This window comes from Panthera leo, chromosome C2 (genome assembly GCF_018350215.1).
Source record: "Panthera leo isolate Ple1 chromosome C2, P.leo_Ple1_pat1.1, whole genome shotgun sequence".
NCBI lineage: Eukaryota > Metazoa > Chordata > Mammalia > Carnivora > Felidae > Panthera > Panthera leo.
In genome coordinates, this window is record NC_056687.1 from 14,540,682 (window position 1) to 14,612,770 (window position 72,089).

General features: G+C 38.0%; 7 protein-coding genes across 7 annotated transcripts; 2 read left to right on the forward strand and 5 right to left on the reverse strand.

Annotated features, from left to right (window-relative positions):
• Window positions 1-17,510: 17,510 nt before the first annotated feature.
• Window positions 17,511-17,975, reverse strand: LOC122198778 (keratin-associated protein 15-1). Its single transcript, XM_042903565.1, has one exon. It carries the CDS (start codon window positions 17,961-17,963, stop codon window positions 17,511-17,513), a length of 453 nt encoding a protein of 150 aa, XP_042759499.1. The 5' UTR covers window positions 17,964-17,975.
• Window positions 17,976-21,487: 3,512 nt separating this feature from the next.
• LOC122198646 (keratin-associated protein 13-1-like) lies at window positions 21,488-22,003 on the forward strand. Its single transcript, XM_042903348.1, has one exon. It carries the CDS (start codon window positions 21,497-21,499, stop codon window positions 22,001-22,003), a length of 507 nt encoding a protein of 168 aa, XP_042759282.1. The 5' UTR covers window positions 21,488-21,496.
• Window positions 22,004-28,846: 6,843 nt separating this feature from the next.
• On the reverse strand, window positions 28,847-29,392 carry LOC122198517 (keratin-associated protein 13-1-like). The gene has a single exon (XM_042903185.1). The coding sequence runs from the start codon at window positions 29,339-29,341 to the stop codon at window positions 28,847-28,849; it is 495 nt and encodes a 164-aa protein (XP_042759119.1). The 5' UTR covers window positions 29,342-29,392.
• Window positions 29,393-34,895: 5,503 nt separating this feature from the next.
• Window positions 34,896-35,342, forward strand: LOC122198502 (keratin-associated protein 13-1-like). The gene has a single exon (XM_042903167.1). It carries the CDS (start codon window positions 34,911-34,913, stop codon window positions 35,340-35,342), a length of 432 nt encoding a protein of 143 aa, XP_042759101.1. The 5' UTR covers window positions 34,896-34,910.
• A 15,919-nt stretch (window positions 35,343-51,261) lies between these two features.
• Window positions 51,262-51,723, reverse strand: LOC122230145 (keratin-associated protein 13-2-like). Its single transcript, XM_042955849.1, has one exon. It carries the CDS (start codon window positions 51,706-51,708, stop codon window positions 51,262-51,264), a length of 447 nt encoding a protein of 148 aa, XP_042811783.1. The 5' UTR covers window positions 51,709-51,723.
• Window positions 51,724-60,617: 8,894 nt separating this feature from the next.
• On the reverse strand, window positions 60,618-61,160 carry LOC122230144 (keratin-associated protein 13-1-like). Its single transcript, XM_042955848.1, has one exon. The coding sequence runs from the start codon at window positions 61,143-61,145 to the stop codon at window positions 60,618-60,620; it is 528 nt and encodes a 175-aa protein (XP_042811782.1). The 5' UTR covers window positions 61,146-61,160.
• A 5,639-nt stretch (window positions 61,161-66,799) lies between these two features.
• Window positions 66,800-67,312, reverse strand: LOC122198623 (keratin-associated protein 13-1-like). The gene has a single exon (XM_042903323.1). The coding sequence runs from the start codon at window positions 67,283-67,285 to the stop codon at window positions 66,800-66,802; it is 486 nt and encodes a 161-aa protein (XP_042759257.1). The 5' UTR covers window positions 67,286-67,312.
• Window positions 67,313-72,089: the final 4,777 nt, after the last annotated feature.

Genomic DNA, 72,089 nt, shown 5'->3' on the forward strand with positions numbered 1-72,089 from the left:
CTCTATCTGATACCTTTTAAGAAAGATAAACATTTTCAAAAGTGCTCCAGGAAAACAAGACATTTCATGGGAGATAGGCTAGGTGCTTGGAAGGACGAAATTTAAAAGGATAACCCAGAGGGATGGAAAATTCTGAAAAAAGGAAGGAGTCTCTCCTTCACAGAACATTTTCCTAATTCAAAATATCTCTTAACACACAAAGTCTAACTTCTTTATGCTAAAGGTGATTGGACTTTACTAGAGGGCAGATGATTTGAACAGCAGAGGTAATGTAAATGAGGTGCTGAGTAGATAGGGTTATAAAGAAAACAACATTTTAAAATTTAAAAACAATCACGAGTCTGTACGATTTTCTCACAATTCAAGATTCTGTAGAAACCCCTGATACAGATGTTTGTAACGTCCTTTTTTGTTGAGGAAGACGAAATGGCTGCAGTGGTGCCTTCGTACACCAGGGGGTGTATGACAATTGTTCCCTCTTTTCTCACCGCTTTGGAGATTTCTAAGTTTTCAGAGATCTTTCATTCACTCTTTCGTTCCCTCGTCATCTCATTGATCATATGGATAGTTTTCAAGACTTACCCTTGTCTTTTCTGATATTATTCTGGAGCCCAACGACCTGATGTAGGCTGCCAGTTTCTACTTTAAGTATCATTTATAGGCCAACAGAGAGCCATTTTAAGATTGGAATAAAACTTTTCAAACTCTCAATTCTTTCTTTCCAAGTCTGAATTCTTTGCTCTATGAAGCCTGACATTTCTGTTGAGGTAGAAATTGGTGCAAATTAGGATGGGCACGACCTAGTTTTCCATAACTTCTCCTTTAGGTGGTTGTACTCCAATGATAGCTTGCTGAGGATCTTTTGGATTTAGAACAATTCTCATTAAAAATCTATGCCAGATTAGGATAAGAAAAATATCCTAGAATGTTGTTTAATGGCTCTAAAATAAAAATTATTCATTAGTGAAAGTCCTTTCTTTTTAGTTATTAAAGAATATAGAGTTTCAAACTATATGTATATATATATAATTTATTGCTATATATATTTAGTTTATATATAAAGCTATATATATACATTTATATATAATATATATAGTTTATTACTATATATGGTTTATATATGTCATAATATATATATAGTTTATTATAATTTCAAGACACATGGAAAATGTAAAAGTGAATACAAAAACTTATACTTTCTTGAAGAAAGTTTTCAGAGTTTTAGTGTGTTGGACACTAGTATTCTAGAGAAAGGGCTTTGTCAATCAGTTGTTTTTTTTAACACTTGAACCTGAAGGAAACAGAGGTTATGGCTCAATACCAGAAAACATGATTTCCTAGGTGCGGTGCCGAGCACAGCCTTTGTAAGACAAGTACCTCATACAGATCAGAATTAGGGAACATAATGGAGAGCAGTAACTGACGTAGTTTCTGAGGCATGCCATCAATCATACTCCATTTGCATTCTGGAAATGTCTGCTGGCAGTGACCTCTGTTTTCAGAAGTCAGGTGGAACACTCATCTGTTAAATTCAATGCAAACTACAAAGCAAAGCTTAGTGGCTGGATTGTGGCTTATTTCTCAAGAGACTGTGATAATTACAAGTGAAAAAATTCCAGACGGTTCTCATGGTAGAAGGTTTGGGAAAGAAATATACCAATGCACAGGGGTTGCTTAGCAACATGGTTTTCATAAGGGAAAGCCAATTGTTGAGTTTTCAGAAAGTCACCTCCATGAATATACCATATCCCTATTCCTTTAGTGAAAGGGTGAGAGAATTGGATAAAGGCCTAAGTTCTTTTTGACCCCGCTATCATTGCTGGACTAGTGATGCTTACACATGAAGTTATGATATTTATTTCCTTATGCAATAATTCACATTTTATGGAACATCTGTTACGAACTAAGTAGGTACTCCCATGTGATGTCCATCCCGGCCTCACCAGAACATCATCTACTATCTCTTAGAGAAGTATTAGATGACAAAGAAAATGATTACTATGTCAGAGTATTTCCATACCTGTTAATGGCTAGAAAGTTGACAATGAGAGTAATATTATAGGCATCAGTGTCTAAAACATTGTTTGACGGGGAAGCCTTTTCTAATTATAAGTACGATGCAATAAAAACTAATGGAATATCTAGTATATGATTAGAAAAAAACTAGGCTGGATGTTGTATTAGATTTTTAATGAAGGTAATACTCAAACGGTAGGAAATAAACATGCATGAGTGGTCATGATACCAGAGAAAAATGGTAAGTACCATGTTATCAAGCAGAGGGATTCCTCAGAGAGGGTGAAAGTGTGAGCAGGCTGAATGTCCAGCATTTCAACATATAAAAACAGAGCAATATCCCAAACAAAAACAAAGGTGTATCAAAGCACGGCGTTGATAGGACATTAATGAACAACTGGGAGTGTGGTAAGAAATGAATCTGCAAAAGCAGGTTGGGACTATATTGAAGATTCTTCTGTGAAAGAACAGTACCGAATGAAAATCAGACAGACCTAAGTCCTGGCTTTAAAAGTCATTAGGCATGTATCCTTGGGCATGTTATTGATTTTTCTCTGACTTGGGGTACCTACCACAAAGAGTTGTAAGAATTAGGTAAGATGCTTCATGCAAAGAACAGACTCTAGTCACACAACAGTGAGAGCCCAGCAGTTTATGTAAATGAGTATAAGACAGCTACCCGGAAGGACTCAGGACATTGCATTTCAAACACTACCTTAGGTTGCATTTGCTTTTGTTTTTGTTTTCTTTTCAAATTTTTTATTTAAATTCTAGTTAGTTAGCATACACTGCATATTGGTTTCAGGAGTAGAATGCAGTGATTCATCATTTATTTACACACAACACCCAATACTCATTACAACAGGTGGCCTCCTTCATACCCATCACCCATCTAGTCTGTCTCCTACTCACCTGCCTCCATCAACTTTCAGTTTGTTCTCTATCTTTAAGGATCTATTATGGTTCGTTTCCCTCTCTCTCTTTTATCCCCTGTCCCCTATACTCATCTGTCTTGTTTCTTAAATTCCACATATGAGTGAAAACATATGGTATTTTTCTTTTTCTGACCGACTTATTTCGCTTAGCATAATACATTCTAGCTCCATCCATGCAATTGCAAATGGGAATATTTCATTCTTTTTTCATGGCTGAGTAATACTCCAGTGTGTGTGTGTATGTGTGTGTGTGTGTGTGTGTGTGTGTATCACATCTTTATCCATTCATCTGTTGATGGACATTTGGGCTCTCTCCATAGTTTGGCTATTGTCGATAGTGCCGCTCTAAATATTGGGGTGCGTGTACGTCTTCAAATCTGTATCTTTTGAGTGCACACATGAAACGATGCTCAAAATCACTCATAGTGGGAAATACAAATCAAAACCATGATGAGATACTGCCTCACACCTGTCAGAATGGCTAAATTTAGCAACACAAGAAATAACAGGTATTGGCGAGGATGTGAGGAAAGAGGAACCCTCTTGCACTCTTTGTTGGTGGGAATACAAAATGGTGCAGCCACTCTGGAAAATAGCGTGAAGTTTCTCAAAAAGTTAAAAATGGATTGTTACGTTAGGTTTTCACACAGATACACTTAGCGTATTCAATATGTTGAAATAGCCTTCTTTCACTAGGGAACACGACCTTTTGTATTTTTTTTTAAAACTTAGAGCGCTCTCAGAATCTTTGTTCACTTTTAATGGAAACTAGTGTTCAAGAACTATTTCATACCTTTTGAACTTTAAGACAGAAAGTAGTGCAAGTTCACTGAAAAATTCTAATCATGATAGTGGTCAGTTTCAAAAGAAGTGGTGAACTGCAGGCAAACAGAGGACCTACCCCAGGGTGGAAAGGAACGTATCTAGGTTTCCTTCAGGAGGTTGTTGCCCTGTTGGAGCCAGGATGTGCCTTACAAGATTAAAAGAAAAAGAAAAAACGGAGTAGCAAGTTACCTTTTAACCTCTCTATTTTAAGATCTTGAAGCTTGTGCAGGTTAAAAAAAAGAAGAAGAAGAAATACGGGCACAATCAATACATGTCAGTGGAACAAAACACAGAGCAGTCATTGGTATGCAGGGGTTCTCAATAACTGAATGGCCGAATAGCCGACTGAATAAGTGAAGCAGGTCCAATTTAGCCCACAATGTTTGGGCTTCTGGGGTGAAGTAGGTGTCCTATGTCCCAGCACTGGGACCACTGTTATCCTCATTGGCAAACCACTGAATGTCTTTAACAGGAGAAATTATATTATCTAAACTGTTTTAAGAAGACAACTCTGTTTTAGTATTCAATTCTGTTTTATCGATCCAATTGTTTTATCCAAAGCAAAGACTAGATTTGTATGGAAAGAAATCAGACATGGGAAATTTGTTGCAATGTTACTTCACAGGAGGGTCACAAAGGCCTGCACAAGACGGTAAAATAGGAGTGTGGAAGTGGAAAGAAACAGCAGCGATGTGGAACATTCTAGAGGCATAGGTTAATCTTATTGGTCATGTCGGTTAGGAGAAAGATAAAAATAAAACCAACACCAAGATTTGGAGTCATGGTGATTGAAATAATGGTTTATATTAAAAGCAATAAGGAGATATAACCATGAGGTCAAATTTTAACAAGCTACACTGGAAATATTGATGGTTGATATGTATGGTAAGAGAGGCCTGGGATGAGCTGCCATTCAGGACTCTCTGGAAGAATAGTTACAATTTCAAATTCATGTTTTAAAATTATCTGCAAAATTGGTAGTGAAAAATATGAAAGTAGATGCAGTCATCCTGGGAGGGATTATGGAGCATAAACAAGAGGGCTTGGTTACTCTACCCTGAAGGGTGCCCACATCTGAGGACTGGATAAAAGGAAATGGGGCCTAAGGCGAGATGCACGATGAAAAATCCAAGGTGGTGCAGCATCAGATAAACATTCTCACAAACAGTTCAAAGTTGAAGAGAGTTTCAAGTAGAGAGTGATAAAATGGCCCCAAGGCATGCAGTTCAGAAAGGGCAGGGACATTTAGGGAATGAGAAGAAACTACTGAGTTGGATGATTAGTACGGCATCGGTGACCACTCACCTAGAACTTCAGCAGAGGGGGCATGGTGGTGGCCAGGAAAGAGTGAGCAGATACAGGGCACCTGGGCGGTTCAGTCAGTTGAGCGTCCTACTCTTGAATTTGGCTCAGGTCATGATTCCAGGGTCGTGGGATCTAGTTCTGTGTCCACACTCAGTGCAGAGCCTGTTTGAGATTCTCTCCCTCTGCCACTCTCCCCTGCTCTCTCTTTCTCTCATATAAATAAATAAATATATTTTATTATATACATTAAGTAAATATATATATTTATTTTAATAATGTTAAATACATGTAGAATAGAATTTTAATAAAATTTATTAAATAATAAATTAAATTTATTTAATAAAATTAAACAAATATATGTGTGTGTATATATATATATATATATATATACACACACATATATATACACATATTAAAGAATGAGCAGACATTAAAGATGAGCAAACATCAAATATAGAGTTTATGTGTAGTAAAGAGCCACAGAGGCAAACAATTGGGCTGGACCGTGTAACTAGAACGAAAGCAGGGAAAGGGGCCGTAGCAAGCAGACGTCATCAGTTTCTGTTCACTTATTCTCTGTCCCCATAGATCTACGTATCCAACTCTACACCGCTTTGCTGTGGTTATTGTTGTTACAAGTTGATAGATTTTACCATGATGGTTCTTGGGAGTTTTCAACAACAATGGCGTTTTCTTTCAAATTATTTTCCAGAGTATGAGGTAAAATATTCTGGTTACATCTATGGTTATTGGCAATTACTCAGGGATCTGGTAATATAAAAACAGTGTCTCGGGCGCCTGGGTGGCTCAGTCAGTTGGGCGTCCAACTTCGGCTCAGGTCATGATCTCACGTCTGAGTTCAAGCCCCGTGTCGGGCTCTGTGCTGACAGCTCAGAGCCTGGAGCCTGGTTCGGATTCTGTGTATCCCTCTCTCTCTGCCCCTCCCTGCCATGCTCTGTCTCTCTCTCTGTCTCAAAAATAAATAAAAACATTAAAACAATAAAAAAAGCAGTGTCTCTTTCTTTCTTAAAGAACGAGAGGAAGGTCCAGTGGCATAGGATGTGACTTCCCAATGTATTAGATTAAAACTAGTGTAGTTCTTGAGGATTCCTTTTTCTCCACAACCTTGTCAGCACTTGCTGTTTCTGGTCTTTCTGATTTTAGCCATTCTGACAGGTGTAAGATGGGAATGTAAATTGGTACAAACACTGAGGAAAAAAGTACAGCGGTTCCTCAAAAATTAAAAATAGAAACACTGAATGATCCAGAAATTCCACTACTAGGTATTTATGCAAAGAACATAAAAATGTTAATTTGGAAACATATATCCACCCCTATGTTTATTGCAGCTTTATTTACAGTAGCCAAGATATGGGAATAACCTAAGTGTCCACTGATAGATGAATGGATAGGGAAGATGTGGTCACACACACACACACACACACACACACACACACGCAAGAACATTGTGGAACCACAGAAAAGGATGAGATCTTGCCATTTGTGACAACATGGATGGACCTACAGGATACTATGTAAAGTGAAATAAATCCAGACTGATAAAGACAAATACCATACAGTTTCGCTCATTTATGGAGTCTGAAAAACAAATGAATAAGTAAACAATCAAAAAGCAGAATCAGACCTATAAATACGGAGAACAAGCTGATGGTTGCCAGAAGAAGGGGGTTGGAGGATGGGCAAAGTGGATAAAGGGGAGCTGGAGATACAGGCTTCCAGTCCTGGAATAGATAAGTCACGGGAGTAAAAGGTACAGCATAAGGAATGCAGCCAATGGTATTGTAATAGCATTGTATGATGATGGATTGTCACTACATTTGTGGTGAGCGTAGCATAACACATACAGAAGTTGAACCTCTATGTTGTATACCTGAATCGAATGTAACATGGTATTTCAACTCTACCACAATTTTTTTTTAAATAAAATAAAACTAGAGTACTTTTTGTAAAAATTAGTTCCAGGGTTAGTTGATAGGGCAAATGGTGAAAAATATAATGGATTTCTTCAAACATCCCCTGATTCTTCAAAGACAGGCTGCACTCCTGATTGTGGTTTTATGCTTCTGAAATGGTGGATTCTTACAGATTATTTATGGATACAGTGATCTCTCACCTAGATTTTTCTGTAAAACTAATTCCAAATGAGGCTGTAGATTGCTAAGAAAACAGAAATGACTTTAATAATTTGCTCTTTTCCATTATCAATATTTTAGATGAATCAACCGTTGTGGCTTTGGCTTTCTTGACTGACTCATCTCATTTATTTATCCAAATTCACTAAATAGTAACTAGAGTCTACTAAGGATATAAATGACATTTTTTTTCTGAAGAATGCATACAAAGAGTCAACTGATATATGAAAAGGTGCTCAACATAACTCCTCATCAGGAAATGGCAGTCAAACGTACAATGAGATATCACCCTCACACCTGTTAAGGAGACTTTTACCAAAAAGACAACAGGGGTGTCTGAGTGGCTCAGTCATTTAAGTGTCCAACTTCAGCTCAGGTCATGATCTCATGGTCTGTGGGTTCAAGCCCCGCATTGGGCTCTGTGTTGATGGCTCAGAGCCTGGAGCCTGCTTCGGCTGTATCTCCCTCTCTCTCTGCCCCTCTCTCTCTTCCACTCTGTCTCTCAAAAATAAATAAATGTAATAAATTTTTTTTTTAAAAAAGACAACAGATAATGGGTCACCTGCATGGCTCAGTCAGTTAAACATCCAATTTTAAGTTTCAGTTAAGGTCATGATCTCATGGTTCATGAGATCGAGCCCTGCATTAGGCTTTGCCCTGACAGTGTGTAACCTGCTTGGGATTTTCTTTCTCTGCCCTCCCCCCTCTTGTGTGAGGACACTCACTCTCTTTGTCTGTCTGTCTCTCTCTCAAAATAAATAAATAAACAAACAAATACATAAATACAACAGATAATAAGTTTTGATGAAAATATGGGAACAGAGAAGACTTGTACACTGTTGGTGGGGATGTAAATTGGTACAACCACTATGGAAAACAGTATGGAGGTTCCTCAAAAAATTAAAAATAGGACCACCATATGATCTAGAAATCCCACTTCTAGGTATATACCCATCTGCCTCATTCACCACTCTGTACCCAGCACTTGACTGACACAATGGGTCAAAGGGTGTTGACTGATAGGTTGATCGATGTGGAAGTCCCTTCTGACCCACCTGCCATCAGGTTCTACTATCTTCACGGTGAGAGGTATTGACTTTTAATTCTTTTGGTTTCTCACAGTTCCTTTGAATACATGTGATATTCTTTAAAGGTTTTCAAGAAAGGTGGGTGGCAGCTAGTTTATAGTTTTTCTTCTCATAAAGCTGTATTATCAGAGTATTTTTAAAGGCCTACTTTTTAGGCACCCAGTTAACTCTGGTTGTACTAGATGCTTAGCCATGGACTCTAATTCAGTGTTTGGGTATTAATAGCTGAAATTATGTTGAACTATTTCTTTAAAAAGATAAAAGATTTCAAAAAATGAAGTATTTTATAAGATTTATAACATACAAATAGATTTTCTTCACCACCAACTTGTAGTAAATTCCACTAAATGTTAATTCATGGGACATATTCCTGCCAGAAATTTCATTACTGTGATAGATTCATCCAAATCATCATATTTAGACGTCACACTCACTAATAACCTTTTATGGGTGAGAATACCAGGTGATAGACTCTATCTCAGACTACTTTCTTTTCTTAAATTTTTTAAATTTTTTCAAATGTTTATTTATTTTTGACAAATTCAGCACAGATCCAGACGTAGGGCTTAAAGCCAAGAACCGTGAGATCATGACCTGAGCTGAAGTCAGATGCTCAACCTACTGATCCACTCAGGTGCCTCTCAGACCACTTTTCTAAAAACAAATTCATCACAGCCACTATCAACTGTCATTCTGGAAGCTTCAGTCAGGGCCACGGGGGCTCCCTTTAGCTTCTCTCCTGAAGTCTTCCTATCCAAGCCACTTTATCTCCTGTTTTTCCGGTACCTTTCAAGATAGTTTCCAATTCCACAGTGACTGTCATGATTCTTTCAGCGATGCCACTGGTATCAGTGTTGTGCTAGTTCCCTGTATTTCCATCCAAGACTTTCTCCTTCCCCCATCCTTGGCAAAGAACAGATCTTGGGATTATCGGAGTGGGTTCTATCATCTGAGCAGAGGATCCCCTGGGTTCCACCATTAAGTTATGAAAACCTCTGATATCCCACCATGTGGAGAAACTGGTCCCCTGAAACTGGTCAGTGGCCTGGCTCTCTTTTGAGAAGTCTTGTAGTCATGGGTATTAGTAACCTGCAAGGCTTCCATTATGAGGAAATTATAATGCATTATCTTTGTGAAGGTAGTAAATATCTTCTATAATACAATAGATGGTTCTCATAAGATAATGTGTATGTGCTAAAGTACCATATAAACAATAAAACACTATGTAAACGTTAAACTTTGTTGAGTATTATTTGAAAGACCTCAACTTGAGTATCTACTCAATTAATATCTTTCTTGGATCACTAATACAAGCAGAGATATATGTGGGTTATTTAAAAAAAAACATTTATTTAAACTTGCATCAATATACTTTCCTAATTGTTTTTTTATCCCTTTTAGGGCAGAGACCCTGATTTTGTCCTCAATTATCTCCCCGTCCAAGGTCTGCAATTTCATCTCACTAAAAGTGTCCAGCAATCTAAAATTTCTTCAGTGGCCATCTAGTGACCTGTGTTTGAACCATGGTTTAATAGGAATTTTGTTCCACTTACTGGGGGAGAGACAGTGGGCTATTATATAAAGAAATATAATTTTTTGAGATGATTTTGAGCAGGAAGGCATGGAATTTGCTGCTTTAATAACTCCCATGTGGATAATCTCAATTGCAAAAGCTTCCAATATGTGAGTCTTGTATCATTAGTGGGTCATGAAATCTATTTATTGATGGTTCATCAGTACTTGTTTCAATGAGAAATAATAGAATAAAATGGGTTGGGATGGGATGAGAGGGGACAGAAAATGTTACCGTCGCCTTATACACTTTTTTTTTTCTGAAAGTTTGGTTTTTGAAAGAGGGGAAGAGGGAGAGAAGTGCATAGATTGTGAAGTAACATCTGTTTCTCAGTATGGGACAGGATGACACAAATTGGAAAGCCTCTGCTCTGTGAGAATCTTCCTTTGGGCGCATTGCCCAACTGCATGGTGAGGCCGGCTGTGTCAGGGATGGTGTGGACATTCTGAGAGAAGAGTTGTCCCGGATACATTTTTAAAGATTCACATACATAGAAGGAGAAATAATAAAATTCCTACTCAAAGTGTCCATTTGAATTGTACACTATTTGAAAACTATTTTCTTCCTTAGCAAGATAAAACTTATTATTTCTAATGTACTTAAATACACATGGGGATTTTCTTTCTACTACTTTAGTTGTTTTTTGTTTTTTTTTTTTTTAACGGCCCTGTATTTTGTTTGAGGATAAGAACTGTCTTCTCATCTTTGTAGACCCAAGGGCAGTGCAGTGACGGCCACACAGTTGACATTGAGTAAATGTTTGCTAACTATCCTCTAATGAAATCTTCATGTTTTAGGACATGCAAATCAAAACTAATAAAATAATAGCAGGAAGAATTGATTATCAGCTGCCTTCCACTAGTTAACATGTGTTTTTTTTTTGTTTTTTGTTTTTTGTTTTTGTTTTGTTTTTACGTAATGTCTTCTGTTTTGTTTTAAACATTTTTTAACGTTTATTTATTTTGGAGAGAGAGACAGAGACAGAGTGCGAGCGGGGGAGGGGGCAGAGAGAGACACACAGACACAGAATCTGAAACAGGCTCCAGGCTCCGAGCTGTCAGCCCAGAGTCCGATGCGGGATCAAACCCACAAACCGCAAGATCATGACCTGAGCTGAAGTCAAATACTTAACCCACTAGCCACCCAGGAGCCCCACATAATTTCTTCTTTAAATCCCTACACTAATCCTGCCAAATAGATGATTTAATCCAATGGTAAAAAATGAAGAAATTGAGGCAAATATGTAAGTCACCAAACTCACCAGCTCGCATGCCAGAAAAAATCGTCTGTGATAACTAAGTTTAAAAGGAAGAAAAACAGGGGCACCTGGATGGCTCAGTTGGTTAAGCATCCAACTTTCAGCTTCAGGTCATGATCTCCCGGTTGATGAGTTTGAGCCCCGCACTGGGCTCTATGCTGACAGCGTAGATTGGGATTCTTGGTCTCCCTCTTTCTCTGTCTCTCTTCCTCTGTCTGGACCTCCCCTTCCTCGCCCTTTGCACATGCACAAGCGAGCTCTCTCTCTCAAAAATAAATAAAAACATTTAAAAAATGGAAGGAAAACAGTTAGATTTCTCAAGAATGTGTGGAAACTAAGAAATGGGATCTTAAGTCATCTTTCTATCACATCCCAGCTCATAGGGTGCTCAGGATCTCAGCCTTTCAATAAATACTCTCTGTCTGTCTTTGTCTCTTTGTCTCTTTCACTCTCTTCAGTTACTTGGTCTTAGTGGTTTTAGAAAACACTTTTAAAAAAGGAAAACATTTTTCTTCTTAATAGAGCTCATGTCAAGTTTTATTTTTAATAGATCCCATTATGTATATCAAATACAACATGGTTGTGTACATAAAATGGTTGTGTATGACTTCACTCATATGAGGACTTTAAGGTACAAAACGATGAACATAAGGGAATGGAAGCAAAAACAATATAAAAACAGGGAGGGGGACAAATCATAAGAGACTCTTAAATATGGAGATCAAACAGAGGGTTACTGGAGAGGTTGTGGGAGGGGGATGGGCTAAATGGGTAAGAGGCATTAGGAATCTACTCCTGAAATCGTTGTTGCACTATATGCTAACTAACTTGGATGTAAATTAAAAAAAGAAATTAAAGAAAGAAAACAAGAAATAAAAAATGGTTGTATATGCAACAGAATAAAAAATATAAAGAAGTAATGAATAGTTATATATACCCATTGAAATATAGGGTATCTTTGAGGATTGAGAGGAACAGTGGAAAAACTAAATAAATCCTAATTTCTCATAATAGACTCTGTACAAAATTGGCATATTTTAAGGAAATGAAATGAATTTACAATTAATTGACCACAGCTTCACAGCAGCCCGGTAGTATGAGCTTGAGCAATTTAGATTTATCATTATAGACTTCCATTACTCTGTTTCAATATGCAGCAAAAATATTCTGAGCATGACATATGAAAGAGGAAAATTAAAATGTTCCCTATTCTTAATTTTCTTGCTGGTTCTTTTTGTGTTCCCTGTACAATTATGTAAAATCCAATTACTTAAGTCAATATCATAATAGTTAGAAATCTCTACTTTAGTAGTTATGAGAATGTGGTAGCCAAATGGGTTTATAGAGAATGCAGTGTATCTTATACAAGAAAAGCTGCTCTTTGCTTACATCTTCTGCATGAACACTCCTGTCTTCGCACAGGATGTAAATCTAGGTGGGATTTCTCTTCAACTGCATGCAATATCATCTACTTCTCCACACTATTTCTTTTTTATTATTATCATTCCTCCATTTGTGCTCTACTTATCCAAATAAATATTCTTCTTAAAAAATTTTTTATTGTGTATTTATTTTTGAGAGAGAGAGTGCAAACAGGGGAGGGGCAGAGAGAGAGGGAGACACAGAATCCGAAGCAGGCTCCAGGCTCTGAGCTGTCTACACAGAGCCTGATGTGGGGCTCGAATCCACAAACCACGAGATCATGACCTGAGCCAAAGTTGGACGCTTAACTGACTGAGCCACCCAGGTACCCCTCAAATAAATATTCTTAAATACTTCATCATATATCCTGCCACATCCTTGTAGAATATTTTTTTTAGCATTCATTTGCCTTTTCCAGAGACTAAATTTGTAGAAATGCAATTTATTAATGGCACAAAATGCTAATAACTAAATACTCCAATATCTAAGATCTTTGAAAAAGTACTGCTCAGTATTTCCTTGATGTCAAATGCTTAGATAATGTTAATAAGTAAAATATATACTACTTTAGTACCTAGAAGATTGTGACAGTTCACCGTTCTCAGGATGCGTACTCTTTTATTTATTTTACTCCTTGTAGTGGGTTATATGGTTTTAAAATAAATAGAGTTTTAAAAGTAGAACTGAGTTTATAATATACTACTAACTGTGTGATTAGAGACAAATAAACTCCTTCGTACTTCACATGTCTTAAAAAAAACAGACAAACAAGCAAACAAACGAACAAACAAACAAAACCAGATACCCAACACAACTCTTTATGTTGCTTCATGGGTTATAAGAATATATTGTTATAGCATGCATTATTAAAAATAAAAGCCCACAAAATTTTGACCACTGCTTTTAGCAATAACATAAAAGTGAATAGGCTAATGATTTCAATTTTTTATAGCTAATTTTTATTTTTAGGTATAAGGATGGATCAATTGCTAACATTTTATTAAACAATACCCTGAAAGTAACAAATTATGTCGAAGACAACGTCCCTGTCATGAGGGCTCCTCTCACACAAGCTGGCAAGAGTTGGAAAGTAAGTTATAGCCCACAACCACAAAATAATTCCAGTACCTTCCTGACCAGAAGGATTCTACTAACAAAACATGAAAAAAGAAAAAGTGAACTAAAAATCCTATTGCAAATGAAATATTGACTAAAACAATCAAATTAAAGTTCTCATTTTAAATTATATCCCCCCAAAGCATATTCAATTTAGGTGACAGAAGGAAATTCTAAAATTATTACTCAGGAATTTCCAGTGTTCTCCAATTCCTTATGCAGCATAATATAAATTTGTTACCATGATATCCATGGCCAGATAACCTTTCTGGTTCAAGCTCTTTTCCACTTGCAAAGGGAAAAGGAGGGCCCTTGAACTTCCTCAAACAAGTGCTTTGCACGTTGAACTTGTCCTATTTTCTTTCCTGTGATTTTGCTCTGCCTGTCCAAATGCATTATCCTCTAAGTCCCAACCTGAGCTTTACATTTCTGGAAAAAGTCCTCCGATCTTCACTTCTTTTCTCATGAGATTATGTCAGTCTAACTACAGTTATAGTTAGTTTGTAATGTTGTTGATGGCTGCGTGTCAATTCCATTACACTGTTGCTTAAACTTGCACCCTCCAAGACCTAGCATAAACCCTGGCATATAGCAGGGACAAATAAATATTTATTTAATGAGCTTGTCTTCTTGTATTTGAAATATGAATCCCTTTGAGTAGATGCTTGTTAGCATGAAATATTTGGTAGACACACCTGAAGAAGTTCATAGACAGTAAAGTGCCCATATGATGAACTGAAATGAGGTGTCGAGATACTTAGAGAGTAAAGCTCGTGGTACCAGCTTCAAAGCTTCAAAATGAAGAAATGTAGCTTATGATCAGCTCCATCACTTCTGGTAGATACTAAAAGAATTGAAGGTGTTTTGTTTTGTTTTGTGTGTGTGTGTGTGTGTGTGTGTGTGTGTAGTGTGCATAATGGGTCAGACCAACTGAAGAATGCTCTCAGAATACCCAAAGGTATTAAAGCAGAGTCCATAAACCAGAAATTGGTCTCAATTGGTCTTAATTACCTGAAAGAAAGTAAAAAGGTAATCTAAGTCTTGCTATTTCTTCTAGGTCTAGGATGATCAAAGAACGGGTGTGATCCTAACAGACAACTTAGATGTTCTGGAACCGAGAAGTTCATCACAAAAAGTGCCATTTCCCCCCTCTAATTGTGGGTGAACCAGTCATTGAAATTATAAACATCATCACAATTACCACATTCATCTGCAACAGTGGAATAATATTTACCAAGTGAGTAGCTCAACATTATTTTAGATTTATGAAATATCCATGCATTTATTCAGTAGTCCTCACCCGTAATACTTTATTCATGCAGGGAGCAATACAATATTGTATTTTCACTGTCCTATCTCCATCCCAATTGGGTGATAGGTCCAGTGTTCACCGTTAAGAACTATCCCAAGCAGCTCACGTCCCAAATACCCATCTAAATCAGAGGTTCCAAACAAAAGAATAACTTTGCCTCCAGAGGACAATTGGCAAGGTCTGGAGACATATGCAATTGCCACAACAGAAGTATGGTGTGTGTGGGGAAGGTGGGGGAGGCAGTTCTACTGGCATCTAGTGGAAGAGGCCAGGGATGCTGCTAAACATCTTAGGACGCACAAGACAGCTCTATCCTAACAAAGATCCAACCCAAATGTGAATAGTGCCAAGAGCCCTGGAAACCACAGAGACAGTAAATGCTTGGTTAAAGTGCAAGAAACAAAGCAAAAAGGTAGAGAATGATAAGAGAAGGGCATGACCAAAGGGGGGGGGGTGGATCATGACAAAGTAAGCGAATAGAGCAAACATGAGAAATATGATGATGCGAAATAGCACAAGATGGGCAAACAGATTAACATTTATCGTGGAAAATAAATTCTCCGAACGTTGCCCTCTGCCCTAATATGTTTCACGTGCAGAGCTAGGCCTGAGTTGTGTTTTTAGTAGTACTATGCTGGAGAGTGTGGGGTGATCATTAGCAGAAAGGAAATTATTCCTATGAATACACATAAATGTGTATTAAGAGGTTTCAATATTCCAGTGAGCCATCACAAAACTGCTAGAAATCTCTCTTACAAATTAGACATGAGTATCTGAGAAAATGATCTTAAAAAACTATGAACATAATTTTATAAACTGAGAGGAAGATTCTTTATAAGTAAAATTTTAATTTAATCTTGCTTAAAGTCTTGGGCACGAATTTAAACTATATATTTTAGGAGATAGGTACTGTCAGCCCATATTTTCAAGAAAATAGAGACCATGGTAGTTAATTTTGTTTAATGTTTATTATTATTATTTTTTTTGAGAGGGGGGGAGGGGCAGTGAAAGAGGAGAGAGAGGATCCCATGCAGACTCCATGCTGTCAGCACAGAGCCTGACTTGGGACTCCATTTCATGAACTGTGAGATCATGACCTGAGCTGAAATCAAGAGTCGGATGCTTAACTGAGCCAGCTAGGCACCCCACCAATAAATCCCTTTTAGGGAAAACCCTATTTGGCATCTATTTATCAAAGGACTACAACTAACACATTGGATCAGCAACCAGGTTTGTTTATTTTTTTTTTAATTTTTTAATGTTAATTTTTGTTTTTGAGAGAGAGATAGAGCATGAGCCAGGTAGGGGCAGAGAGAGAAGAAGACACAGAATCTGAAGCAGGCTCTAGGCTCTGAACTGTGAGATCATGACCTGAGCCGAAGTCAGACGCTTAACTGACTGAGCCACCCAGACACCCCAAGATTTGTTTATTTTTTTATATGAAGTGGTAACTTACTCTTTGGATTGTCAGTAATGAGTTTTGTGTGATTTACTCATTTTTTTTTGAAATCATTTTTGTTTTATTACTATTGAAACTTAAATTTTTTTGTCTCCATTACTGCACTTGCTACATGATGGTGAGTTAGAATTGTATGTGTGTGAACTTCATGAAGGCAGGGAATTTAGGCCTTTGTTCAGAACAATGTCTTGTCTATAATCAGAAATCAATAAATATTTTTCCAACGAATGCCTAACTAAAATAATTCTCTAAAGCAATCAGATGAACAAATCCACCTACCAGGGGAAATAAACCTTTTAACATGCAATATATGACATGTATTTGAATTGTGCTTTAAATTTCTCATTTCCTATTGAGTAACTTATGTCATATGAAACAGATAATACAAAACAAAACAAAAAGATGCTTTCCTAATGAAGACAGTCAAAGGTGCGTGATGCATTCAATACCATGTACCATATGAATAAAAAAAATGGAATGCCATAATTCATGGTAGAAAAAAAGTTTATTTTAAATGCCAATTCTAGGGATGACTGGGTGGCTCAGTCGGTTGGGCAGCTGACTTCGGCTCGGGTCGTGATCTCATGGTCCATGAGTCTGTGAGTTCGAGTCCCGCATCGGGCTCTGTGCTGACAGCTCAGAGCCTGAGCCTGCTTCGAGCTCTGTGTCATCCTCTCTCTCTGTACCTCCTCGGCTCACACTCTGTCTCTCTCTCTCTCAAAAATAAATAAACGTTAAAAATTGTTTAAATGCCAATTCTATTTGAAATTTAAGTGAAAGAATTCTAAGATAACAATAAGAGAAAAATCTTAGAAAGAAAGTAACAGAAGGGATTCTGGGCATTGACATAAGAATGAAACTTCAACATATATCTCATATGTCTGATTTAGAAAAAAAGGTCACTTTGTCCACAGTGAATCACATACTTCTGGGAGGACTGTGACGGCAAGTCCTGCTGAAGGAGATGGTCGGTGATTGCAGATATTGGACAAGCTGCATGTTAACATTTCATAAGGTACGAACATAACCGTGAGATAATGGGGGATATTCAGTAAGCTGACCTAAAAAAGCGAGAGCTAAAAGCTGGTTGGTTACAAGTTGACTGGCAACTCCTGGAAGAAAAATAAGTTGGACGACAGAAGCTGGACCCACAGCCCAGAGATTGGAAACCAGCGCTCCCATAACCAAAAGACCCAAGGCCAATGTTTCCACATCCCAGAGATCCAGTGTAATTTGTTTGGCAGGGTCCGAAGAAGATGGAATTCTTTGGACGGAAGCAAGATGTCTGGTAGGATCTGGCCCCAGTACAGGATGTCCAGCAGCTGGTGGGCTCACAGTAGGTCTCCTGGCAGCCACCAAAGAGAGAGGAGCCCAGCTGGCAGGTGCTGGGAGAGTAGACTGCATTGCTGGGGTAGAAAGAGTCATAGGTGGAAACGGGGTGCCCCAGGTAACCTCCAAGAGAGCTGGAGGAGAAGCTTCCAGAACTGCGGTTGTAGTGCATGTTGGGGGTTCTGAGTTCAGCTGAGTTGCAGAGAGGTTTGGTGAGTGTGACTGTTACCTTCTACTGGAACCTTATTATATACCCTAGCAATGGGGTAGTAGCATGTGCCCTTTTTAATAAGAATGCTTAATTAGGCTCCAGTCAAAATGAAATCCATTAACCATCAAAGCCCTTTTTTATGAACAAAGACTTTTAAATGAAAGAATCTCATTAGTTTTTCAAAGCGATTGTTCATGAGGTAAAAATGTCACCTCTCATTCACCTGGTCTGGGTGGATGAATGTAATTGTATGGTAAGTGTCCCTTTAAGATTGGTGTTTTATTCATCTACCCCTCAAGATATTGTATCGAATGGGTAACACAGTCAGAAATTTGCCATGTTTAAAGTTCTCAAAAAAGTGCTTTGTAGGCTGGAGGGGATATTTATTTTGTTCCAAGTTTAGGAACCCAATTGAGAACAACAACAACAACAAAATCCGTACTCTCTGTTCCCTCTCCCAAATCTTGTGGCCCTTATAGAAGAAATAAACCCCTATGCACTCCTAATTGATGGAAAAGCTGAATGAATATCCTACACATTTGGATTTTGGTTTTCCTACAACACAAGTGCCCAAGCTGCTTTTGTGTGTATAAGTATTTGATTTAAAAACAGAGGGTCTAATATCTGCAGGAGTACTTTGAAGATTACATTGTAAAAATACTGAAGTCGGGGAATCCTTGCCCTGAAGTTGACTTGCTTCCTGTTAGAGTCACCGATAAATTGTCAAAAACTCTTCATCCCTATAAAGTTTAAGTAATTTTTTGGTGGTGTTGATGTGATTGAAAATGAAAGAATAAGCACTACACATAAAAAAAATGGGTCTTTTAGTCTCACAGTTTCCTCTCATAGGGTGGGAATTTTACTATAGAAGGTAAAGGAAATCAAGAAATTAGGAAAGTGTCTACGCTATGTAGACTTCAAAGAAATAACAAATGTTTGAAGAATTCATAGTTACAAATGACTTTTATAAATTGAAATGGGGTGGGGGAAATCAGAAAAGACGATAATGTGAAATTCAGAATGAATGCCTTTGATTCTGCCCAGAGAATTAGTATCATTAGTATCTTTCTAGACTCTCCGGCCAAGGTCATCATTGACTGCAAGTGGAGTAGTGCATGGTTACAGGAAATGGCTTAAAATATCCTGTGGGAATGGGCAAACCTCCTAGGATGCCCATCTTCAAAAATTGAAATGTTGTCCAGTGGAAATGAGCTGAGACTCATTCTAGAAAGAACTGAGATTACTAGGTGGAAGCTTTAATGTAAGATTCAGCTAAAAATCTAAGACAAGCCACTGTTGTAGGTAATGAGATTTCCATCTTGAGGGCACTGGGAATAGCTTATCAGGATGTTGTCAATGGGATTCCAACCTGGTAGAGGACTGGAGATAATTGTTAAACTCCCTTCCAAATTGTAGACTTCATGGGTCTGAACTTTTTGAGTAGATGAATTGGTTTTCAAGAATGTTTCATATATTACCCAACATAGTTTGTCCTCTTTCTAAAATAAGCAAATCTTATTTATTAGGTTTCTTAATTATGAATAGCAGAAAGCATTCTACTATATTCCAAACCTTCCTATTTTATTTGTGTATAAAATATTGAACATTGGGGTGCCTGGGTGACTCAGTCAGTTGAGCATCCAACTCTTGATTTCAGCTCAGGTCATGATCCCAGAGTTGTGAGAATGAGCCTTGTGGCAGGCCCTATGCTGAGCGTGGAGACCTCTTAAGACTCTCTCTCTCCATCTGCCCCTCTCCCCCGCTGACAATCTTTCTCTCTCTGTCTCAAAAACAAAAATAAAAACAAAAACAAAAATATGGAACACCAAAACATCCGTGTATTCAACTCACCTAAATCGAATTTGCTTGCTTGTTTGGATGTCATCTGCTCTTATATAAGCTGTTTCTGGGGAAGAATATTCTATAAGTCAGGTATTAGGGATTTTTTTTTACATTCTTACCTCCACAAAATGGAGGTTTTTGCACTCCAACACTTTTGTTCAGAAGTGGAAAGGAAATGCTCTACGGTGAAATGAACAAATCAAACAGCACAGAAGCCACAGGAAGATAAACTTTCTCAATCTCTCTACTTCCTCAAGGTATCAATCTTCATTACCCTACTACATTGAGGTGGAATATGAGTCATAGAACAAGAAAAAATATGACCATTATTTTAGAAATTTTGTAATGCTTGTCAGAAACACCTGAAAACAATTTAAGTCAAAGTGATGTATGTTGCTTTCTGAGGCAAGGAAGAATCTCCTTAAGATGGCTCCTTTGGTCCAATACTTCAAGGCAATTACCTTATAAACTTTCTTTAGAACAAGAACATTTTCCAGAGTCTGGGGAGTTTTTTTTTTTTTTTTTTAATGATCAACACTACTTCTGATTAAAGATAGAAATACATTGGGCATTTTTGCCACGTTTTGGTTTTTTAATGCTTTTTCAGCAATCCTAGATGAATCACCTCTAACATTCCAAAATAGCATAAAGCAATTTATAATATTTAATTTATACCGCAGTAAACACACACATACACACACAAGAAAGAAAAACTAAGATTGATATATACATATATATATATATATATATATATATATATATATATATATTTAAGTTTATTTAGAAAGAGAGAGAGGGAGCAGGTGGGGGAGGACAGAGAGACAGAGAGAGAGAGAGAGAGAGAGAGAGAGAGAGAGAGAATCCCAAGCAGGCTCCATGCTGCCAGTGCAGAGCCTGACACAGGGCTCGATCCTATGAACTGTGAGATCATGACCTGAGCTGAAATCAAGAGTCCGACATTCAACTGACTGAACCACCCAGGCGCCCCCAAGATTGACTCTTACTAGTTTTCATACACTTTAAGCAAACCCTGAATTCCTCAATTCCCTGAAATAAGGGTATCTCGGTTAATATTTCACTGAAGCCATTCAAATTGAGATCTGACTTTTAAAAAATCCTCATACATCTTGCATATTACCATTGGTGCTTCCTGATGGCACCATTCATTAAGGAAACTTGCTTGGCAACAATCAATGTATGTTTTTGTTTAAAAGAAATGACTATGAATAGATCAGTTAGTTAGCAACTTTGCCATCCAGATGGCAACAATTTGAGGCAGATTGTGAAAGGGGTATCAATTATTTTTAATTAAGCCAGCTTTCCTCCTCCCAGACACTGTCTACCTCTAAAGCAGTTCTCTGAGTGATCTGCTGGGTGACCTTTGGTAGAGGAAGATGACTAATAGCTTTGAAGATTCAATGCTATTACCTGAATTCCAAGCCACAAACATTACTGTGCTTTCCAGTTGTAAAACCACAAAAACTACATGCGTTTGATTATGATGATCTTTTCAATTCAATTAAAAGCAGAAGGTAACCTGTTTTTATGTGTCATGCAAACGGCACACCCAATGATAAGGGTATATAAATGCCCCAGTCCAAGATGTGACATTCAAACTCAGAATCTTGCTGTAAAGCACATCTCCTGTCACCATGTCCCACAACTGCTGCTCTGGAAACATCTCCTCTCAGTCCCTTGGGGGGTTCCTGCGCTACCCAGGATCTTCCTGTGGATCTCTCTACCCCAACAACCTGTTCTTCAGCACTAATCTCCACTCTCCCAGCAGGTGCCAGCTGGGCTCCTCTCTCTACAGTGGTTGTCAGGAGACCTGCTGTGACCCCACCGGCTTCCGGACATCCTACCTGGTGTCCAGCCCCTGCCAGACGTCCTGCTACCGACCAAGGACCTCCATGTTCTACAGCCCCTGCCAGACAATGTATTCTGGGTCTCTGGACTTTGGCTCCAATGGCTTTCAATCTTTTGGTTATGGCTCTCCCTTTCTGGGCTTTGGATCCAGTGGTTTCCAATCAATGGGGTGTGGTCCCAATGCTTTTTCATCCCTGAGTTGTAGATCGAGCTTTTATCGTCCAATGTCCTTCTCTTCTAGAAGTTGCCAGTCTGCTTTTTACCAACCAACCTGTGGATCTGGCTTCTACTAATCTTATGGTTGAACATAATACCTCCTATGTCTAGAAATTTAACGCAATAACTACTATATCAAGATCCATGCGACCTATTGATCTCCTGTCCTATCATTAGCTTACAAATTTGACTTATACTGTTACCTATTATGGATTAGAAATAACTTGAGTTCCAGTAATTGGAAAATACATTCATTGAAGAAAGATGTTGAAGCAGTTTTCTTGTAGTTATATAGATGTAGTACTGAGGCATGTTTCTTTCTTAATATCAACTAGTTATTTCTTCTAGTGCATTTGTTTCAAATTTTACAAAATGGAAAAATATAAGTTTAAATAAAAATATATTATATGACCTTCACATATAAGATTTTCATATTATTTGTTTACTCTGTGTCTTCAAAACTACTTTTAAACATCTGAATGGATATTTCTGATATTTGTGTTTATCATTTAAAATTTTTTTTATTTTAGCCAGTAAAGTCATCAGGGCACCTGGATGGCTTGAGTAAGCATCAGACTCTTGATTTCAGCTTGGGTCATGGTCTCACAGGGTGTGAGTTCCAGCCCCATGTCAGGCTCTATGCAGACAGTGCAGAGCCTGCTTGGGATTCTCTCTCCCTCTCTCTCTGCCCCTCGCCTTCTCTCATGCTCTCTCTCTCTCTGTCAAAATAAATAAATAAACATTTTTTTAAGTCAAATCATCAACTGTCTTTTTGGTTTGAAAGAAATGATTTCATCTTTAATGTCTACTCCATATCTTCACATGATAAAATCTAGACATATATTTTTTATTGAAAATTTTTTTACATTTATTTATTTTTGAGAGACAGAGTGAGACAAAGTGAGAATGAGGGAGGGGCAGAGAGAGAGGGAGACACAGGATCTGAAGCAGGCTCCAGGCTCTGAGCTGTCAGCACAAAGCCCGACGCGGGGCTCGAACCCACAGACCGTAAGATCATGACCTGAGTCGAAGTCGGACTCTCAACTGACTGAGCCACCCAGGTGCCCCTAGACATATATTTTTAAGAAAACAAACAATTGTGGCCTTTTGTTCTGTATGGAGTGAGAAATTTCAATGTTTTTATGCAGAATAATTATAAATTGTAAAGGATATTAAACATACTACATAATTTTAGAAAGAAGATTACTCTAATAACTGTATCCTAAAATATAAGAGAAAGTGGACTGAAGTTCTCCAGTAGTAAGTTAGACGTTAGTGAATTAGATTTGGTGAGGCTTCCATTAACCCCATTCTGCTGACATAGAAGAAATCAAGTCTCAAGTGTTGAATCACTACATTGTACATCTGAAACTAATATAGCACTGTGTGTTAACTACAATGGAATTAAAATAAAATTTTAATAATAATGGGAAAAAAAGACCAAGTCTCTAAATTAAATATCTAACACATTCCAATATTTATTAGTAGGTAAGCACAGCAGAGTCAGTCCTGTAAGTTTGGTGAAGTCCCAACATGCTCCTGCTTTGCGGTTGTTTGGTTGATAACACTCATTGGAAAACACCAAGGACAAAACAAAACCCAAAGCCAATGCAAATATTCTGTTTCAGCATTCAGCCAAACATCCGGGCAGATGACAACCTTCGAATCAGCACCTCTGTCCCAGATTTTTACCCTCTCAGTCAAGGGCAATGTTACTGAAGGCACAGAGAGCTAAATTCTTACCCACAGGGTAACCGTATGTCTTGGTTTATTCTGTCTGGCTTAGCATCCAGTCTCATTTTTTCATGGTCTTAGAGTTTTTACTTATGAGTGATCATTGAATTAACATAAGTGAGATAGGTTTGAGAGGCCTCCACTTTACTTTGGTCATGCTTTCATCTAGTAGGGTATAAGATGCATATACAGTGAACAGAGTCTTTGCTTTAACCAATGTTAAATCGGAAAGAAGACAAGCCTTTACTTATCCTTCCGTTGTTCACCCTTTTTGAATAAAATCGGATTATTGTTTTTCTTTCGAAGACAGTGTGCCAAGGGATCGCTGAGAAACAATTACACTCCGATACAAATGGTAGGACAGCTCACACATTCAAATCTTGGTGGAGGGTCATTTGTTTTTCTAACCTGGTCAGACTGCTTTGGCTCTCTTGATGGTGCACAACCTGTAATACAATATATCGTGTTACCAGTGGGTGGAGTTAGTGAGAAATTTGAGAATTACTGATTAGCTGTATATGAAATATGAGCATGCACTTGAGGCTGCCACACCACATATAAAGAATAATTTACATGCCCTTGCTGCCGTCGTTTGACCGCATATTATATTAGTTAAATCTGCAGCTATTAGTTTTGTTTGGAAACATTTTCTTCTTTAAACTTTGCAAAATTTTATTCTCGGGAGCAATTACTCAAATGAAAAGTTCATATGCAATGAAAAAGGTAAATACAGAATTTCTGTTATTAAAGCAGTTGACGGTCAATATATAATCTGAACCATAATTTGAAACTATTTACTATCCACTATGGAGGTCAGCAATGGCACTGACCACATGAAAAGTTAGAGACAATTTTGCTGAAGAAGCATCCGTAGCTACTTCAAAGTACAAGTTTTTTCCAAGTTTATTTATATTTTTATTTAAATAATCTCTGCACCCAACGTGGGACTCAAACTCATGACCCCGAGATCAAGAGTCACATGCTCTTTCTACTGAGCCAACCAGGTGCCCAAAGGTAGTTTTTATGATAATGTGAGGAGAGAAAAATTCTCTAAAGGCCTGATATACAAGGGAAGCCATCTTAGACTTATTTCTAAGTCAGCCTGACTGTACATTAACTTTTTTCAAACCAAAAGCCTGATTGATGGCCGCCATAATGCATTGTATACCTACTTTGTGAATGAGGAGCCTTAAGGAAAACCATCTTGTCCTTAAGATATCGATCATTGCTCCTACTTCCTGCATTCCTTCATTTTACAACTCATGATTTCTACCTATTTGTCAATCTATAATTTTTTTGAACTTGTCCAAGATTGTAAAAAAGTACCTAACCCTGTAAAGACTGTTCATTCTCAGGAGCACTTTCTTTCCAGTGAAGATTGTGTTTTCCGGGCAGCTGTCCTAATTGGGGCTTGAGTAAGACTCTATTTTCATTCTATATTAGAGTTCTTGCTGGCAAATCTGCATCACCAAATGCTTCCAAAGATGATTATCATTAGCAGTTGCAAAAGATGTGTTAACATATCACTCGGATACATACATTTTTATTTAGGTCGAATAACTATGCTAATGATCTTCACGCATGTTAAACCCTAAGTTTTCTCGTGCATTCGAAAAGAACACACACGCAAAAGCAATAGCTGTTGATGTGCTCTTCCATTAGAGTTGTGTTTGTTTTACTCTTGTTCATTTGTTTCATATCAATTTAATTATTAGACCAGCCGAAGAACCTGAAGAGTGAGAGTAAAATGTTCTCCCAACACCATGTGAAGAAACCAAGGATGTAAAGCTATCGAAAATTCATGATGCTCTATTTGACCATGTTAATGTGAAGCCATTTAAAGAGTTCAACCCTGGGGCGCCTGGGTGGCTCAGTCGGTTAAGCGTCCGACTTCACCTCAGGTCAAGATCTCGCGGTCTGTGAGTTTGAGCCCCACGTCGGGCTCTGGGCTGATGGCTCAGAGCCTGGAGTCTGCTTCTGATTCTGTGTCTCCCTCTCTCTCTGACTCTCCCCCGTTCATGCTCTGTCTTTCTCTGTCTCAACAATAAATAAACTTAAAAAAAATTAAAAAAAAAAATAATTCAACCCTGAAGCTAAAATCATTGGTTGTTGCCTCAGTAATAATAAAAAATACAAATATGGTGAAGGGCAACATCATGGCAAAGATGAGTAAGATTCCTTTGGAGAAGCAATAGTTGTAAGTACTGTAAACAAATGACTCCTAATTGTATCCAAAAAAGCTTCAGTTTCTTGCTAATCAAACTGGAAGCAGTAGTTTAAAAACTTTAAAAGCAGTCACATATGTACCCACAGCAGGTTAGTTCGGCAATCAATGCTTTTCCTCACCTCATCTGTAACCTCTGTTGTATTATTAATTATCTTTGTGCTTTTGTGTTGCTGGTTTTAAGGTTATTAGTATGTTATTTTTACATGACAAAGCACACACAAAGAATTTTCTTTTGTTTCTTGCTTGGGTTAAGTACTCTGCCATGCTGGATTCTAAATCTTTTTTTTTTTTTCCTACACCTATGCTATTTCTGCATCTATAATATAGTTTTCTCTACTCAAGGACTTTCCCGTGATTTTTCTCAGATTGTCTCCTTCAACCTGACTCACCAAGATGGGAATACAGTTTATAGTATCTGGGAGATGTCACAAGAGTTTGGTGATTTTATTTTTTTTAATTTCAGAGAAAAGTTTCTAGGGGGTGACAGGATTTGCGTTGGGGAATTTGAAGGGAAGATAAGAAATCTGTCAAGTTGCATAAGAATTATCTTCCTCTTCTTATTTATTTTATCTTTTTAATTTTCTTTTTTTTTTAATTTTTTTTAATGTTTATTTATTTTTGAGACAGAGAGAGACAGAGCATGAATGGGGGAGGGTCAGAGAGAAAGAGAGGGAGACACAGAATCTGAAACAGGCTCCAGGCTCTGAGCTGTCAGCACAGAGCCCGACGCGGGGCTCGAGATCACGGACCGCGAGATCATGACCTGAGCTGAAGTTGGACGTTTAACCCACTGAGCCACCCAGGCGCCCCTAATTTTCAACAAGAAGCTAATTATCTCCAGTTTTTAGCTGCTGGTATTGAACTTGAATATACCAAGTGAGATGTAAGGGAGCTTATTTTTTTGTTCTTTTTTAACTATTTAAGTGTTCATAGCGTTGGGTATTGAGGAAGGGAACATCATATGATGTGACACTAATAATGGTAATTAAACTGAATTGTCAGAGCACTCAGGATTTCTAGTGATATCTTCCTGAGAGGAAATCAAATATTTCTCTCTCAGTGTATTATTAGGTATTATAGTTAATACACATATTTTTAAAAGAAATTAGCTCATCCTTCCCACAGGTTCTTCTTCTAAACTCTAAATTTATTTTCAGTTTTACTCTTTATTATGCATATCGCTCATGAGGCTAATGAAACAAGATGCCATAGGAGTTGAAGTCTGTTCATATAAAACAATTTCTGTAGCACAAGAGGTACTGAGGTGAGGTACAGAGGTACTCTGGTGAAATAAGGGGTTGCATATTAAAAAAAATCAGAAAAGAACAATAAAATAGCTTCAGGAGATCAAATTCTGCTAGATCTTTGATTTATAAACTTCGGCAAGCTTCTAATCCTTTGGAGTTTTTATTCCCTTATCTCTGGAAAGGTCTATAAGACAATGTTTATCTTTCTCACAGGGATGTTTGAACATTAAATGGAAGTGGTATATCTGATACCTCTCGTGTCCTCCATTATATCCTCATTCTCTCGCTCGGATCCAGGCACAGATATGGTGAACAATTTCATGCAGACTTCAACCCTCTTTGCCCAGACAGTTCCTCCCCTGCCGAACACAGCACATCTTTCGTTCTTGACCTGGGCTTCTCTGAGGTTACAGCCAGGAAAACAAATGGAGCTCACGGTGAATCCTTCTTTTCACAATGAATAAAGTTCTAGGAAGTTAACACACATCTGGGACAATCTCGAACCAATGGTAGAGATGGGAGCTATTGAATAAATGCTTCCACCTATCGATCAGATCCCGGCGTAGACAATTCCAAGAGTCATTCTATACATTTCTAAAAAGCCCCAGGAAGATTGGGTCCCCACTGCCCACTGTAATAACAACTAAAAATATGTCCCTTAATGAGATTTTCCTCTCTGATTCTTTCACCTTCCATGATCTCCCAAACCTGCTCCCTGGGATCTTGTGCCAAGTAAACCACCTGCACCCAGGTTTCTGACTTCAGCTTATTTTGGGGAGACAGAGATTGAAGTTAAGCCTCATAAACATAAATGCTTGTTCAACATTGCTTGGGTGTGTTTCTCTTTGCCTGATTCAGGTTGAACCTTGGAGAAGCATTAGGAGGTTATCCACACTTCCTTAACCCAGTTACTACCCATCTAAGATCACTGTGAATCTTACACATGTTTATAGGCAAGGCTCGGGAACACTTCACCTGTGGCAGGCAGAGACCCTGGCACTTATGCTAACCAACAGAGAGCATACATAGCACCTGACCTGGGAGCTCATTTTTTTTTTTTTTTCTGCTGAAAATCCACACTCAGATTCTAGACTTTGAGGTATGTGTCTGATGATGTGTAGCCTCACCTTATAAATTACATCGTATTCTTGTTGTCTGCATTTCTAGTTTATGCACCAATTTCTTTGTGTTCCTTTATCAGCAAAAACGCATGTCCTTTATTCTTAGGCAAATGTCACTGACAGTGAGACATGTACAATATAGACCTCCAGGAAATGACTACCCCCAACAGGAAACATATCCAATGTCAACAGAAATGTGCTCAAATCTATCATGTGGTAAGTTCACAAACTTGGTTTCAGAGTCATATTGATACTCATCTAAATCTCCCAAATCCATAAAATACAAACAACTACAAGCAAATAATAATAATAAAAAGAAAATGAACAATATATTTGAGTGCCGGATTACATACATTTATTAGATTAAAATTTTCATTTTCAATTGCATTTCAATGAAGCATGTATTCAATCACTAGTACAGAATTTAGAACTTAATTTGAGAATACGCATTAAGTTCAGAGTCAGCCAGAAGTCCATGATGCAAGAAACTGATGATTTAGGAATAAAAGATTAGTAGTAATTGGTGGAAATGAAAATGATGGCTGTGCCAAGTAGAGACTTTGACATCAATCCTCAGAAGCATCTGGACCCTCAACAAGTTGACGTATAGAAGCCAGATTCACAGGTTGGCCTGTAACAGGATTGACAGCTCCTCGAGGTAAAGTAGGTAGGGCGGCAGAATCTGGATCCATAGGCCAGCAGAGGGAAGCAATGGACTCTATAACCCAGGGGTCTGAAGCCCTGGGATCCATAGCCCAGTGAGTAGCAGCTTCTGGACCCAAAGCCCACAGACCCAGGGTAAGCAGTCCAGCAGGGGCTGCAGAACGTGGAGGTCCTCGGGAGGGAGCAGGACGTCTGGCAGGGGCTGGACACCATGCAGGACGTCCGGCAGCTGGTGGGCTCACAGCAGGTCTCCTGACAGCCACTGTAGAGGGAGGAGCCCAGCTGGCAGGTGCTGGGAGAGCAGAGGTCAGTGCGGTAGACCAGGTTGCTGGGGTAGGAAGAGCCACAGGAGAAGCTTGGGTAGCGCAGGTAGCCCCCAAGGGAGCGGGAGGAGAAGTTTCCAGAGCAGCAGCTGTAGGACATGTTGAAGGGAGATGTGAGTTCACCTGAGTTACGGTGAGAAGGCTCTGAGGTTGAATGTCACCTCCTAGACTGGGGCATTTATATACCCTCAGCAGCAGGTGTGGTGGCCTACATGGTCATCCTTTACGTATTTGTGAGTCTTCATTTACATATGTGTAACTCGGAAATCTCTGTAATTGCAGTTGGATAGTCTCCCACATCTTGTATTTATGGGTGCTATAATTTTGGTGTTACAGCCAAAGCCAATGAACTGCTCCTAGGTCAGAAATATCGTGACTGTATGACATTAATGATCATCCCATCATGATGAGGAAAGCACCAGAGCCAGGAGAGATTTTCCTCGGGCTTGTGCTTCCTGCATCTGCTTCTTGTGTATCAACATCTGGTTTTGTTGATGGATACCTTCCTCCTAAGAGTGGGGAATGAGACACATCAATTTTTTTTTTCTGGTGCATGGATTGGGGGCACAGTTTCTACCTAGATGGAGCCTTCCTTGAAAGATTCCCCCTTGTCACCATTCATTCCCATGCTCCAAAATTACTTGGTGGTGATTTGTTATGCCAACAATGGAGAGAGATGCACCAAGCACTAGTTACCCACTGCGTCTCTTGTCCAATGAAGAGAGACAAAAGACGTAAAACAAAGACCGAGAGAGATGACCGGACATTGATGGGCACCTTGCCACATACCTAAAGATGGGGTGACAACAAAAGGGCGCGGTTGAAACAACCCCGGGGAGGATCAATCTAAGTCCCTCTCCGGGCAGTCAAGAAAAACACACCACTATGGTGAGGGCAGGGAACAGCGGAAAGAGAACCATATAAGCTTAGGGAGTTTAGCCTTTTTTCTAGCGCATTCTTAAATGATGATCTGTTACACCCTGATGTCTTTATACTCAAAAACTTTCAACAGTAGTGTACCTTATGAATTTTGATGTGCTATCCTTTTTTATCATCTTCATTTATAAATATCTAGGTCTTCTACCATCTCAGAATGTCTTAGCTTTTTACGGCACAGGGTTTGAATGTTATTTTGGTAGTTGCACAGCCAGGTACCTCCCTACGTTTTCTTGCCTAAATGTTTCTTTTCAGTCCCTTTTCCTCAGGGTACATGAATATCTCTCTCTTTCTCTCTGTCTCTGTCTCTGTCCCTCTCTGTCTCCAACTCAATCTGTGCCCCCGCCACTTTCCACTCTTGTTTTTTCTGTGTTAAGTTTGATTATCTCCTTTTTCTTTCTTGTTTTGTTCTTTTTTGCCATTGTCGAACTAGAAATTGAAAGTGTTTTTTAAGTTTGATAATCTATCGTATTCTTAGAGTATAACCAACTGCTTTCTAAGTTCCATGTTAAAATAATGTCAGTTAAAAAATAAATAAATAAAATGAAACCAGTGAAATAATATTTTAGACCCGGGAGAATGTAGTATCATGGTTGATGTCAATATTTTCTTATTTTACTTTCTAATAAAACTCTAATACACTCACAACGGTAATGATAACAACTATCGAATTTTCTCAATAATTTGTACCCATTTTAAAAGTAGCATCATCTAGACCTTCTAGAAGGAAGAGGACTGAGTAGAGAAGTAAATGACCTCAATTCAAACCGCTACTTGGTGAGTCCTTGATTTTCCGTCCTTCAAAATTGGAATTTCTCCTTGCTCTGTGCGTCAGCAAATGGGCAAAGTATCCTATTGATACAGTACTGTGGGTACTATTACTTCCCAATTTTTTCTCCTTTTAAACAAAACTCTTTAAAATTATCTTAGTGTTGGTCAAAGAGTACAAGGTTTTAGTTATGTGGGATGAATACATTCTGAGGATCTAATGTACAACATGGTACCTGTAGTTACTAATAATACAAATACCATGTTAATATAGTTAAAATTTGCTAAGAAAGATATTCTCAAGTGTTTTAACCACATGCACAAAAATTGTAACCATGTGGAATGGCAAAAAATCAAAAATTGTTTGATTTCGATAATCATTCACAAGGTAGACTTATATCTAAATATCACATCATACACCTTAAATACATATAGCTTATTTGTCTCGTGTACTTCAATAAAGCTGGAAAAAAGCAAAATAATCTTGAAGATAAAACTTGTGGGTTAAAAGGGAGCATAGATGTATTAGGCAAATTGCAAAAGTTAATGAATTTGTCTTCAGTTACTCTTGGTTCCTTGTTCAAGTATCCTTCTTAACAAGAGGTATTCTTCTCATCCTTTTGCCTCTAAATCTCTAAATCTTCATCCACATTAAGTTAATATAATTTTCAAAAAGATTTGTCAATTCCCCAACCTTGGGCTAATTCCTTAACCTTGGACCCAGAGATTATATTGTTTGTTTTATATAGCATAGACTTCCACATTTTTTTGAACTGATTTATTTATCAGCAATTAAAAATTGTGATACTTCACATAAAATTTATCACTCGGGGCTGTACCTGTAGTGGCTTCTGATCTTTTGATAGCAGAGTCCCATCATGAAACTCTGAATAAAATGGATTTCGTATTTGAGGCATGTTTCCAACAGAATCTCATCCGTAGTTGAGAGTTACAACGTTTGGCACCGACTTGCTGTTCTTCAAGTGACCAGTCACTAACATGCTAGGGATGCTTCTTTTACTAATTTTTTAGGTTAGAAGTTCAATAAGCAAAAACCCATACTTCTTAATTAAAGATTCTCTCGACTCACTATGTATTATCAATTATAGCCATAAAATGTATGGTTATTTTCCAAGATAGTTTAGAAGCATTTGAATTCTGCATTCTTGAAAGTATGTTCATTAGACAAAGATGTCATGGCTGCTTTTCTTATATGTGTTACATGCAGTTATCAAGCACATTTCTGTCTGTAATATATGCTTGGTATTTCTCCCTAGGGATCATTTAATTTAAATTTTATACAGCGGAGCAACATTGAAGATTTCTCAATAAGCATATCAGTGAGGTATCCAAGTATGTGTTTTTTTTTCTTTTTCTATAAATTATCCAGAAGCAATGGCTGAGAACATGGATTCAAATGCAAGTTGTTCCTCTGGGAGTCGATCTGGTAATTACCTGCAGGGAGTGCGAAGTGTGGTAGACAATGGAAGGAAAGCAATGCAGGCGAGTTACCAAGCCAGGACGACTGGAATTCAATCTTAGTGGAGAATTCCCTGCACAGGGCTCACCAAGCCCTTATGGAGTGAAACAAATCCTCGGGTAGAGTTTTGTAGCTACCCCAGTAATCAGTACACTTTGGAGCGTACAGATGATTACCCAGGGGAGGTAGGCAGGATACGACAGCTTTGGTTAGGGATGGGGTGTCACTAGATACAATAAATATGAAAAGGTCTGGGAAAATAAAATGGGATGAGAAAAGCAGGCAGGGATGAAGGGACATGGTCAATTTAGGCCATATTGCAACGCAGGGTAAAGTGTGTGTACGTGGTACGGAAATTGCAGACAGAGTTGGAAAGAAAGGCTGGACGCTCACAATGGTAGCATTTGAATCTCCTGGATTTGGTAGGTGTCGTCTACTACCATTGAAACTACTATAACACGACTTTTAAGTGGTCACCTTCACTGTAGCAACTCACTTATTTGAATCATTCCTATGTATCGTTAAAATAAAATTTTTCAAAATTACATATAATTAGCAAGTTAATGTTGCTTAAAATATTGAAACTTTTCTCTCAATGAGAATAGAAAATACCTAAGTATGCCAGAGTCCCAGAGGTACTATATGGGCCAGAACTAAGTCAAAAGAAATGAACCTACATCTGGAGTTGCCATTCGCTTAAAGTTGTATGTTGATTTTGAAAGTACTGACTGAGAGGCTAAGAGAATTCCATAAACTCACTGGGCTTAAGAAATAATATTGGAATTCAGGATCTACCAGAGTTGAGGTCATGGCAAATATCCCAGACCTTGGAGAGCCAATTCCTAGAAGTAAAATTGAATTGTTAATAAACAGCTTTTTCATACGGACTGAAGCCCAGGTATGAACTATCTCAACCACTGATTGGATTAAAACGACCCAGGGTGCTGTGACCTTATCCTAGAAGCCTGCCTGAAGCATAAGTCAATTCTTTCTGGAAGAGGGTACATCATTCTGGGATGTGTGTGTGTGTGTGTGTGTGTGTGTGTGTGTGTGTTTCACAAATATATATCTATTAACCTCTCAAAATATTGTGGGAATATGAGAAGAAAAGACAAACAAAAGAGAACACCAGAAAACACAATCTGAAATACATGGTCTACATTTCAAAATCAGACATTAAAATAATTACGTGAAGAAGAATTTAACAATAGGAAATAGGAAGGTATTATTAAGGAATGATTATGTTTAAAGAAGTAAAGGTAAGATTGAGAATTTTGGCAGAAAACTAAAAGCCACACAACAGAACCTCATTGAAATATTGGAAATTTACAATATATCTGATTTATAAAACTTAACTGATATGTTTTATCAGGAGAGGGAACAAAGCGGAACAGAAAATGAATGAATTGGGAGATGGGGTAGAAAGAAATTCCCAAGCTAAAGCATAAAGTCATAAAAAGAATGAAAACAGAGAAAAGAGTCTAAGAGGCATATGTAACATAGGTTAATAGTGTACTTTGCTCATAACTGGAATCAGAGACATCCCATGTGTCCCAGGACCTAGTTTCTCTAATATCTCTGCTGTATCATAGCACAATGGGGCCCTTAGTCAACTAAGCCTCCTGCAGTTGAGGATCTGAGAAGGAAATTCTCAGGGCTGATACACGTATGGATGAGAATCTATTAGGACTACAGGCTTCATATCAGATATATGGAATCTAAAACCCAATTATTTTCTTCCCTCATTTAAATATTGCTTAGTTCTTTGATTCTCCTCCTAAAGGCCCCCACTGATCTCCACTTGCAATTCTGTTTTGGTACTGTCCCTCACTGTAGCCATGTCTCCAAATAAATGTCCAGGCTTCTCTCTGTGCCTTTAACAGTCAATGATTGGCTGGCATCTTTTCCCCCTTCCATTGGATCTGAGACATATTGTGTAAGAGAATGTGGATATAGATGGACAATAATTTTGGAAAATGAGAAAACATGGTGACAAGTAAGGTCAGTATTTACTATGTTCCTATTAAAGCCAAAACTATGCCTCTGATCAATTGACAAAGAAGGAAAATAGTTATATTTTATTCCCTACCATTTGAGAAAAGTATGTGCCCATTATTGCTGGAAACAAAATACCTGAAGATTCTGATTCTGACAAGAGGAAAGGAAAGGCTTTCCTGGCTTAGATGGGATGATCATTAATGTCAAATGGTCACGGTATTTCTGACATAGGAGCAGTTCATTGGCTTTGGCTGTAACACCAAAATTATAGGACCCATAAATACAAGATGTGGGAGACTATCCAGCTGCAATTACAGAGATTTCTGAGTTACACATATGTAAATGAAGACGCACAAATACGTAAAGGATGACCATGTAGGCCACCACACCTGCTGCTGAGGGTATATAAATGCCCCAGTCTAGGAGGTGACATTCAACCTCAGAGCCTTCTCACCGTAACTCAGGTGAACTCACATCTCCCTTCAACATGTCCTACAGCTGCTGCTCTGGAAACTTCTCCTCCCGCTCCCTTGGGGGCTACCTGCGCTACCCAAGCTTCTCCTGTGGCTCTTCCTACCCCAGCAACCTGGTCTACCGCACTGACCTCTGCTCTCCCAGCACCTGCCAGCTGGGCTCCTCCCTCTACAGCGGCTGTCAGGAGACCTGCTGTGAGCCCACCAGCTGCCGGACGTCCTGCGTGGTGTCCAGCCCCTGCCAGACGTCCTGCTCCCTCCCGAGGACCTCCACGTTCTGCAGCCCCTGCTGGACTGCTTACCCTGGGTCTGTGGGCTTTGGGTCCAGAAGCTGCTACTCACTGGGCTATGGATCCCAGGGCTTCAGACCTCTGGGTTATAGAGTCTGTGGTTTCCCTTCCCTGAGCTATGGATCCAGTTTCTGTCGCCAATCTATTTTCCTTTGAGAAGTTTCCATCCATCTTGTAATGCGCACTCTGTAGATCTGGCTTCTACTGATTAGTGTGTCAAAGAGCCAAATCCATTTGAAACAGGCAGATTCTGTGATGAGATTATCTATTGTCTTAATTTTCTCCATTTGAAAGCATCTAATATTCCCTGATTGCCACCAACTTTACCTTGCCTGCTCTCAAACACCGGCTGATAGAAGAACCCTGTCAGACTACAAGATTAATTAGTAATTCAAATTGCATGTTGATAGAATTTATGGTTTTGCATTTCTCTCAAAAATAGAAGAAAAGTCAAATGATTTTATTTTAATAAACTCTTTTTTCTGCTGTCTAAATCTGCTGTCAATGTTGTTATTTATTAGTGATGTGTCAAGTAGGAATTGTGTTATCATTACTGCTGGTAATGGCCGTTGGAAATCTCAGATTTTAAAGGCTGTGAGCTAATTTTGGTTGGGCTTGGGTATTTTCTCCTGTTGAAGCAGGACTTCCTTGGATGCCAACAGTTTCTAGGTACAGCCTTTTTCTCAATGATATCTCAAGAGATTTGAATGTCTTGTTCAGACAATAAATATAGACCATGCATAAAAAGACATCATAGAGACATTATGCATCAGAGAAATTTGAAGAATGTGCGAACAAAATTTAGATTTACATGATGAAGCTGTGCATGCAGGTTATTCAAATGAAAGACTAGGGTGTGGGTGTAAAATTTCAGAAAAGAGCACCTATGAGCTTTAGCTAATCACAGTGAAGGTATGTCACATATTTTTTTTAATTGACTAAATCCCTGTACTCCAATTACTGTTTTCAATCTGCTCAAATTATCTCCATTTGTATAAGAACAACTTAGATGGGAACAAACCTAGCTGGGAAGGAACTAGGCTCAGCAGGTGTGAACTTGCACCTGGGTTCTTTGCCAACATACACAGTGAATCTAACTCTATACATGAAACCTTTATTATCATTGAAAATGATTGTTTCCGCTGCATATTGAAATGAAATGAGATATTCTTTATTTGTACCAGATTCTCTCCTACATCCAAGTGTTATAAATGTAAGGTGCTAACATGTAACATAGATACTAACTATATAGTAGATAACACAGACAGCATAACATACTACCATAGACAGCACGATAGCAACCAGAGACATTATATTCACACAGAACAAGCAATGTTTAAATATTTTTTTGCCTATTTTTATTTGATATGGTCTTCAAACATGTCGAAATTAGGAAATGGATTGCAGGGTACTCGAAGCTTGGAAAACACCCAGTCTGCTAAGTTGATCTCAGTATATCTCACCATGCTCTATTTACTTCCTCCTTTCCTACCTACAGAATAAAATCTGAATGTAAAAGGAGCTGTCGGGTTCATCACATTCAACCTACTTCCTCTATAGAGGAGGAAACTGAGAGAAGAGCCAGATAGAATTTTACTAGATGACACAGAAGATTATTGTAGAGTTATTAGAATTGCTTTATTCCATGCATTCTCTCAGATCCTGTCTTCCCTTATATGCTCCTTCTCTTCCTCATCTTCTCCCCTCCTCCCCCATCATGTTTAGGAAATAGTCATGACACTTACATGGCTAGAGGAACACATAAAGGCATAATGAAAGAAGATTTGGGGGAAAAATTCATCGTCCGTCGCATTATAAAATTTAAAATCAGCAAACTCCTCTGTAAACGGTCCTGCTCGTGAATTTTAACGATCCAAGTTGTTATCATGCCCATAATCTTCAACCAAGAGAAAGAATCCAATTTTTACCCCAAAACATAAGCAAGGGCATAGCAGTCATGGGGAGCAGCCAAAACTTTTTTGGCCAAGCTGTGGCCAAATGTCTCCTCTGTTAATGGCTCCAGATTTTAGATGTAGTGGTGGAAATTTTTCTGGTTTTCAGAAATATACTAGTGTCTTAGTTTTTCTGTTATCGCCAAAGAAAACTACATCAAATTCGTGGAATAAACAATACTCATTTATTATCTTATAGTCCCATAGGTGAGAAGTCCGGTACAATCTCACTGGGCTAAAATCACTATGCTGTCAGAGCTGCATTCCTTTCCAGAGGCTCTAAGGGAATATCTACTTTCTTGCCGTTTTCAGTTTCTGGTGCCCAGATGCATTCCTTAGCCCATTTTCTCCTTCCTCCGTCTTCAGATACAGCAATGAGGGTCAAGTCGATCTTACTCTGCCTCACTCCGACCTACTCTTCTGCCTCTCTCTTCCATTTTTCAGGATGCTTAAGATTATGTCATGCCTATCTGGCAATGTCCCTATTTTAAGGTCAACTGATTAGCAACTTTAATTCCATCTGCTACCTTACTAACCTTTTCCACATAAAGTAACATATTCACAAATTCCAAGATTTAGAATATGGGTGTATTTGAGGAACTGTTATTCTATCTACGAACATTAATAAACAAGCAAATTTATATATTTAAAAAAAAACCCTTGGGGCGACTGGGTGGCTCAGTCGGTTGCGTGACCGACTTCAGCTCAGGTCACGATCTCACGGTTTGTGGGTTCGAGTCCCGCTTCGGACTCTGTGCTGACAGCTCGGAGCCTGGAGCCTGCTTCGGATTCTGTGTCTCCCTCTGTCTCTGCCCCTCCTAGCTTGTGCTCTGTGTCTCTCTCTCTCAAAAATAAATAAACACTTAAAAAAAACCTCAAAGACTGATTGACTGTGAATAGATAGCAATATTATGAAGTGCTCAAAAAGAGCAAAATTCAACGGTGAGGATAGCAAACTTGCAACACCACAATTACACTTGAAGTTATAACAATATCCCATTTCACACTGATAGCCAAGGTAAGAAACCTGTAATATTCTACAAGAAACATAACTCCTGAGTTGATGTCTTGCCACGACCATTCAGGAAACTACCCCCTTCTCTATACCATGTCTCTGGCACATACTAAATTTCCCAGAGCACAGACTTTCTTCTTTCTATACTTCCGTAGAGTATAGTGAATCGTGATCTTCCAGTTTTCACCAAGTTAATCCTACTGCACATAATGGACAGAGACCAGCTGGCACTTATCTGGCTTCCTCCTGCTGCGTCCTTTGACAGAGATGCTCAGCACCTCGGATTTTGAACCTAGGGGTTTAGGTCCCGGCTTCCGCAGCGTGCACAAGTATAATTCCGGAAGCTGCTAATCATCTGTCTGCCAACTGGTTTCCAATTCCGACTTCCAAGAATAAGTGTAACCAGTTTCCCAGGAAATGCTTCCATGAATCCTTTCTAGGAACTTGATTTCAACAAGTTCTATTTATTAATGTTTATCCCATTAGTGATTACAGACAGTAGCTTGATCCTCCCCAACTCCTTGCCCTCATATTTGTTTTTTTTTTTCCCTAATTAGTCATGCCTCAGAACACATTGCCAAACATGTTGTCAGTATCATTAGTTTTCGTGACATTTTCACTGAGCCTTTTCCATGAGTCAGAGTCTGTGAAATGGAAATGTGTATTATTGAATATGTTTTAAATTTAGATTATATTTGTGTATTACTCCATAATTTAAAATATAGTAAGAAAAGGTGTGGGGTCTCTGTTCTAACTGGCCTGAAAATTAATAGAGAAAGCAAATACTAAAGAAATATTTAACTATAGTAACAATGAGCTATGAATGAGTTTCTGATACTAAAATAACATCGAGAGATATGCACCTAGTCTTAGAGGTCAAGAAAAGTTCCCCAGAGGAATAGAATTTGAAATAGCTTGAAAGAGTAAGTAGGGAATGGATAGATAGCGCTTGGAGAAGAGTATTTTGAGGACCCAGTCTTGAGATGTACATTATAACACCGAATGGCATTTTGTCTTGTCATTGAAAGAAAATGAAAAAATGCCTTGAAATTAGGCCAGAAAGATTTGGGGGCCATTCTTTGTCTTCAGTGGTCTAGCTCAGAATTGCACTTTCTTCTGAAAGCAGCAAGGACCATTGAATGGTTTTAGGCAGAGGTATGAGATTGTCCGATTTGTTAGTTTTTTAAAATAATTTTTGTTATTCAATTAGTATTGACACACGATGAAATGAACAGATTTTAATGGTAGAGTTTGATGTTTCTGACAAATGTATACACTTATAACTAGTTACAGCTACCCGATCAAGATATAGAACATTTTCCCATGGCAGAAAGTATCCTTATGTTTCTTTTCAACCAATCCCTGCCAACTCGAGCCAACTATTGTAACGATTTCTGTCATTATAAAATGATTTTGCCTCTAGCATTTCCTAAAAATTAAACCATACAGTATGTTCTTAGATGTGTCCATCTTTTTTCATTCAACATAATGTTCTTGAGATTCTCCATGATACATATGTTTTATTCATTTTATTTCTGTGGAAATAAATGTGCAAATAGATGACAATGTGTTTAGTCCTTCACCTGTGGATGGACATTGAATTGTTACAAGATTACAGAAAACTTTTTAAATCAATAAAGCTGCAATGAACATTGATTGTTCCAGTCTTTTTGTGGGCTTATGATTTTAGTGTTTTTGTTTGTTTGTTTGTTTGTTTGCTTGTTTTTAGGAAGACCTCCGAATGGAATTTCTGGGTCATAGAGTGAGCATATGTTTAACTTTATTAGAAAATGCTGATCATAAATAAATATTAAAAAATTAAAGAAAAAATTGCTGATCAGTTTTTCAAAGTTAGTTTTATCATTTTATTCTACCACCAGTGATGTTCTACATTTCTGGGAGTTTCACATTCTCATCAATATTGACATCATTCTTTCTCTTAACCATTTGCTGGATGTGAGTAGTATTTTATTGTGATTTTAAATTGCATTTACTTAGTGAATAATGATTTTGAGCACCCCTTCTTGTGCTCATTGGCTATCCTTGTGACTTCTTTGTGTAGTGTTTATTCATGTTTTGCCATATTAATTTTTTTACTAGGATATTGGAATTCTTTATTTACTCTGGAAATCAGTCCATTGATAAATATACTGCTAATAATCTCATAGTTATGACTTCTCTCATTTTAGTGACAACTTTGGATAAGAAAAAAAATTCATTTTGATGAAATCAAACTTATCAATTACTTTTCTTTTATTGTGTTGTTTTTTTTTTTTGTATTCTTCAAGAAAAGTTTTTCTTCACATCAGGTTGGAAAGATATCCTTATTTTTGCTAGAAGCTTTAAAACTTCAGTCTTTATATATGTCTATGAAAGGTATCAACACATATATTTTCTTAAGTTCTTTACCTATATCAGTGATTCTTTTTTTAAATTATTATTTGAGAGAGAGAAAGAGAAAGTGTGAACAGGTGTGGGGAGGGGCAGAGAGAGAGAGAGAGAGAGAGAGAGAGAATCCCAAGCAGACTCTACACTCAGCAAGGAGGCCAACATAGTCCTTGATCCCTTAACCCTAGGATCATGACCTGAGCCAAATTTAAGAGTTGGACTCTCAAACAACTGAGCCACCTAGGTGCCCCGATAACCACTGGTTCTAATATAATTTTTGAAATGACATTTTTCCCCAAAAAGATATTTTTTACAAAGATGTTGATTTGACATCTCCATTAAAAAAATTTGACAGTATACATGTGAATCCATTCTAGAACTCTATTCTGTTTCACTGATTAATTATCTATACTTATTTCAGTACTACAATATTTTAATATACCTTTATATATCTCTCTTTAAATGAGATAATGAAAGTCTTCCAACTTTACTCCTGTTTCAAGATGATTGTGATTTTTCTTGCTTCTTTGCATGATATAAATTTTAGAATCAGTTCTTCAATTTTTATAAAAATGCCTCCTGGCAGTTTTGTTCAGAATGTGTTGAATTTATAAATTAAGCATACTAAACGTCTTTCAATCCATGATATGTGTCTCTACTTATTTGGATCTTATTTAATTTCTTTCTGCAGTATTTCATAGTATAAAATATACAAATCTTAAATCTTGAAATGTAGATTATATGTTTTGTTATTCATATAACATACTTTGGATTTTTCACATATTTTTGGTTATTATATAGAAATAAAACAGATTTTAATTGTAATTTTATAGATTCATTACATTTTTTTTATGTCATTCTACCTATGAATACAGAAAGTTTTCCTGTTCCCTTGCTAGTGTTTATGCCTCTTATGTGTTTTTATTGCCTTATTGCTGTGGCTAACACCTGTAGTGCAATGGTGGCTAGAAATGTAGGGATACGGTGATGTGGCTGATTTTGTGTGCATATATGAGTGTGTAGGTGTGTGCTACCCTCTCTGCTCACAACATTAATAAATATGTATCTTTTAAGTTTTAAGAGCTTGTTGTTTATGGGATCAGATTACATCTAACCATGGAAATGGGCCGAAATTGACTGATTATTAATTGAGTCAATTTAGAGGACGTTTGCAACAAAATCCCTGCTTTCTCATCCTCCACGAGCCTGGGAACTCCAACTGCAAACTCTCCTCACATCAGGAAATGGGAACTTTATACATAGAAATTTACTAATTGAACTTCTAATTAAGATTAGCATACTCATGATACCATCCCATCTCTAACACCTCCCTCTTTAAATTTCACTGTAATTCAGTTTAGCCCAATTTCAGAAGATGGAGAGATAACACGTATTGATAGGGAAGCGACATAAAGGAAATGGCATTTAAACATGAGTCTAGGGGCACCTGGATGGGTCAGTTGGTTATGCGTCCAAATCTTGATATTGGCTCAGGTCATGATCTCACGGTTTGTGAGATTGAGCCCTGTGTTGGACTCCACACTGAGCACGGAGCCTGCTGGGGAATCCTCTCTCTCCCTTTCTCTCTGTTCCTCCCTCACTTGCATGTGTGCATGCCTTCTTTCTCAAAATAAATAAATAAACTTAAAAAGCAATGAATCTAAAAAAAAAAAGGCAATGAATCTAAAAGGTAGGATGATCTTAAATATCAAAGACACGAGAACTATGAGAACAGATAAGAGGGAGTATAGGAAGAGGGTGTAAAATGACCAAAGCAGGATAGAAAAATGCTTACTGTGTGTTCAGGGAATAACTGAAGTTCAGCTGGTTTATGGCAAAGGGAGGATTTATATAGCAATTGGAGACAAAGATTAAAAAAAAAAAACAATACGGGTTGTATACATGTAGATATGCTGACTATTGGACCTCATTATCATAGATTTTTCTCATTCTTGCTCAGATTAGTGCAATCATCTTCCCATTGGATATCCTTGCTTCAGTTTCTACCTTGATCAAGCAATCTTTGTTCATCCTCCTGCCACAGCTTGTAAAATACTTTCTCGTGGAAGCTCTGTTAAGTTCTTAAGACAGTTAAGTTCTCATTGTTAAATTCATGTATATGTTGAGGATTTGCTTGTTTACAGCTGTTAATCACTGTTATTTGGTTAACCTTGCTAGATGGTAAGTTCAAAGAAACAGGAACTACATTTTTAAATATTGGTTTTAAAATGTCTCACTACACAGTAGCAGATAAATGAATGCAGTCTTTTTTGAAAAAAAAATATAATGGAACATTTGTTGATCATACATTTCCTATGAGCAGAGTCAAATGAATATTATTTTGAGAACTGACTGGTATCGACAAGATGTTTAACAATATAGTACCGAGGCATGACTAATAAAAAATATGGGAGTCAAGGTTGAAGGGTAACAAAGCTGTTATCTGCAATCACCAATGTGACAAGAATAAATAAATAGGAATTGGTGGAATCAATTGCATAGAAATGACTCATGATGAGTTTCCTGGGAAACTAAATACATCAATCCCTAGAAATCTGAACCACATGCTGGCTGGTAAAAAAGATGACTGCCAATTCCTGGAAATAGAATTGCTTAGGCAGCAGGAACCTGGGAACTGAATTCTTGAGTTCAAAATATAAACAGCCAGTGGGTGTAACAGATCGGCATGAAATACAGCAAGAGAAACTTGGAAGTCTGGTAGGGGTAGGACCTATAGGAAATCTAGTAGCACTTTGGTAGAGAGCAGGACTGCAAGGAAACAAGACCTAGAATAATTGTTGCTGGAAACAAGACCTAGAATAATTGTTGCTGGAATATAGAGGGAACCTTACTTTGATCCTGGCAAACTCAGAATGTTGCAGAAGACTTGGACATAGGTGTTGGCTGTTTCGGGAGCAGCTTTTATATGGGATTGAGACAATTTCTTGATATGCAACGATAGTTTTTATACTTTGATGCTGATATCCGTAAATGGAGTGTTGTATTTAACCTAAGTATCAGTTGTGCTATTACAAATGTACTGCCTCAACATTGTAATCGCCAGCTGTGTGTATTGCATTATATTGCGGTGTAATGACTATTGAATCTCTCCCTGATTTGCCTTTAGAAGGTTGTTTTTTGGGCACTTGGGGGGGGCTCAGTCATTAAGCACCTGGGTCTTGTTCTCAGCTCACGTCATGACCTCACGGTTTGTGAGATCTAGCCCTGTGTTAGACTCTGCGCTGATAGCAGGAAGCCTGCTTGGGATTCTCTCTCTCTCCCTCCCTCTCTGCCCCTCCCTTCCTCCCCTACTCTCACTCTCTCTCTAAATAAATAACTAGAGTATTTCCTGGAGCCAGAAAACCACTTTTACGTTTTTAACCAGGTAATGGTTTTAATCATCAGCGATAGCTCCGATTTAGCCAAAAAATACTCCTCCGTGTTAAGGCTATTTTGTCCGTGTTCTGTATTTCTAGAATGACTGTGGCCCCCATGTGGGAATGTGCATGTGGGGATTACGTGGATTATTCTATTTTAAAAAATCGTGGAAGTTATAAGCAAAATAAAATTAAGTTCATAGAAGAGTACTGGACACTGCCCTTTCTATTTCTGTCAGGGAAAGCCAAATGAAATTTTCTACACTTTCTCTCAAAATTTCAATCCCTTTAGATTTCCCAGTGACAGTGTCGAAACCATGATCATTTCTCAAGCAATTTAATGGTGAGTCTTTTTGACCTCTTCTATTCCACTGTCCTCAACATGATGACTTTGAGTCTTGTGTTTGTTGCCTCATGGTCTTGCATGGTCACAACATTGTCCAAAATGGGTATTATGAGCTGATTTGTGCCCCTCCCGTCAACATTCCCATGTTGGATTTCTAACCCCTAAGAACCTCATAATGTAACTGTATTTGGAGATGGGACCTTTAAAGAGGTAATTAAGGGAAAATGAGGTTAAATGGGTGGGCTCTAATCCAACATGACTGGTGTCCTTCTAAGAGGAGATTAGGACCCAGAAACTCATGATGATAATGGGGAGCGGGAGAAGGAAGAGGGATGGCTGGAGGAGAGAGAAGATGAGATTACATGGCACAATTGAAATTGCATTAAAATGAAACTTAGGAACCAGGGGTCTATCCTTAGCACTGCCATTATCTTTCTGTGAGACTTAGAAACTAACTCTTGTAAGTCTCAAGATCCATGTGTATACAACAAGTTAAGTTTGACGTGGTGATCTCTACAGTCACTATGCCTCCCATATTTAATGCATCCAGGAAGAGAGTGAGACATTTGTATCTCCTCAAAGAAATGGCACCTTTGGCAAGTCTATGTTTCTCCTCGAGCTTCTATTTTCTCATATGCTAAAAGGACGTTAGACTATCATGAGTGAATTCCACACTGGGATGCTTGTGAGTATGATGAAAAAACGCACAGAAAATTTCTTTAAAGATTCCCTGGCTCTGTGCAAAGTTATCACTTTATTTTTAGGTTCGGCTCATTTACAACAAGCCCTATTTTTAACAGCTTATCGTTTCCTGATATACTATATTTATAAAAGTTTAGGAAGGAATCATAAAATAACTGAACCTCAGGTTGAGATACAACGGAAGCAGACATCTGGGCCGTTCTAGAAGCCCATTTGGGAAGGCACCAAGATGGAATCCATGTCTTCTGAACCTGACCTTCTCACCTGGCTTCAGTGATAACGTCATACACGCTTGGAGAAATGAATCAGGCTTGAAACTGGTTGTTGGAATGCAAAATGCAGACGCCTTTAACCAAAATGAGATAAATTCAGTTTTAGTTATTGAAAGCTCATAGGTAGCCTTCTCTCAATTTTACAAACACATAGCAGTTTTCTCTTTACTTCTTTCTTTTTAATGGACCAAACCATATAAACTTATTTCCTTGCTTTCTATATTCCTGGTGTTATGTGGCAACTTCTTAATTCCTTCACTCTGCCAGCACAGATACATGGTCAGCTGTTCATTGAGTGAATTCAACTCTCCTCTGCTCCTCAGATTTATTGTCAGAGAAACCTGCACCTTCACACCATGAACTTCCAAGAAATTACTATGTTAAGAGAAGGAAAACTCTACAGATATCAGTTAAGACCTTGCATACACAACCTTTCAAAGCCCTTTCACAGAAAAATAGAATCTTTCATTTCAATTTCACAAATATACAACAAAACAAAATTAGAAAATAAACAAATAAGAAACCACCATATTATTTGTGGATTAAGACGTTTATTAGATTTAAATCATGTAAATTTCATTTAGAGAAGCTAATCTATTAAAATTCTTTCTTAAAGGCTGGCTTTAGAGTTTAAATCTGGGTTATTCAGCTTAGTGCTGGAAATATGTTGTTTAAAAGTTAAAAATCAGTAGAGATAAGGCACAAATAAAACAAACTTTTAACTTAAAACCTCATATGATTATAAACTAATCAATACCATTGATTATAATGCAAACATCGAAGAAAAAAAAACCAATGAAATTGGGAAATATTTTGAAATGCATGATAACAATGATATAACTCAGTAAAATTGGGGAGATACAGCTGCAAAGAATGACACATTTAAATTTTAACGTATATACAAACATACAAGAAAGTTTGAAATAAAATTTTAGTACTCTACATGAGGAAGCTTGAAAAAAGAATAAAAATTTAAACCAAAAGAAATTTTAAGATAGGAAATTATAAAGACAAGAATAGAAGTCAGTGAAATAGAAATCAACATGAAACAGACAAAGCCAACAAGGTCAAAATTCAGATTTTGTGAAAACTAATAAAGTTATTTATTTCATTTAAAAATTATATAGGAAAACAGGTGACAAATACTTTCAGAAAATTTATATAATCATTTGGAAGAATATTTATTTTTACATATTCCAAAGCAGAATTAACTTTTCCTTCCTTTCTCTCCAGCAACTAAGGTATGTGTCTTTGTCTTTCTCATTCTTACGGACTTCCAAATGCTTTTTCAATAGCCCTCGTGACAAACTTAGGAGTTACTAACCACAAGATGAATAGGCTTCAGAACTACTCTTAGACAAAACGGAAAGTTAAATATGTTTTCAAAGAGTACCAAGTCTTAATCCAGATCTTCTGTACCAAAGAGGCTTGTAACCTCATTCCCTTCCAGTTAATTCTTATCTCTAATTCTATTTCATATAAGTGATTGAATGGAATCCATTTGAAGGAGACTTCCCATGTACTCAGATCCTGGTCTGCTTGTTTATTGATCAAGACTGCACACTACTGACCTCCAGAGAGAGTTTTCTTTTTTTTTTTTTAAGAAAAAAAAAAAAAACCCTAAATTATTTGTCAACACTATACAACTGGACAGTTACAAACTATGTGTGCTGTTTACTATGGAAATATTGACTTGCATTTTTTGTTTGTTTGTGAGTCTGCATCTTTTTTTTTTTTTTTTCTTTTCCCTGAGTCTGCATTCTTGAGATATGGAGCTAATTGTTTCTGATCTGAGCAGTGTCATGCACTGATTATAGTACTTATTTTTTCAATTGTACACACTTCTAGAAATTACTTTTAATGATTTTTTTCCCTAATGTTTATTTATTTTTGAGAGAGACAGAGACAGAGCACAAGCAGGGGAGGGGCAGAGAGAGAGGGAGACACAGAATCTGAAACAGGTTCCAGGCTCTGAGCTGTCAGCACAGAGCCCGACACGAGGCTCGAACTCATGGACCGTGAGATCGTGACCTGAGCTGAAGTCCGATGCTCAACCAACTGAGCCAATCAGGTGCCCCAAAATTAATGATTTTATAGTTGGAGGATACAAATTTTCTGAAAATATTTTTCTTTTTCTTTCATTTTTGAAGGATATTTTGAACTGATATAAAATTCTAGGAAGCTGAATTTTCTTTTTCTTTTCAGCCTTTTAAAAATATCATTCCAGGGACACATGGGTGGCTCAGTGGGTTGGATGTCAGACTCTTGATTTCAGCTCAGGTCATGATCTCACGCTTCCTGGGTTCCAGCCCTGCATCAGGTTCTGTGCTGTGTCAGCATGGAGCCTGCTTGGAATTTTCTCTCCCCCTCTCTCTGCCCCTCCCCTATTCATGCTCCCTCTCTCTTTCTCTCAAAATGAATAAATTTAAAGAAAAAAAAATCATTTCATGTTCTTCTGGTGTTAAGAACATTAGCTGTATTTCTTATCACTATTCCCCATATGTAATGTTTCCTTTTCCCCTAGCTAATTTATGATTTTCTTTTTATCTTTGCTTTTAATCAATTCACTATAATGTGCCTAGTGTGGCTGTTGATTCAAGTATCCCAAGATTCTTGGATTTGTAAATTGGAAGTTTTATTGATTTGTTTGCTGTTATTTTGTTTGTTGTTAGGCAAATGTACAAAAGTTTTTACTATAGTTTTTTTTTTTCTGCTCAATTTTTTTTATGGGACTTCTCTTACACAGTTTTTAGATTGCCCTATGTTTTTCAACAAGTTTCCAAATCTTTACTCTGCCTCCTTTTTCAATCTTTATTTCTCTGTGTAGCTTGGTTTGGATAATACATATTTTTTAAAAACCTATTTTCAAGTTCACTTATCCTTACTTCCGTTTTGTCAAATATTCTCATAATCCTATTTTAATTTTATGTCTTTACTTAATTTTAAGCCTTTAACTTTCTGTTTAGAGATATCCATTAGGTTTTTTTTAATTATTTCCATCTCTTATAATTCCCATGTGTTTATTAATTGCATCCATCTTTTTCTTAATTATTTACATGTTCATCATAGTCTCTTTCAAGTCTGTGCCAACTAATTCTAATATTTGTAGTAAATGTGAACTTGCTTCCATGGATAGTTTTGATTGGGTAACATTTACATGCTCCTTGAAATTTTTTATAATGCTTTATTACATTATAGACATTATAAACAAAAGACCAGTGGATTTTGAAATAGAGATACTTATATTTATAGAGTCACAATTGTAGTTATAAACACATATGATTATATGATCAATACATATGCACACACAAAATAAACATATGCAACTATATTCCTTTATTGTTTTCCAGAGAACGTAAGTCCTTCCCTCTGCATGTTAGAAAGGCAAAGGGCTTAACAGTAAACTTCATTAAAGAATTGAGTTAAGCAGGACTGTCCCAGTTTAAACCAGTTTGAATGCATCTCCACTTTGCCCACACTCCAACCAGATTATGTTGACACTCTGATCTGAGCTCATTATTTTATTCTCTATTTCAGCTGAGGACGAGGCTGGCCCAGAGTTTCAGACTGTTCTAGTGTGCCTTTGAATTCATTTGAATTGGTTCATTTTAGTTATTGTATCTTACAGTTTTAGTATGTTTTTATATTACATTTATTTATTTTTGAGCGACAGTCCGTGAGCGGGGGAGGGGCAGAGAGAGAGGGAGACACAGAACGTGAAGCAGGCTCCAGGCTCTGAGCTGTCAGCACAGAGCCCGACGTGGGGCTCGAACCCATGACCTGTGAGATCATGACCTGAGCCGAAGTCAGACACTCAACCGACTGAGCCACCCAGGCACCCCCAGTTTTAGTATTTTTATGTTCATTTTTATATATTCTAGTATTTTGCCAAAACTCTTAACTCTTGTCTTTAATTGCTTAAAAATAATAACCGCAGTTATTTTTCTGTACATTTCTAATATGTACATTATCTAGATACTCTGTAAGTTTGCTTATGCTCTGTGTTGTCTCTTACAGGTCTTGTTTTGCCTGTTTGTAGCCTTAGTAAATTTTAATCAATTACCACAGGTAATTTGAAGCTCTGAATGGGTCTATTTTTGCAAGGATTTATTCTGGTTATGCCAAGCTGAGGTAAGATTACTAACACTCTCAATATCATAAACACTGATGCAAGTCGAAGGTTGCCTTCAGTTCCTATGAAACACACTCTATGTTTGCATACTCATAAAATTCTGGTAGAATCTTTCAAAGCCCAGAATATTTACCTGTATTCCAAGCTCCTTAAAAATGAAGCCCTGAAATCTGATTCTATTCATTCACACCAATAGCCCATTAACGTTTTTGGATTCAGTGGACAACTCAGGAAGAAAGTAGCCCAAATACCATTTACTTTGACTTAAAACTTGTCTTAATTCGATCTAGCAATTCTTAGCTGATAGTACTCCAGAGTTTATGTATAGATTACTTTCTTAAGTCCTACTAAAGTTTTTATTCATAAGAGTGATTAAACTATCTAGTCTAATGCTATCAAAAGTTATATTTGGTATAAATATCACATTAAGTTTCTATATATGAGGGTGATTGGTAAGAATATTCATTCTGTGATATATGCAAAATTATTTAGAATAGACAATAAACATGGAAGATTATCACTAGAAATCTGTTCAAGTAAATTTAACAGGTGACTATGAAACCTAGGATTATTGTCACTCAAAACTCAGACTGAAAAATGACAAAGTAATGTGCACGCATTATTAATTATTCATAAACATACCAGCTAACTTTATAGATCTCTGCTTTGTTCATTTCATCTTCCCAAACTTCCTCTATTCCAACCCTTACTAATTCTGTTTTTGCTTTTCATAGTATGCTCCAACTTTCAGGAAATTGTGAACATTGATTTCTCCATAAACCTGAGATCTTTGGCCAGACCTTGACTTACTTTGAGCTTCCATTGCCTCATGTTTAAAAGAAATTTAGCACATAAACTATATCTCTCTCTGAGTGCTGTTCAAGATTCTAAAGAAGCAATGACTTGAAAATCTACTTGAACATTTATTTAGCATAACTCAAAGATAGTTCTTTTTGATTATTAGATTTATCTTTTTATCAAACTGTGTCTCACATATCAACATATTGTTTTCTGGAATACATGGCCTAAAAAAGATTAGCACACGTCTATAACAAAATAGAAATAAAGGATCTCCATTTTTTCTTGACATTAAAGCTGTGGTTCTCAGCTATGTAGTTTAAGTCATTGGAGAACATTAGGGTAAATACCTACACAAGCTGATCCAAAAATCTTTACACCAAGCATGATTGGTTTCCTTCTTATATACCATAAAGAAATTAATTCAATCAAAATGTACTCACTGGGATTCAGTGAGTTACTTTGGTTACTTTCCCCAAGTAATATTGGATGAGTCTCATGGAAGTTATTCAACATTTATATTTAGTAGTTCCTGAAAAATATACAGTCACAAGTTAGATTTACATTTAATTTTTTTCATGTGCAAACCTACCATTGTATCTAAATTTTATTCTTTCCCTCTGCATTTTGCATATATCTACCAACTTTTGTGCTTTTCTTCTCCTATGAAGAGAGATACAGGGTCTCACATGATTTAAGAGATTAGATTTTTATAGATCTTGAGATACTCATTTATACAGTTTATATAAAAAGGAAAATATCTAAAGACAAAAACTTTAAACCTTTTTTTAAAGTTTATTTATTTATTTTAAGGGAGAGAGAGAGTGAGAATAAGCAGGACAGGACAGAGAGAGAGGGAGAGAGAGAATCCCAAGCAGGGATTGTGTATGTAATAATTGTATGATTTCCATCACCAATAGAGCTATATGATTGAAATCTTATGTTTATTGCTTAGTTTTACATATTGCAGGAACCAATCTGAAAGCTAAGCTCGTGGCCACAGAAAGGGTGAGGAATTAGTCTCTGGAGACCATAGAGAGTTGTTTCTTGTGAAAAAAAAAATAGTTAACATTCTGCAAAAAGATCCAGACATTCAACAAGTTAATCTGTAGAAGCCAGATCCATAGATTGGTTTGTAGCAAAATGGCTGGAGATGCCGAAAACCAAAATAGGTTGGGTGGCAGAATGTGGATCCATAGCTCAAGGTGGGGAAGCCACGGACTCCATAACCCTGGGGTCTGAAGCCTCTGGGCCCAGCATAAGTCATCCAGCAGGGACTGCAGAGTGTGGAAGTCCTTGGGCGGGAGCAGGACGTCTGGCAGGGGCCGGACACCACGCAGGACGTCCGGCAGCTGGTGGGCTCACAGCAGGTCTCCTGACAGCCGCTGTAGAGGGAGGAGCCCAGCTGGCAGGTGCTGGGAGAGCAGAGGTCAGTGCGGTAGACCAGGTTGCTGGGGTAGAAAGAACTTGGGTAGCGCAGGTAGCCCCCAAGGGAGCGGGAGGAGAAGTTTCCGGAGCAGCAGCTGAAGCCCATGTTCATAGGAGATGTGAGTTCAGCTGAGAAAACACAGAGAATCCTGAATTCACACTGAGAATATTCTGAGGTCTATTCTATCTCCGGACGGTGGCATTTATATACTCTCAGCTGCAGGTGTCGAAAGTGACAAGAGCATCATCCCTATGTTTGTACTCCTTCATTTGCATAGTATTAACTCAATCATCTTCTCTGTAATTGCAGCTGCGTAGTTTCGCACCTATTGCATTTATGAGGACTATAATAAATTTTGTTATAACACAAAGCCAATGAACTATTCTTATGTCAGAAATGTTATGACCGTTTTGCATTAATGGCCATGTCATCTTGGCCGAGAATGCCCCTCCTTTTCTTCCTGGTATATGCTGTACCTGTATCTGATTCTGGTTTGGCTGGGGTATGAGTTCCTTCTAAGGGTGGAGATTAAAATGACATCACCTTTCTCTCTTTTCTTTTTTTTCTTTCTTTCTTTCTTTCTTTCTTTCTTTCTTTCATTTGGTTATAGGCATAGCTTTGACCTTGCCAAAAAACCTTCTAAAAATCGAAAAACTACTTGTTTTAATTCATTCATTTTTATCCAAAAATTATTTTCCAAGTATTAAATATTAATGCAGAGTATCTCATACTGGATGAAGGCCTAACAATGTTACAAGTTGAATGGAGAAAGGCTTGGAACAGAAAAGATCCAGGACAAGTATTTGGAAGCAAGATAAAAGAACAGTACATCAGAACAGAGTTACAGATGGAGACCAATTTGAGCCCATGACAAGAGAATCAGAGTATTTATCAGTTGAGGTGAGGGGAAAAAGTAAATGCTCAATCTCATGAACCGTGAGATCATGACCTGAACCAAAATCAAGGATCAGATGCTTATAAAGTAGTGAAAAATGCTAGAACATAACTAGAACATCTCCAGATGCTGCCAATTTGAATATAGATAGATAGATAGATAGATAGATAGATAACCTGTCTTAGTCCATCCCAGCTACTATAACAGAATATCACAGACTGAGTCACTTATACACAACAAACATTTATTTCTTACAGTTCTGGAAGCAGGGACATCCAAGATCAAGGCATCATCACACTAAGTGTCTGATGAGATCCACTTCCTAGATGATCATCTTTTCACCTAACCTCAATGGCAGAGTGCCATCTGGGATCTCTTCTTCAAAGGGCTAATCCCATGCACCAAATGCAGTTCAGGTATCATATTGGCACAATGTACACCTCCACGCTAGTTTTTTCTTTCCTAGAGTAGAATTATTTATCCACATTTAAAATTATTGGGATATTTTATATTAAAATGCTGGCTCTGACTTGGGGAACTAATGGCTTCCAAATAGGTATTTGATTCCCATCTCTGTTTTCTACCTAATTTTTTTCCTATCTGTGGCTTGTGGAACCAACAGATTCCCATCATATACTTTAGATACTACTTTTGCCACCCATCTAATTATTTTATGGGAGTTGCTTTTCATCCTGTTACTAACCATCTGGAAGATTCAACTCTAATTAATCATCTTAACAAGTAGCCAGGAGCTTAAAAACCATGACTTGGGATATTAAGATTTATGCCATCAGATGATGTGTTGTCTATGGGTTATCTAGAAGGTATTTTTATTATATTTGCCCAATGTTGGCTAGGGGTCATTTGTATCCCAGTAAATATGTCCACTGGGAAGCCATACCGTAACCAAAAAAACATAATGGTTTTTAAAAAAGGAGAAGAATGTAGCTCATATCTGGATTTCAGACTTTTTCCTCCTCAATAACAGACAACATCTAGTACATATTTTTTTTTGCCAGTCTGCTGCTTAGATATTCTCTTGAATTTTTCGTTGTCTGAAATTATCTTCAGTTTTGAAGCACACATTGATTGAGCATAGCATTCTAGGATGACATCTGTGTTCTTTCAGAATTTTGAATATTTCATTCAATTATCTTTGTAAATAACTCATATTTTAGTCCCATCATCACTTTTTTTTTTCCTTTTTAGAAGGAAATTAGCTTTCTTTCTCAGGTTTCCTAGAAACATTCCTGTCACTGGTGTTCATGAGTTTTACTAGCGTGTAGATGTATTTTCTCAATTTTTATCTAACTTTTAGTTGGCACTGTTTATTGGCTTTGTTTTGGAAAATTTTTAGCGGTTTCTCCCCAACATATCATCTCCCCAATTCTCTCTCGTACCTGTTTTAGGACTCCAAAGACAAGTATGTTCAATCTTTTCACTATGGTCCATATTTGCATAAATTCTTTTCACCTCTCTTTCTCTCCATGCGTTAGTTTAGATAAACGGTTCCTCAAACAAGAGCAGTTGTGCCTTCTATCCTCCAAGGAATACTGGGCAATATCTGGAGAGACAATTTGGGTTGTCATGACTAGCGAAGTCTCTGATCCTCCTACTTAAAACACCTCAATTGTATTCTTTTCCTCCTACTTAAAACACCTGAATTTTAAAAATAGTCTTTTCGTAGATCTATTTGAAGGTCTAAGGAAATAATGAGTAGGATATTCTTTGAACCCTGATTATGGCACTAGATAAGGATAATGTCTTTTTGTAACTTGTTTTTATTCCTTGGTAACCTGCTGCTGTTTTAGTCTCACTGGGGCTTCTTTAGCTCTTTAGCCTGTGAAAGCTGAGAATGTTACCCAAAGAGTAAACATATAGTGTCCCCAACTTTATAGTGACATCCAAATGAAATAGTCAAGTCTGTTGCCATAAAAAGCTTTTTTTTCACCTATATTTAGTTTGGGCTTGACTAAAGCACTAATAGGGCATCAGACACATTTTCCCCACCAAGAATATCTTTCCATACATATAGAAAAGTGGAATGACATTGGACCCTCATCATCAGATGCATGAATCTGGCCATTTTAAAATAAGATTTGGGTAAGCTCATTAGAATTTAATACTCTTACATCTTTTTAAACTGGCTTTTAGTTTTTCTTTCATACTAACCACGTAAACCTAAATGTTATTATTGTTAATGGAGTTCCTGATGAATCTGTCAACTAGTCACATTCTCTCTGTACACATAGATAAAATCCATTTTTTTGAAAAACACAAAATATACCCTAAGTCTCAGAACTTTATTCATAAGACCTAAAACTGTAAAATATATTGGGACACCTGGGTGGCTCAGTTGATTAAGCATCTGATTCCTGGTTTTGCCTCGGGTCATTATAGTGCAGAGTCTGCTTACGATTCTCTCTTTCCCTCTCTGTACCCTTCCCCTGCTTGAGTACACTCTCTTGCTCGCTCTCTCTCTCTCAAAACAAATAAACTTAAAACAAAACTATAAAATATGGATGTCCAGTAACTATAGTTTGAATGAGAAAAATATCCATAGTCGGAAGAAATTAGATCAAATCCAGACTTCCAAAATTTACTCTGAGATGCAAATTGAGCTCTTATTAAAACAGCCAAATCAAACTTAACACAAACTCTGGTCAATAATGTATAAATAATAACATACAAATATTTCAATGCCAGAATGCATTAGTTTATTGGGTTATACTTATTTTATTTTTTATCCATTTGGAAACAAATTTTCATGAATTCAATCTGTAATGCTGATATTATGCTTATTTTGGAATTAAGTCATTAAATTAAAAGGGTGCAGGAATCAGTCTGTTAGACTATGATTGATGGAAAAAGATTGGGTATGGAACTGGCGATCAAAGACTAAGATAGTTGCCACTGGAAATAATGAGCATGATGGAACTACATTTTGATGATTTTGCATAAATGTACTAGATCTCAACAAGTTGATTAGTAGAAGTCAAATAGATAGATAGGTTGAAAACGAGATGGGTGGAGGCTACTAGAAGCAAAATGTAGTGGCAGATACTGGGTCTATAGCTCAGGAAGGAGAAATCATGGACTCCATAACCTAAGGGTCTGAAACCACTGGATCCATAGTCCAGTGAATGGCTGCTCCTAAATCCATAACCCAGAAAGAAGTCATTGCTGGACCCAAAGTCCATAGATATGGGATAAGTTGAACGGCAGGAACTGCAGAGCGGAGCAGGATGTCTGGCAGGGGCTGGACTCCATGCAGGAAGTCTGGCAGCTGTTGGGCTCACAGCAGGTGTCCTGACAGCTACTGCAGAGAGAAGAGCACTGCCTATATTCTGGGAGAGCAGAGGTCAGTGCTGTAGACCAGAACGTTGGAGTAGGAAGAGCCACAGGAGGAACCTGGGTGGCTCAGGTAGGCCCCAAGGGAGGGGGAGGAGAAGTTTCCAGAGCAGCAGTTGTGACTCATGTTGAGAGTTGAGAAAATTCTGAGGTTTAAGATGATCTTGTGCACGGGGTATCTTATACTCATCAATTGGCATGGCAGAGTCACAGTACAGGTACAATCTTCTTATATCATCTGTATACCCTCTTCTGCAATTGTGTAAATCATCAATCTTCTCTGTCATTGCATTTGACTAGACTCGTACCTATTGTACTTGTGGGTGCTATAATTTGTTATTATAACACAAAACCAATGATCATTCCTATCTTAGAAATTCCAGAACTATTTGTCAGCGATCCTCAACCTGTTACAGCCAGGAAAGCTCCTTCTCTCCCTGGCTATGACTGCATGTATATGTATTCTTGCTTCGCTCCGGGATTCTTGCTGTCACTTTTCTACTGTGCCAAGTGATAAGTGACATAGATTTATTTTTTATAAGGATGCTTCTAATGATTGATTCTACTTGTCACCACTGATTTACATTCTCCAAATTTATTCTCCATCTATCACATACTCCATCTATCACATATTATTATACAGTACTTCTTACATCCAATGGAGGGAAGAAAAATAACACATAATGAGAAGTGGCTAGAAATAGGAAGGAGCCAGGCAAACATTTAAAGGCAAAGAGACTCAAAAAGACTGACTTGAGATGGTGTCACAAGAAGAGGTTGACTCAGGCCATTAGAAGAGGGAGTGGGGGTGATGGTGACAATGTGGGAATCTGGGAAAAAGGAAAAGACAGGGATTTTAGGTATCTCTTCTACCTACTTTTAGCCTATGGAGATCTTTTTATCTAAATGCCATTTAAAACAAATAATATCTTTAATGTATTTTCACATTCAGTAAAACCTTGGGTTGTGAGTAACTTGTTCTGTGAACATTCCACAAGATGAGCAAACATTTGTACTAAATTGTAACTTGATAAATAAGTGATGTCTTGCAATATAAGTAGTATGTGATGCTGGATGTCACATGATCACAACTGAGCCAATGGTTCTCTCTCCTCTCTTTCTCTCTCTCTCTCACTGCAAGATTGTGGGTGATCATCAATGCAATGTCACATTTCTGTGAAATCTTCAAAAGGAGGCAAAAGCAAGTGTCATTGGATAGGTTCCTTGTTAAATTTGCACAAAAAGAAAAAGATTCCATTGAGCCAATAGATAGCAGTGATTCCATTAGTGATAGCGAAAGTCATCCTACACAACAACCCTCCTTTCTCTCATCTCCCTCGCACCAGCCATGAAGGTTTTCAAAGTTAAGTGCAGTTTAATTTGTTTATTTTTCTTTATAATTTGTATTTTCTTTATTATTTTGTATTCTATTACAGTATTATAATCATTTTTATATGAATATTTTTGGGTTGTGCAACAAATCACATGACTTTCTACTGTTTCTTATGAGAAAATTTGCTTCGATACACAAGTGCTTTGGAATACAAGCATGTTTCTGGAATGAATTATACTCACAAACCAAGGTTTTACTGTGTTTTCATTTGCATCATCCAAATTTTAAAAGAACCTGGGATTCACCTCCTAGAACAACTTTTTCTTTTGAATAGTAAAATAACTGAGCTTTAATTTCCAATGGGTTCACTATGTCAGATAAATTTGCACTGTAATAAATACTAAGAGAGATTGTGGGGGCTGAAGGAAAATAATCTTAGGTGGAAACAACAAATTTCAAAAAAAATAGAGAAACAACTTAGTAGTTGTATTCTTCAGGAAGCAGGCACTGAGACAGGGATAGAAGGACAAAACGTTTATAAAAGAGTAGCACCTGTGAATGAACAAAGCCATTCTACCACCTCTTTCAGTCACTGACTGCCATGAGAAAAACTTGACCTTGGCTAAAAGGGGAGGCAGAGCCCAAAGAAGCCAACAGAGAAAGCCTGTCAGCTGGCTTCCCTTGTCAAAGCCAGAGAGCTATTCCTCTTGTGCAGCAATGTGATGTGAGTTCCAGTGCCGATCTGTACCCATCACAGTCTGCTGGTGGCACCTTCAGGGTCGACGTGTCAGGAGAGAGATTCTCCATGGCTCTGGTAGGCCTCTATTCCTGAGGGGAATAATAAAAGGGCAAGGCCGTGGCATGAAACACAGTCCCTGTCACTGCATTTGATCTTGTGGCTCTAGATGGTGAACGCCCTCGTTCACCATCCATGAAACATTTGCCTCGCCCTCCATTACCGCCTCTGGTGGTCATGGTGGATTTCTCGATGGTGTTACCCAAGACTTATTCTTGAGAAGTATGAATACTGATAACTGTACCTTTTTCTTGCGAGAATCACTGCATTTGACAAATCATGTCCACAGTTGGACGGGAGGTTCTAAGAGCCATCCAAGTAGATTCACTGAGCTGCACACGTATTCCCCCTTCCCTCACTGTGTAACAGTAACATTAGCACTTTCTACTGATCAGGGTCACCTACCCAGGGATAGATGGATGACAACTCTTTTTTATTTTATTTTATTTATTTATTTATTTATTTATTTATTTATTTATTTGCCTTTTGGTTCCTGACAATAAGGAGCCCAAAGAACTCAGGCAGCAGCCATAGCTACGGTTCCGCGAGACGCCTGTTGTGTTCCTTAAGAAGTCTGCCTTTGAGAACTGGGTCTCCATCCTTGAAAATTCCAGCTGTAGAAATAGGAAGCACAAAGTTTTTAAATGAGTCACTGAAAGTAATAGTAGGTGGATATTTGGAGCTCAGTCTTTTGAAGGCATTGCCTCCATGCTCAGTTTTGCAGTCAGTACACTAATCCAACGCAGTATTAGGCAGGTAGCTTCAGGCTGCTGTGGTTTTTGCTAAAACCTGTGGATCTCGACATACACTGTCCCTACTGTAAAGTGGATTTCCTGATTGGTCGCTACAGGGGGAGCAGTCCCATGCTGGCAGATGGAGCTATTCATTAACTCCTGAATAATGGCGCTGCTGTGGTAAGCATAAAAAGCAAACTCATACTCTGAATACATATCTACACGTTTGAGAATGAACACTGATCTTTCCAGGGCAGAAGAGGACCACGTTCAACTTGCAACCAAGCTGCCAGTTGGTCTCCTTGAGCACTAATGTCATGGTGAGAGTTTAGCATTAGCCTCCGTTACTGAGATTGGACAGTCACAGGTGGCGTAATTGTATCAGCTATGTAAGTAGATTCTGCTTATGTTACTGTACCCATTCATAGCCTCTGGGTCATTTTGTGCACTTGTTCATCTTGCCAGCATTGTAGGGACTGCTGATGGAGGTAGGCTCACGTCAACCGGCGGAGTCATTTTGTCTACTTGATTGTTTCTTCCATGGTTGATGCATTCCGGTGGGCACTAAGAAGAAATACACACTGTGTGTCCACTGCATGTGTCTATCCACATGCCTCTACACCAGATTCCTTTGTATCAGTATTCTAATATTCTCCTTTCCAGGTCCCTAATTAGCTGACCGGGTCAATTGCCACCGTCCAGGAATTTAGATGTATCAGATGTATTTTTTCCTTTTGTCAGCCAACACCAAGGTCCTGCATCCTTTGGAGGAAATATGCTCTATACTGCTCTTGAGATTATTATTCATATAAAGTTTAGGTATGCATAAAAAAGGATTACAGAAAGGAAGTGTCTTTAAAAATTTTTATCTTTTATTTTATATTTGAGAGAGAGAGAGAGAGCGTGAGCAAGGGAGGGGCAGAGAGACAGAGACAGAACCTGAAGCAGGCTCCAGGTTCTGAATTGTCAGCACAGAGCCGAACTCAGGGCTCGAACTCACGAGCAGTGAGATCATGACCTGAGCCGAAGTCAGACGCCCAACTGACTGAGCAACCCAAGTGCCCCAGAAAAAAAGTTTTAAAGAAATAAATGTCTAAAGCCCCAAATAAATTAGCTCAAATTCATCAATCTATTATTAGGTTTACAAAGTTTGCTCCCATAGACATGGTAAAAATTGACTTATTAAATACCCCCCAAAAAAACAAAAGCAAAAAAAAAAAAAAAAAAAAAAACACCAAAAAACCAAAAAACAAAAAAACTCAAACACCTTACCCAGTTAAAACTAACAATAAAATTAGCATAATATTTGGAAGGCAGAATGAATGAGTTTATTACATTATGTTCATTTGGGTTTTCATCTCTTGTGAATAAAATGCATGAACAAGAGGGGTGCCTGGGTGGCTCAGTTAGTTAAGCAGCTGACTTCTGCTCAGGTCATGATCTCGCGGTTCATGAGTTCGAGCTCCATGTCCGGCTCTGTGCTGACACCTCAGAGCCTGGAGCCTGTTTCGGATTCTGTGTCTGCCTCTTTCTGCCTCTCCCCACTCGTTCTCTCTCTCTCTCTCTCTCTCTCTCTCTCTCGCCCTCTTTCTCTCACAAATAAATAAAACATTTAAAAATTAGTTTAAAAATGAAAAATAAACACATGAACAAGAATCCCACTATTTCATTAATGATAATTCATGTTTATTAACATCAATTCCATTAATTGATCTCACCATTTATTTAATTCCAATTCTATCAATTAATCCAATAAAATTAATCATTAAGTTCAGTATATGTTAGAGACAGGTTTTTTGGTCAGTGCTTTGTGGCTGGAGAAAAGGTGACTGAAGACTTTTTCCTGAAGATCATGAAGATGATAGGTTCCCTGTTTAGAGATTCGACACACTCCTCAAAATGTCTGCACCCTTAACAAGTGGATGTGTAGAATCCAGATCCACAGGTTGGTCTGTAACAAGATGACTGACAGCTCCTGGAGGAGAAGTAGGTTGGGCGGCAGAAACTGGATCCATAGCTCAGGGAAGGGAAACCACAGACTCCATAACCCAGGGGTCTGAAGCCACTGGATCCACAGCCCAGAGAGTAGCAGCTTCTGGATCCACAGCCCAGGGAATGGCAGCTTCTGGATCCACAGTCCACAGACCCAGGGTAAGCAGTCCAGCAGGGACCGCAGAACGTGGAGGTCCTCGGGAGGGAGCAGGACGTCTGGCAGGGGCTGGACACCACGCAGGACGTCCGGCAGCTGGTGGGCTCACAGCAGGTCTCCTGACAGCCGCTGTAGAGGGAGGAGCCCAGCTGGCAGGTGCTGGGAGAGCAGAGGTCAGTGCGGTAGACCAGGTTGCTGGGGGAAGAAGAGCCACAGGAGGAGCTTGGGAAGCGCAGGTAGCCCCTGAGGGAGCGGGAGGAGAAGTTTCCAGAGCAGCAGCTGTAGGGCATGTTGGCAGGAGATGTGAGTTCAGCTGAGTTACAGTGAGAAGGTTCTGAGTTTAAATGTCGCCTCCTAGACTGGGGCATTTATATACTGTCAACCATGGGTGTGGCATTTTTTACAGTCACCTTTCCCACATTTGGAATCTCTCATTTTCCTATATGTACATCAGTGATATTTTCTCTAATTGCAGATGATTCCTTCCATCTCATATTTGTGGGAGAATTCATTGTGATGTAGCACCAAGCCAACGAACCATCCCAATGTCAGAAATGCTATGACTGTATGTCATTAATGCCAACTAATCACGACCAGGAAACCCCCTACTCTTCTCCTTGGCTGAGACTTGTTGTGCCTTTTGCCTGTACATTGGCTGGGGAATGCTTAGCTCTAAAGGCAGGGATTGAGATGAAGTCACTTTTTATCTACCTCAGTGGAATAGAGGCACCTTATTTGTCACCAATGATTTTCTTTCTATAAATGTATTTCATTCCCTAAAATTACTTCTTATACATTACATTACATTATATATATATACCTCTCAAATCCATTGGAAAGGGGAAAATAGATACAATAAATTGACTGAGAAATATGATGGGTCACAGAGAGAAATCAGGAGAAGTGTTTAAAGGCAAAATGACTAAGCAAGATTAATTTGGGACAAAGATCTCAGTGGAGACCAGTTTGTACACGTGTGAAGAAACTCAGAGTCAAATACTGTTGAGGTGAAGGAAGGTAACTAGTGACACTATAGGTCTTTCCATCTGTGTGTAATTTCAATAAAAACAGGTTCTGTATTAATATAGTTTATGGCTTTTCATATACACATTGTCCCTTTTGTCACCTGTAGTTACAATGTGTCCAGTAATCCTGCTCTCCTAGGACGAGTCTTATTACACAATACTTTCTGGTCATTTTTATCTTTAGGTTCTTATCTTACGATTATCTCCTTCATTGTAAAAACATTCTTCCCTACTTCAGTTTTCTTTAAGATTATTTTTCCATTGTAAAATATCCAAATATTTTCTTTTGTAGAGTTCTCCACATCAGGCAAAACTTAACTAAAATGAATCTTGAAGCATTTTCTCCGGTTGGAAAGACAATTACCCCAGAGGGGAACTTGTAATTGCAGGAGGCAATAAAAAAGATTGAAATATAAGTGAATTGTCTAAATACTCACTGTGCATAACACTAATAAAGTGGTTTGTGGTTCTTAATATATAGGTAGAAGTAAACAGTAATTAAGAATGATCATTAAAATCTCTTGAAAACTTACTAACAATTTTTGAAATTATAAAAAAACAACTTAAAGGATAAAATTCTAACTTTAACCATTTTATTACCTCTCCCAAAAGTGAGAAAAGTGTGAAAATTTATTATTACACAGAGAAAATGTGTAAGGAGAAATTTGAAATTATCAATAATTAAGTTAACTATAATAGACTAAATAATCTGTAGAAAAGACTTAGACTATCAGACTGGACTAAAAACCAAAACTATTGTCTACTTAAAATAGAGTTTCTTCAATATAAGGAAACAGAGAAGGGAAAAAGTAAAAAGAATCATCAGGAAAAAGAAACAAAAAATGCTACCTCCGTTTTACTAACCCCAAAGTTTGCTGTATGACAAGACATGAAGATTATTAGATGCAATACAAGATATTTCTTCACAATCATTCTGTCAGCCTTTCAGGATGATATCCATGACTTTGCAATTCATTTAGAGGATACCCTAAAGCCACACCATCCAACAGACTAGCTACTACCCACATATATCAAGTTCAATTAACATCAATTAAAATTAAATTAAATTAAAAGTTTCGTTCTCCAGTCATATTAGCCACGTCTCAAGAGCACAATAGATACACGTGGCTGATGGAAGCCGTATATTGGAAAATGCAGATAAAAATATTTTCAACAACACAGGAGATTCTACTGGACACAGCTGCCTTAGAGTTCACAGCATGCTTTGTTGACTTGCTAATATAAATGAACACTTTTACTATTTCCTGCCCAATGCAAGAATGTCAGAAATCTTTTTTTAAATTTTTTTAGTGTTTATTTATTTTTGGGAGACAGAGAGACAGAGCACGAGCAGGAGAGGGGCAGAGAGAGAGGGAGACACAGAATCTGAAGCAGGCTCCAGTTTCTGAGCTGTCAGCACGGAGCCCGACGTGGGGCTCGAACCCACAGACTGCGAGATCATGACCTGAGCTGAAGTCGGATGCTCAACCGACTGAGCCACCCAGGCGCCCCAAGAATGTCAGAAATCTTAGGGTCAGTTATCTTTACCCCAATTCATGCACTATTATTTTTAATGACAGCTTCTCTTTTTTTAAAATTTATTTGTTTATTTTGAGAGACAGAGAGAGAGAAAGAACGAGAAAGGGAGGAGCAGAGAGAGGGAGAGAGAGAATCTCAAGCAGTTCCCAAGCTGTCAGTGCACAGCCTGATGTGGGGCTGGATCCCACGAGCCATCATGACCTGAGCCGAGATCAAGAGTTGGATGCTTAACCAACTGAGGCACACAGGCATCCCAATTTGTGTATTATTATGTTAGGATATTCATTATTATAATTTCAGTTATGCTTATGTATATTGATAGGTATTTGCCTCCTTGTTTTTATGACCCAAATTTGCTTACATCTACCCAATATATATCTTTTCTTTACTCTTCATTTCTTTTTAGATCTTTTTTGTATGTTCTGGGGTTATTTTGCTTCTGACTATATATAACTTTTATTATATATTTTAGTGCTGGAAAGGTAGTGACAGATTCTTTATGTTTTTGATTGTCTGAAAATTCTGCATTTCTCCTTTAGTTTTGAAACACATACTCACTAGTCAAGTATTCTAGCTTTAAAGTGTTCTTTCTTCAGAAATTTGAGGATATTTAATTATTGTCCTGCTTTCCTTTTTCTATCTGTTTAGAATGCAGCTGTCAATCTTACTGCGGCTTTTTTGAAGGTAACTTGCATTTTCTTTCTCTGTTGGTGATTTTAAAGTTTTCTCTTCCTTTTTGTTCATCAGTTTTGACTCCGATGCATTCTCTTTATTTGTTAGTTTGAATATGTTCTCCAGAACAATCTCCAATTGTCTCTCCAGCTGTGTCTAATTTCTTCTTAATCCATTCAACAATTCTACATTTAACTTACTGCACTTTTCAATTTTAGAATTTTTAGTTGGTTATTTTAATATGTTTCTCTCTCTCTCTCTTAAAATCTTAAATTTCTCTTTTTATTTCCTAAAGTGACTTCTACTACATAATACATATTTTGGATTTAATCATTTCTTAACTTCTTAAAGCCTGGTGAATTTCCCAAGGGTATCAGATGATCTTTATCTACATCATCTATCTTTATCATCTATATATTCATCCATATCTATATAAAAGTATATCTATAATTATATCTATACCTATAAAGCTATACCTGCATTTACATTTATATCTATATCTGTCTGTGTAAAGAAATTATTGAAAGTCGTCTCTATACCATGCTAATATAATCAAGCATTGAAATAATTTGGAACTGAGCTTTAGTTCATAGGAAGGGGTCAATATTTGAGGCTTACCCTAGTCCTAAGGTTTTGTTCAGAATCTCAGACAATTTTTGTCAAAATCATTAGAAGTTTGTAACCTTAAGTTTTGGTTACCTAAGCTCATGAGTTGCATCAGCCTCTCATTTGGATTCAGCAATATTCCTAACCTAAAAATAGTCACAAATTCTGAGACTTTGTTGTTGTGGTGGTTGAAACCTCCCTGATGTTTTGTCCCTGGTAATTTCTGAACATGTCACATATATTTTCTTTATCTAGATTTTTCTAGGCAAAAGATATTAATTCTGAATATATACTTTTTTCATTTCTAAGTATACCAATTTTTATCTTAGTCCCCCTTAGGAATAAATTTAAAATTCATAATTAATCCTTGGATACAATATTTAGCTTTTAAAATATGAAAGAATGATTAGAATTATGAGAAATAGAAGTAAGCGTCCGAGCACTAAACTATTTTAATGGTTTGAATGGAAAGGGGTGGAAACAAGAATTATTGTGGTTTAAAATGTAATACCTCCAAAAAAAACAAATAAAATGTAATACCTCTAAATGATGGAGTGACAGTTATTCATCAACTATCTTTTTTTCAAAGATGTTAATGTTTATTTATTTTTGAGAGAGAGAGAGACACAGAGTGTGAGCGGGGGGAGGGGCAGAGAGAGAGGGAGACAGAATCCGAAGCAGGCTCCAAGCTCTGAGCTGTCAGCATAGGGCCTGACGCAGGGCTCAAACCCATGAACTGTGAGATCATGACCTGAGATAAAGTTGGACGCTTAACCAACTGAGCCACCCAAGTGCTCCATTCATCAACTATTTTTAACCATGTATTCCATTGACACACCTCATAAATATCTCCTTCAACTGTAAGTTAACTGAATTTTCAATAATTTCTTTTCTTTAAAAAAATTTTTTTAATGTTTATTTATTTTTGAGAGAGAGACAGAGAGACAGTGCATAAGCAGGGGAGGGGCAGAGAGAGAGGGAGACACAGAATCTGAAGCAGGCTCCAGGCTCTGAACTGTTAGCACACAGCCCGAGTCGGGAATAGGTTTCTTATCAAAATCTATCTATCTTTGCATTTTGATATTCCTGGAAATACTTTGCCTAAAAAAACAGAGAATGATATCATGAAAATGAAAGATAATATTTGCCCGTGTTTCTGTGTGTTTAAATACGCATTAAATCACCATTCCTGATGGTACCAAATGCTTATTATCTTTTAGTTTGAAACATGAGTCAAAACCAAGGTGGAAATCATCCTTAGGAATTTAGATTCTTCACTCTAAAGTTAAGGCATCACTCATTACACATATGTAGAGAAGATCATATTGAGAACTCATCAGTGACATTACAGGTGCTTATCACCTTTACCAAGAAAGGGTGGGTGACTTCAAGCCAAACTACCTAAAATTAATACAACCTAAAATTAATACATAGTCATTTTCATTTGTGTTCGATTCCATTTTTCTTTCATGTGCAAGCCTCACCATATAAATCTAAACATTATTTTTGTTCTCTGCATTCCTTATATAACTATCAGCTAGTCTGCTACCTTACCACTTCTTGTGAGGGAATCAATCCCATTCCTGAATCTGAGATTTCCATTCACAAAATAGTCTTCCACTACCTGTAGTTTGAGTAAGAAAAATCTCTGAGGTCCCTCAAAATTAGTTCAAGTCCCCAATTTCTCAAGATTTCCAATCTATTTCCAGGTGCAAATAGATAGTTTCATAATATCTTCTTTATCTATCACAGTAAAAAAACTTAGCCAATAAACAACTAACAACAATAAACACAGCTGGATATCAGAAGCAGTAAGTTTATTAGATTATAGTCATTTGGTTTTTCATACAATTTTGGAAGAAAATCCAATAACATGAATCTTATCTGCAATGCAGACTTTAGACCTTATGTTCAGGGAGTATATTCACTGGAGAATTTTTCAAATAAAGTCTGTCAGCCAGTATTTGGGGGCAGACACTAGGTGAGAATTTGATAATCGAAGAATAAGAAGCTAATTCTTCCTGCAAGTGATGAAGAGAATAAAGGTTATGAGTAGAGGTATTGATGAGATGAACAATAAGATTAGAAATTTAGTAAAGTGATCAGTAGAAGCCAGATCTACACATTGGTTTGTAACAAGAAGACTGGTAGGTCCTAGAAGTCAAGAAGGATGGATGACAGAACTGAGATCCATAGCTCATGGAAGGGAAACCTTGGACTCTGCAAGCCATGGGTCTGAAGCCACTGGATCCACAGCCCAGAGAGTAGCAGCTTCTGGACCCAAAGCCGGCAGACCCAGAATAAGTCGTCTGGCAGGGACTGCAGAACGTGGAGGTCCTCGGGAGGGAGCAGGACGTCTGGCAGGGGCTGGACACCACGCAGGACGTCTGGCAGCTGGTGGGCTCACAGGAGGTCTCTTGACAGCCGCTGTAGAGGGAGGAGCCCAGCTGGCAGGTGCTGGGAGAGCAGAGGTCAGTGCGGTAGACCAGGTTGCTGGGGGAAGAAGAGCCACAGGAGGAGCTTGGGTAGCGCAGGTAGCCCCCAAGGGACTGGGAGGCGACGTTTCCAGAGCAGCAGCTGTAGGACATGTTGGCAGGAGATGGGAGTTCAGCTGAGTGACAGAAGATTCTGTGCTTGAATATTGCTCCTCAAGTAAGGCATTTATACACTCTCAGCAATGGGTGTGGCACTTTACAGTGCCGTCTTCTCCAGATTTGGAGTCCCTCATTTGCATACATGTAACTCAGTAATCCTCTTTGTAATTGGAGTTAACTAATTCTCTTCATCTTATATTTATGGGTGCACTCATTTTATAGCTCTATGTCAAAGAATTACATCCATGTTACAAATGCTATGACGATATGTAATTAATGCGTACTCCGTCATGGCCAAGGAAGCCCCTCTTATTTTTCTGGTCATGACTAGTTGTACATGTGCTCAGATTTGGCCGAGGAATGCTTTCTTCCTAAGGTGGGGATTTCGAGGCAGTCATCTCTGCTTTGTGTCAGTGTCTGAGAAGCAGAAATCTGGTCTTGATGAGGAACCTTCTAAAGATTGCCCCTACATCAAGCCATTGATTTACACTCTCTAATATAATTTTGCATCCAGTACCTACTATTAACGATGCTTACTATGTCCAGTCTAGAGGGCTGTTATAACAGGAAGCCAAAGAGATTGAAAGAGAAGTTAGAAATGGGCATAATCCTGAACAAATATGTTGTAAAAATCTACTGTTTAGAAAAAGAAACAAGATACAGTGGTAGAAAGAGGGACAGAACTCTCTGGAACTTCTTCCATCCCCCTAGAGAACTTGTGGATATTCTGTCTTTTAGTGCAATCATATCATATTGGTTCAAAATGAACTTAATTCATGGCTTTTATATGATACATTTATGTGCAAAATTTCCGGGGGTCTACCTTCCCATAATACTTAAAATTTTGAATGCTTTCTGAGTATCTCCAGTCATGGCAGATTCTGTTTTTCTCCCTGATTTTGGTACATGATTCTGTCCCTGCTTTCTAACTAGACAGGACCCCAGCTTGCAATCTTGAAGTTTATAATTTGGGGGGACCTCTTTAAGAAAAAGAATACAACATTATGAATATAGTAGTAGATATAAACATGAATGCTAATTTAGAATAAAAATAATATTAACAAATACAAACTTACAGGATGACAATAAAAACACAAATATCACAAAATCAAGACAACAATATGATATCAAAATCATCACTATCATCTGTAACATTTCCTCTATATGGCCTGTATAGTCTTTGATCACTTTCACATATGACAATGATTTTGTCAACATCATTTTCTGTAGAAAGAATAGACTATAACTCACTTTTTCTTCCATAATTATGTACCAAAAAATACTCAAATTATTTTTGATGATACAGAAAAGGTCCTTTCAACATTGCTATTTATTAGTAACGCCACATCTGTAACGTCCTGTGTCGTTTCTCCTCAGCTGATGCTTCAATCCTGGGATCAGGCTTATCTCAGCCTTGTGTCCCTGCCTCACCTCCCCATCCCAGTCTGCCGGCCCTGGAGGCTGCTGACTTGTGTGAGAATCAATCAGCTATGGATCCTCAATTTTAGTGATCTTCTACTGGATAGCCGAGTAGTGTCTTGGTTCTAATCGTTCTTGAACTCAAAACTCCCTAAAGGTCTTTTATTTCTTTTCAATTTATTTATTTGTTTTGAGAGAGAAAGAGAGAGAGAGAGAGAGAGAGGCAGAGAGAGAGGGAGAGAGAGAGAGAATCCTAAGCAGGCTTCATGCTGTTAGCGCAGAGCCCGACACAGGACTCAATCCCAAAAATCATGAGATCATTACCTAAGCCGAAGTCAAGAATCAGATGCTTAACAGACTGAGTCACCCAGGTGCCCCACAACTCCCTGAAGTTCTGAGGTTCATCAGGTTGATTCTAGAAGCCAGTGGTAGCACAGGCAGCCTTCTGGATCCACCTACAGCCCCAGAACTACTACAAGGGCAAATGATTGACTCCCAGACTATGGCAGCACAGCCAGAGCGGTGGGTTCCCCCGAGCCTCCCTGGAGGAGTGGAGTGGAGCCTTGGAAAAGGTCAGACAAAGAAACCCTAAAGAAGACCCTCATGTTCACGCTTCATTAGGTTAAATATGTCTCTGTCTTTACCTTAGTTGCTCTATCCAAAATGTTTCAACATGTGCTGGTGATATTCCATCTGAGATATTGGGAACCTGCATGCAGTGCCCAGGTCTCTCTTCAATATACCTTCCATGGAAACGTCTCTGTCCAGAGTCCCAACCTAACTTTCAATAATTGCATTGTTGTGGTTTGTTGTTGCTTTTGTTATTTTTCGCTGGTCCTCTTTGACTCCAAGTTTTTTTTAACAAAGGAAAATATCTGATAGAAATATCACATCGTTTGAGTCTCTTGCCGTTTCCTGCCAATTTCAAGACCAATGAACTGATGCAACAGACACCAAAAGTCAAATATGTGGTGTCAGACACTCAGAAAAGTATAGTGCGGTGGCTTATGGCATTGAGTTGTAACTCTACTTGATAAAATGACTGTACAATTTTACTGTATATGTTTAAATTAACAACTTTCCTCATGTAAAAGCAGGTTCCATTGCAGCGTTACAAAAAGAAGCACTCTGCAGGACTTCTATAAGTCCAGGGAAAGATGAAGTAGCTACATTCACATCAAATAGCTACTTTTAAAAAGTTTATCTTACGGTCTTTACATTTTGAATTTTTCTTTCCTACGAGCTCCCAACTACTGAAACAAGAGTCCTAGCCTACACAATGCTGTGAGCACCATGCCTTTCTCAAATACTGGTTTTCAAAGAACTTCTTCAAAACGGTTGTCTTATCTCAAGTAAGAGTGACCCTTTGCTCACTGGATATAGGACAGTTGTTAACCAAAATAATAAAGTCAGCAAAAATTGTCCACAGTGACACGACCCTCCAGCTGTCCTCACAGGCACGCAAGGATGCCCTTCTCTTCCCCACACATCTGACTCTCCTCGCGTCGAGGAGGAGTGTTATACCGGTTGAGATCACAGATCGCAAACTGTCAGGTCCTCTACCAAATCCAGCCCACACACAAGTTTCTTCATCACACAGGTATAGGTCCCCATAGGCTTTTCATCAGACTCCAAATCAGTCGCCAATATTTAAAAATCAAAAGAAATCACACAGAATATGGAGGTCTGACATCTTCTAAATTTCTGACATTCTGGTTATGCTGGGCTCCCTTGCTTGCGGCTCCCTGGAACAGACTACAAACTGCCCCATTCAGAGAAGATGTGCTCCCCCCCGACTTCCTTACAACTTCAGTTACTCCTCTTTATCTAACAGCTCCGGGGCCAAATTTCAGCGGCCATTAGTCATTAAGCCCGCACTATTATTTTGTTGTGTTAGTTAATGTCTCTATCACACGTGGGAGAAGGAAAGGTAAGTGGAGAGACTTTGGGTTTTAGGACATTTTGTGAAAACACACTGCCTGGGCACTTGAAGGATAGTCTTCCATATTTAATAGAGAAATATAATGTGTCCACGTTGGCGGATTGGGACGTAAAACATCGATCATGAAACAAATCACAGGTCAGATGGACCACCTCACTTATGTTTAAATACTTTACACACCAGCAGAACTTGACATGGACTTTAAATACTGGGCAACAACTTAAACCTGTGGTGTCTTAATTCTGAATATGCAACAGAATTAACAAAGGGCCATTTTAGACATACGAACCAAGCAGAAAATAAACAATTTTATTTATTGACTTAGGTATGTATGTATATATGTATGTATGTATATATGCATTTATAATTTTGGGGAAAGCACAAGCAGGGGAGGGTTAGACAGGGGGGACAGAGGATCCAAAGCAGGCTCTGTGCTAACAGGCTGACAGCAGTGAACTCAATGTGGGGCTCGAACTCACAAACCGTGAGATCATGACCTGAGTTGAACTCGGACCCTCAACCAACTGAGCCACTCAGGTACCCCCCAAAATGAACAATTTTAAAAACCAAGTGATTGAGCTCCTCAGGCCGTTCCACATGTGGTTCTGATGTACCACCATGGTTAGATTAAAGGGTTAACCAAGTTAAATTAAATTAAATTAAATTAAATTAAATTAAATTAAATTAAAGGGTTAACATCTAGCCAGGAGCCCACAGGAGATGCTCATAGCTGCGTGACATCATACTACATGCCTGACAACTGTAACCACCTCTGTGCAGGGATTGTCTTTCCAAGAATATAAAGTACAACATTACAAAGAGAGAAAAGGAAATCTATTTTCTGCTTATAACATCATAAGTCTATTGTAATGGGCAGTTGCTGCTAATAACCCGCTGCACCCTCTCTTCTTGCTACTGTGCAGATATAATAGCTGTTACGAATGCTGTTGTTTGGAAATGTTGAAGATGGATTTAGTAGCATTAATATCCATCCTGCAAGATGCAGCACCCTAGGGTTTGAACAAAGGCTACGTGTCACTACCCAGCGACATTGTGCAGATGGCCTCATGATGAGTAGTAATGACTCACTATAAATACAGGAGAGAAGAATAGCAATTGTGACAGACTGTGATAGCTAAAATGGAAGGCAGAATAAAAAGGGCTTTTGCATTAGAAATCGGATGTGGAATGTATGAGTGGAAGGAAGTGCAATGGCCTGTAGTACATCCATGTAGGCACTCCATAGACATATGTTGATTGCATGTAAAGGGAAATTGTCTTCATGTTTTAAATGTCTTAAGCAAAATAAATCATGTAAGAGTGTTATGTAAATATTTATTTTTGTTCCTTCTTTGATTGGGCAGCTTAGTGAAGGTTGACTATGTGTATCTATCGGACACAGAAGCTTTTCTACTCCGAGGCCACGGCTCAACTAAG

Coding starts and splice junctions, on each gene's coding strand:
- LOC122230145 (XM_042955849.1), bottom strand. CDS start 51,708: ATGAACATGGGCTTCAGCTGCTGCTCCGGAAACTTCTCCTCCCGCTCC.
- LOC122230144 (XM_042955848.1), bottom strand. CDS start 61,145: ATGCCCTACAGCTGCTGCTCTGGAAACTTCTCCTCCCGCTCCCTCAGG.
- LOC122198646 (XM_042903348.1), top strand. CDS start 21,497: ATGTCCCACAACTGCTGCTCTGGAAACATCTCCTCTCAGTCCCTTGGG.
- LOC122198778 (XM_042903565.1), bottom strand. CDS start 17,963: ATGCACTACAACCGCAGTTCTGGAAGCTTCTCCTCCAGCTCTCTTGGA.
- LOC122198517 (XM_042903185.1), bottom strand. CDS start 29,341: ATGTCCTACAGCTGCTGCTCTGGAAACTTCTCCTCCCGCTCCCTTGGG.
- LOC122198502 (XM_042903167.1), top strand. CDS start 34,911: ATGTCCTACAGCTGCTGCTCTGGAAACTTCTCCTCCCGCTCCCTTGGG.
- LOC122198623 (XM_042903323.1), bottom strand. CDS start 67,285: ATGTCCTACAGCTGCTGCTCTGGAAACGTCGCCTCCCAGTCCCTTGGG.